Consider the following 72,089-nt stretch of genomic DNA (forward strand, 5'->3'; position numbering starts at 1 on the left):
AAATCATGATTCCGCAATCAATACAACTTCTTAGCTAAGCAGCAAACCAGAACTCGAATATTAAGGCGCAATTGCTCGCGCCTACGAAATTATGATTCCGCAATCTACACAACTTCTTAGCTTAGCAGCAAACCAGAACTCGAATATTACTCGCGCCTACGAAATCATGATTCCGCAATCTACACAACTTCTTAGCTAAGCAGCAAACCAGAACTCGAATATTAAGGCGCAATTGCTCGCGCCTACGAAATCATGATTCCGCAATCTACACAACTTCTTAGCTAAGCAGCAAACCAGAACTCGAATATAAAGGCGCAATTGCTTGCGCCTACGAAATCATGATTCCGCAATCTACACAACTTCTTAGCTAAGCAGCAAACCAGAACTCGAATATTAAGGCGCAATTGCTCGCGCCTACGAAATCATGATTCCGCAATCTACACAACTTCTTAGCTAAGCAGCAAACCAGAACTCGAATATTAAGGCGCAATTGCTTGCGCCTACGAAATCATGATTCCGCAATCTACACAACTTCTAAGCTAAGCAGCAAACCAGAACTCGAATATTTAGGCGCAATTGCTCGCGCCTACGAAATCATGATTCCGCAATCTACACAACTTCTTAGCTAAGCAGCAAACCAGAACTCGAATATTAAGGCGCAATTGCTCGCGCCTACGAAATCATGACTCCGCAATCTACACAACTTCTTAGCTAAGCAGCAAACCAGAACTCGAATATTCAGGCGCAATTCAATTTCAATTCAATTTCAGTGCCGGCAACCCGGGCGTTTATTTATTATTAGTTATGTACAAACATGATTTTTCTCCTTACCCTCCTCACTAGACAAAATCTGTTCTGAGGCTGGTAACTAACTATTTCTAATTACATAAAAAACATATAAGTGGTAAAAAAAAAGATAAATATTATAGTCAAAATAAAAATAAGAGGAAAATCAGAATTTAAAAACAGAGTAGAAAAAAGAAAAAAAAAATTGCTCGCGCCTACGAAATCATGATTCCGCAATCTACACAACTTCTTAGCTAAGCAGCAAACCAGAACTCGAATATTAAGGCGCAATTGCTTGCGCCTACGAAATCATGACTCCGCAATCTACACAACTTCTTAGCTAAGCAGCAAACCAGAACTCGAATATTAAGGCGCAATTGCTCGCGCCTACGAAATCATGATTCCGCAATCTACACAACTTCTTAGCTAAGCAGCAAACCAGAACTCGAATATTAAGGCGCAATTCAATTTTAATTCAATTTCAGTGCCGGCAACCCGGGCGTTTATTTATTATTAGTTATGTACATACATGATTTTTCTCCTTACCCTCCTCACTAGACAAAGTCTGTTCTGAGGCTGGTAACTAACAATTTCTAATAACAAAAAAAACAAATAAGTGGTAAAAAAAAAGAAAAGATATATATTATAGTAAAAATAATAATAAAAAAATAAGAGGAAAATCAGAATTTAAAAACAGAGTAGAAAAAAGAAAAGAAAAGAAAAAAAATTGCTCGCGCCTACGAAATCATGATTCCGCAATCTACACATTTTCTTAGCTAAGCAGCAAACCAGAACTCGAATATTAAGGCGCAATTGCTCGCGCCGACCAAAACACGATTCCGCAATCTACACAACTTCTTAGCTAAGCAGCAAACCAGAACTCGAATATTAAGGCGCAATTCAATTTCAATTCAATTTCAGTGCCGGACACCCGGGCGTTTATTTATTATTAGTTATGTTCATACATGATTTTTCTCCTTACCCTCCTCACTAGACAAAGTCTGTTCTGAGGCTGGTAACTAACAATTTCTAATTACATAAAAAACAAATAAGTGGTAAAAAAAAGATATATATTATAGTAAAAATAATAATAATAAAATAAGAGGAAAATCAGAATTTAAAAACAGAGTAGAAAAAAGAAAAGAAAAGAAAAAAAATTGCTCGCGCCTACGAAATCATGATTCCGCAATCTACACAACTTCTTAGCTAAGCAGCAAACCAGAACTCGAATATTAAGGCGCAATTGCTCGCGCCCACGAAATCATGATTCCGCAATCTACACAACTTCTTAGCTAAGCAGCAAACAGGAACTCGAATATTCAGGCGCAATTCAATTTCAATTCAATTTCAGTGCCGGCAACCCGGGCGTTTATTTATTATTAGTTATGTACAAACATGATTTTTCTCCTTACCCTCCTCACTAGACAAAGTCTGTTCTGAGGCTGGTAACTAACAATTTCTAATTACATAAAAAACAAATAAGTGGTAAAAAAAGATAAATATTATAGTAAAAATAATAATAATAAAATAAGAGGAAAATCAGAATTTAAAAACAGAGTAGAAAAAAGAAAAGAAAAGAAAAAAAATTGCTCGCGCCTACGAAATCATGATTCCGCAATCTACACAACTTCTTAGCTAAGCAGCAAACCAGAACTCGAATATTAAGGCGCAATTGCTCGCGCCTACGAAATCATGATTCCGCAATCTACACAACTTATTAGCTAAGCAGCAAACAAGAACTCGAATATTATGGCGCAATTGCTCGCGCCTACGAAATCATGATTCCGCAATCAATACAACTTCTTAGCTAAGCAGCAAACCAGAACTCGAATATTAAGGCGCAATTGCTCGCGCCTACGAAATTATGATTCCGCAATCTACACAACTTCTTAGCTTAGCAGCAAACCAGAACTCGAATATTACTCGCGCCTACGAAATCATGATTCCGCAATCTACACAACTTCTTAGCTAAGCAGCAAACCAGAACTCGAATATTAAGGCGCAATTGCTCGCGCCTACGAAATCATGATTCCGCAATCTACACAACTTCTTAGCTAAGCAGCAAACCAGAACTCGAATATAAAGGCGCAATTGCTTGCGCCTACGAAATCATGATTCCGCAATCTACACAACTTCTTAGCTAAGCAGCAAACCAGAACTCGAATATTAAGGCGCAATTGCTCGCGCCTACGAAATCATGATTCCGCAATCTACACAACTTCTTAGCTAAGCAGCAAACCAGAACTCGAATATTAAGGCGCAATTGCTTGCGCCTACGAAATCATGATTCCGCAATCTACACAACTTCTAAGCTAAGCAGCAAACCAGAACTCGAATATTTAGGCGCAATTGCTCGCGCCTACGAAATCATGATTCCGCAATCTACACAACTTCTTAGCTAAGCAGCAAACCAGAACTCGAATATTAAGGCGCAATTGCTCGCGCCTACGAAATCATGACTCCGCAATCTACACAACTTCTTAGCTAAGCAGCAAACCAGAACTCGAATATTCAGGCGCAATTCAATTTCAATTCAATTTCAGTGCCGGCAACCCGGGCGTTTATTTATTATTAGTTATGTACAAACATGATTTTTCTCCTTACCCTCCTCACTAGACAAAATCTGTTCTGAGGCTGGTAACTAACTATTTCTAATTACATAAAAAACATATAAGTGGTAAAAAAAAAGATAAATATTATAGTCAAAATAAAAATAAGAGGAAAATCAGAATTTAAAAACAGAGTAGAAAAAAGAAAAAAAAAATTGCTCGCGCCTACGAAATCATGATTCCGCAATCTACACAACTTCTTAGCTAAGCAGCAAACCAGAACTCGAATATTAAGGCGCAATTGCTTGCGCCTACGAAATCATGACTCCGCAATCTACACAACTTCTTAGCTAAGCAGCAAACCAGAACTCGAATATTAAGGCGCAATTGCTCGCGCCTACGAAATCATGATTCCGCAATCTACACAACTTCTTAGCTAAGCAGCAAACCAGAAGTTGAATATTAAGGCGCAATTGCTCGCGCCTACGAAATTATGATTCCGCAATCTACACAACTTCTTAGCTTAGCAGCAAACCAGAACTCGAATATTAAGGCGCAATTGCTCGCGCCTACGAAATCATGATTCCGCAATCTACACAACTTCTTAGCTAAGCAGCAAACCAGAACTCGAATATTAAGGCGCAATTGCTCGCGCCTACGAAATCATGATTCCGCAATCTACACAACTTCTTAGCTAAGCAGCAAACAGGAACTCGAATATTCAGGCGCAATTCAATTTCAATTCAATTTCAGTGCCGGCAACCCGGGCGTTTATTTATTATTAGTTATGTACAAACATGTTTTTTCTCCTTACCCTCCTCACTAGACAAAGTCTGTTCTGAGGCTGGTAACTAACAATTTCTATTTACATAAAAAACAAATAAGTGGTAAAAAAAAGATATATATTATAGTAAAAATAATAATAATAATATAAGAGGAAAATCAGAATTTAAAAACAGAGTAGAAAAAAGAAAAGAAAAGAAAAAAATTGCTCGCCCCTACGAAATCATGATTCCGCAATCTGCTACGTAGAGTAGTTGCTATGGTTACCTGCTACGTGCAACCTACAATACTCACCAGACATTTCAGGTTATAATAATGAATGTGGAATCACAAACTTTATCCAGTACTGGAAGCGCCAATTCTTGAGGGTCAGATACCCACAAGAATGTTTGTGATCCCAGGGTTCTCAGGGGGTTGGGTTCGAAACCAGAAATGTGTCAGGTTACAATGTGTAATTTAGAGTCAAGGAAAGAAGGTTTAGAGTAACATTAATGTATATTATTTCGAATACAATACAAGTCTATACACTCTACCGTGTGAGTTATAACGAAAACAATATAATAAAAGCCAGATATAAGCTTACCCCCAAGGTTCCGACCACGCTTTATCTATCTAGCTAATTAAGTAACATCCTACTCGAGCTGGAGCAGCACCTCATCAGGCTGAGCTCCAGGGGGCTCCAGACGGAGCAAGAGGAAGAGTCAGTTCCGCCTCCTGGCGACTGTCCGTGGCAGGAAACTGGCAATCTGGCGACGGAGGAAGAGGAATCTGGTGCCCGCGGTCGCATCCGTGTATCCTGGCGAGGATTCCCTTTATGCAAGGAAAAATAGGCCTCCCTACGGCCCTGGTGAAAATGCGGTCGGCGTAGTGCCAAACCGCGAGAAAGAATACCATCCTTAGGCTTCCGGTAACCGGGCACAACATTTCAAGCCACTGGCTTCTTCATCCCATAAAGGATGGGTCGGATTCAAGCAGATCACACGTCTGACTCCGTTTGCGATTCATGATGCCGCGTGGTTACAATATTCGAACGAGCCACGGAACCAATTCCACTATGGAACCTCGTATTTTACTCCATTTATACGACTCTATAAAACTAGACTTCGCCACTCCGATTAAAGGGAAACCATTCCCAAACAATTTCACTCCGGAAAACTGTGACTGTCGTCTGCCGAGAGATCAGGCCCACTCTCTGGTTTCTCTGCAGGCAAGGAAGTGTTTTTGTTTTTTTTCTGTTTCCGCCCGGTACAGATTTTAAATTTTAAATTATGATTCGAAATTTTACCAAAACCAATACCCGCGACAATCGCCCAGTTCCTAACTAGGTTAGAGAATCGGCGAGGATAAATGTGATGATGCAGAATAAATTAATGAATAAAATAAAACAAAAGGAGTCTAGCCCTGCATCATAACATTACCCCCCTCGCCACCAAATGTTTGCCCTCAAACATATAAAATTGTCGAAATAACCTAACCCTATTCTTTCTAGGTCGGTCCAAGGGTCTACTACAACAGAAAAAAAAAACAAAGTGATCAATAAAATACCAGTAGATAATAATAACCATCAATAGGAAGTATTCATATAACAAAATTAAACCAAAGTGAGAATAGCGAATGGGCGTGCCGCAAATCCGGTCGCACTTCATCGAACGTAAGGCAGGATGAACAGGATTGCGGTGCAGCCATTCTTACTTAAATAACTATAATATTGTAGGAACTAAACATAAAAACTTAATCTAAACATAACAACCAATGTTACGTGAACGGGATCCGCCAACACCCACAGCTTGAATATGCTGGGTGAAGACTAATTGACTTAGCGTCATGGACAACCGTTGACGTTACATTTATAAAAATAATTAGTACATAATTAATAAAAGTAAGACTTAATTAATACAGACGCCACATTTATAACTAACCAAATAACTGACTGTCTATTACATTCATTTTATACAACCAAATGCGATAATGCATCACTGACCCAAAATAGGGTTATAAGCCCGTCAGGCAACACTTTTTAGGGTGCATAGCAACCCTCACTTATCACTGACTCTACTTCTCCATAGGAGATAAGAAAACACTTTGTCGATGTTTATACCTAATCTACCTAACTAGGTCGTATGGGGGTATCCATAAGAGAACAGAGCAGTTAATGAAAATACACAATCTTAATTCAACAAGAGTGTTAAGCAGTCAACAACCATCGCATAAGAATGGAGCCAAATTAATACAGTATACAGCCATCAATATAGAAGGTGCAATCGGGTTAAGTGATATGCAACTATTATTAGTGCAGTGATCTAGGTATACGTCCAACAGTAACGAAGGCGTAATCGATATTTTTATGAAACAACTTATGGTTTTCTCTGTAAACAGTTGTTCAAAAAAAAAATTGTTAGTAATAAGTCTCGCAGGACTGTAACAACAATTATGTATAATAAACTTAGAGTTTATTATAAAAATTCTAAAACAATAGGAAAGGAACATCCCAGGTTACTTACATGGTAGCAAGATTTAATGCAATTCAATTTTTAAAATTAAAAAAAAATTATTTGTAACAAGTACAACAAGTGTGTACACAGAAATGACTGTTGAGAAGTCAAAGAATCAGCAACAAATAAAATTAACATTTATAGATTAAACCTAGGTCAGAACCTACGGAAGGTTTCAATACATCTTCGTATGTTCTGATCTTGACAAAATACAGAAAAATCAGGTTCAAGAATCATAATATGAAAGAAGTGGCTTAAAATGTGGAAGGATCGGTGGTGGGATATCGTTCCACATTATAAGTCAGAACCGTACTTATAAAGGAAAACAAGTAAATTATGTCTCGTTTCATCAGCAATAAAGCGAACAGCTCCATTTTATCACTAGGAGATTAAATGTTCAGTGCACCGCTTGGTGCAGTCTTTAATATATTTTCATGACCCATCAAGACATTTACTGTAAAACAATAACAAAAATATCCGTTTACATATTAATGATGAAACGAGAACAACCAGTGTTCAAGCACGTAATTTGTAGACAATGCTTCTTTGTTTTCACCATCATGAAACGAAAGAGACAGTGGGAATGTAACTCCTTACATTTCAAGAGTTATATCCTAACACATACTACATGTTAAGGTATATTAGCCAATTTCATTATACAAAATTCATAATATTTTTAAATGAGTGTTCATTTGTTCACTTGGAGTCTGTTGTGTACTTAAGTTTAAGTAAATAAATAAATTAAAAAATATTAATTTATGAGTGGCTCTTTTCATGAGCATAACGTACGACAGTATAAATGCGTGCATGTTTATGATTTAGACTTGTTATATTTGAGAATAATAGCGTGTTTTCCAATAAATCACTACAAATAGTATCGTGTGAAAGAGAACATACAACTCGATTTCAAATAGAGTTTATGAATTTTATGTGTTAAGTGTCGTGTTAGGGTTGATCATCAACCTCCAAGAACAACCCGAACCACTCAAACATATATCTCACTACGAAATACTAACGTACGTACATAGATCAGATGACAACAGGCCTTTCGCCTCCTGCAGGAAAAACCGTCCACAGGCAACGAATCCCCCGCCTTCCAACTGATGATGCAGTACAGTGTTCCGTACTTGAACTAGCAGCCCAAGTATAATGATCAGACAGCAAGCTTCTCTCGCCCTCTGTCTGTCATGTCTGGTGAACGTGATCGACTCCGGATCGATACGTTGCGTTTGGGGTACAAACCCATCCTCACCATTCGGAACTCATGGACCTAATGGATGGCGAGTTGATACCAGGACCCAGTTGATCAGACCGAATATACCTCCATCAACTCCCTCCAATGATAACGTTGCGTCATCGTCCATACCACAAAAAAAATTGTGATTTTTTTTCTTAATTCTCCAAGTCTGACACGTCGCGTGTAAATTGTCCATTATTTCAAAAATTGATAGTAAATATCGAATTATTTCTTGTGTCAACGTTGACATTTACTTTATTGAACTTAATTTCAAAACAATTTTCCAAATTGTTATTATGAATGATGATGATGATGATGCCCTTTATTTAGAAATAACAAGATGTTCTTTTCTTGTTTATAAGATAAAAACCTTGATAAATAAGGTAAAAAAAATATATATATATATTTTGTGGCAACCTTGAAAAAATTTGTGGCAACCTTGATAAAATATATGTGGCAACCTTGATAAAATTTGTGGCAACCTTGATAAAATATTTATTTCTTTTGCCAGCCCTGGTTTTTCCGTACTATTATTATATTTATATTATTATATTTTTCCGTAGAATATTATTTATTCTCGTATTAAATCCACACGAGAATAAAAAAAAGAATCACTTTTCAAAATGAAAACAATTACCTAATTAGAATATACATTTTTTATTTGAAATTATTTGCTATTAACCCATGCTATGAACTAATGGCAATGAACCGACTCCCGTTACTTCGATATGCGTTGTTATTTGTGTATAATAATATTCAGTTGTCAACTGCATTAATGAATAAACATGTTTCAATTTATTATTTAACGGCACCATAAAGGAGGAATGATCCCTAACATTCACACAATTCCTTAAAACAACGCACATAAGAAATTCATACAATCATGCGATAACAATTTCACTTTTGTCACTTTTACAGTTATCGGGTTAACATTTAACAAACAAGGTTAACATTTTAGGTTATGTATCAGAGCTCCAAGAGAACAAAATAACCCTAAACCATCCAAAAAAAAACACAATCCTGACACATTTATAGCCGTGTTTTAAGTGGGTCGCCAATTGCTACGTAGAGTCAAGGAAAGAAGGTTTAGAGTAACATTAATGTATATTATTTCGAATACAATACAAGTCTATACACTCTACCGTGTGAGTTATAACGAAAACAATATAATAAAAGCCAGATATAAGCTTACCCCCAAGGTTCCGACCACGCTTTATCTATCTAGCTAATTAAGTAACATCCTACTCGAGCTGGAGCAGCACCTCATCAGGCTGAGCTCCAGGGGGCTCCAGACGGAGCAAGAGGAAGAGTCAGTTCCGCCTCCTGGCGACTGTCCGTGGCAGGAAACTGGCAATCTGGCGACGGAGGAAGAGGAATCTGGTGCCCGCGGTCGCATCCGTGTATCCTGGCGAGGATTCCCTTTATGCAAGGAAAAATAGGCCTCCCTACGGCCCTGGTGAAAATGCGGTCGGCGTAGTGCCAAACCGTGAGAAAGAATACCATCCTTAGGCTTCCGGTAACCGGGCACAACATTTCAAGCCACTGGCTTCTTCATCCCATAAAGGATGGGTCGGATTCAAGCAGATCACACGTCTGACTCCGTTTGCGATTCATGATGCCGCGTGGTTACAATATTCGAACGAGCCACGGAACCAATTCCACTATGGAACCTCGTATTTTACTCCATTTATACGACTCTATAAAACTAGACTTCGCCACTCCGATTAAAGGGAAACCATTCCCAAACAATTTCACTCCGGAAAACTGTGACTGTCGTCTGCCGAGAGATCAGGCCCACTCTCTGGTTTCTCTGCAGGCAAGGAAGTGTTTTTGTTTTTTTTTCTGTTTCCGCCCGGTACAGATTTTAAATTTTAAATTATGATTCGAAATTTTACCAAAACCAATACCCGCGACAATCGCCCAGTTCCTAACTAGGTTAGAGAATCGGCGAGGATAAATGTGATGATGCAGAATAAATTAATGAATAAAATATTAAAACAAAAGGAGTCTAGCCCTGCATCATAACAAATCTACACAACTTCTTAGCTAAGCAGCAAACCAGAACTCGAATATTAAGGCGCAATTGCTCGCGCCTACGAAATCATGATTCCGCAATCTACACAACTTATTTGCTAAGCAGCAAACCAGAACTCGAATATTATGGCGCAATTGCTCGCGCCTACGAAATCATGATTCCGCAATCTATACAACTTCTTAGCTAAGCAGCAAACCAGAACTCGAATATTAAGGCGCAATTGCTCGCGCCTACGAAATCATGATTCCGCAATCTACACGACTTCTTAGCTAAGCAGCAAACCAGAACTCGAATATTAAGGCGCAATTGCTCGCGCCTACGAAATCATGATTCCGCAATCTACACAACTTCTTAGCTAAGCAGCAAACCAGAACTCGAATATTAAGGCGCAATTGCTCGCGCCTACGAAATCATGATTCCGCAATCTACACAACTTCTTAGCTAAGCAGCAAACCAGAAGTTGAATATTAAGGCGCAATTGCTCGCGCCTACGAAATTATGATTCCGCAATCTACACAACTTCTTAGCTTAGCAGCAAACCAGAACTCGAATATTAAGGCGCAATTGCTCGCGCCTACGAAATCATGATTCCGCAATCTACACAACTTCTTAGCTAAGCAGCAAACCAGAACTCGAATATTAAGGCGCAATTGCTCGCGCCTACGAAATCATGATTTCGCAATCTACACAACTTCTTAGCTAAGCAGCAAACAGGAACTCGAATATTCAGGCGCAATTCAATTTCAATTCAATTTCAGTGCCGGCAACCCGGGCGTTTATTTATTATTAGTTATGTACAAACATGATTTTTCTCCTTACCCTCCTCACTAGACAAAGTCTGTTCTGAGGCTGGTAACTAACAATTTCTAATTACATAAAAAACAAATAAGTGGTAAAAAAAAGATATATATTATAGTAAAAATAATAATAATAAAATAAGAGGAAAATCAGAATTTAAAAACAGAGTAGAAAAAAGAAAAGAAAAGAAAAAAAATGCTCGCGCCTACGAAATCATGATTCCGCAATCTACACAACTTCTTAGCTAAGCAGCAAACCAGAACTCGAATATTAAGGCGCAATTGCTCGCGCCTACGAAATCATGATTCCGCAATCTACACAACTTCTTAGCTAAGCAGCAAACCAGAACTCGAATATTAAGGCGCAATTGCTCGCGCCTACGAAATCATGATTCCGCAATCTACACAACTTATTAGCTAAGCAGCAAACCAGAACTCGAATATTATGGCGCAATTGCTCGCGCCTACGAAATCATGATTCCGCAATCTACACAACTTCTTAGCTTAGCAGCAAACCAGAACTCGAATATTACTCGCGCCTACGAAATCATGATTCCGCAATCTACACAACTTCTTAGCTAAGCAGCAAACCAGAAATCGAATATAAAGGCGCAATTGCTTGCGCCTACGAAATCATGATTCCGCAATCTACACAACTTCTTAGCTAAGCAGCAAACCAGAACTCGAATATTAAGGCGCAATTGCTCGCGCCTACGAAATCATGATTCCGCAATCTACACAACTTCTTAGCTAAGCAGCAAACCAGAACTCGAATATTAAGGCGCAATTGCTTGCGCCTACGAAATCATGATTCCGCAATCTACACAACTTCTTAGCTAAGCAGCAAACCAGAACTCGAATATTTAGGCGCAATTGCTCGCGCCTACGAAATCATGATTCCGCAATCTACACAACTTCTTAGCTAAGCAGCAAACCAGAACTCGAATATTTAGGCGCAATTGCTCGCGCCTACGAAATCATGATTCCGCAATCTACACAACTTCTTAGCTAAGCAGCAAACCAGAACTCGAATATTAAGGCGCAATTGCTCGCGCCTACGAAATCATGATTCCGCAATCTACACAACTTCTTAGCTAAGCAGCAAACCAGAACTCGAATATTAAGGCGCAATTGCTCGCGCCTACGAAATCATGATTCCGCAATCTACACAACTTCTTAGCTAAGCAGCAAACCAGAACTCGAATATTCAGGCGCAATCGGCTTATTTCCAACCCGCCAAATGATTCAATATGTACTAGTAGAGTAAAGACGCCATTTACCGGGTAGTTGCCCAATTCCGGGTACCCCTTTATGTCGAAACTGGTGCCAACTGCGCGAACTAATCGACCGGTAAAACAGAGATCTTACCATCCGCCATTATAAGGCGAAGATCGACAACCGTCACTCGCACGTTCATTAAGTGGCAGGCATTTTTGCAAAAAATCTGATAAATAGTTTATCAAGGCAGTTTTAACACGGCATATTTTGATAACAAGGGTAAGTGTTTTTTAGAGTTATTATTATTTTTCTTTTAACCTATGTAGTTAAGTTCACACGACATGCATTCTTTGGACATTTCATCGCTCTGTTACGTTTCTGTCATCATTTCGTTGTTCAGATTCGTGATATCCACAATACCGGGTACCCGGTAATGGCCAACTTCGGGTACCCGATAAAAGGCTTAATTTATTCAGCTAATATTTGTTTTAGATGGCAACTTCAACACGCAAAAAATGGGATCCTTCAGATATGAAAAGAGCTATAGAAGCTGTTCAAAACAAAACGATGGGATATATGAAAGCAGCCCGGGAGTTCCATGTCCCACAGACTACTTTAGAAGATTACGTGAGAAATAAGAAGCAAATAAGTTGCATCGACAAACTAATTTCCCAGAAGTCTGGAAGAAAGCCTACACTGTCAGCAGAATTTGAAAAACAGCTTGTGCAGTACTGTATTCAAATGGATGAACGGTTCTACGGACTCACTCTGGCTGATGTCAAAAGTTTAGCTTTTCAACTTGCCGATTTAAACAAAATACCACATCCGTTTAACGTCGAAAAAAGGTCTGCTGGTGCGAAATGGCTTAAATTATTTTTACAGAGACACCCCCATCTTTCCAAGAGGAAGCCCCAAGGCACGTCTTTGGCACGTATTAAAGGTTTCAACCCAGACAATGTTTCAAAATTTTTTGATATTTTGGAGGCACAATTAGACAGTGTTGATAATTCCCCAACTAGAATTTACAACGTAGATGAAACCGGTATCAGCATTGTGCAAAGTAAATTGCCAAAAATATTATCGCTGAAAGGAAAGAAGCAAGTCGGAGCTATAACATCTGCAGAAAGAGGAGCCCTCATAACTGTTATAACATGTATGAGTGCATCTGGCAACTACGTACCTCCGATGCTCATATTTCCCCGTAAAAAAATGAAAGCAGAACTCATGGATGGAGCTCCTCCAGGAGCTATATCGGCGTGCCATCCTTCAGGCTAAGTTCAGCAAAATATTTTTACTGATTGGTTTCGCCACTTCGTTAAATACACAAGGCCTTCTAAAGGGGATCAAATTATTCTTATTCTTGATGGTCATTACTCGCATACACGAAATATTGACGTAATCAACATGGCCCGCGACAATGGCGTTATAATAATTTGTTTACCCCCACATTCAACTCATAAGATGCAACCGCTAGACCTAGCTTTTATGGGGCCATTTAAAACATATTATTCAAAAGCTGTAACTACGTGGTTGAGGAATAATGTCGGAAGAATGGTGACTCCATTACAAGTCGCAAGTCTTATGGGGCAAGCATACCAACGTAGTGCAACTGTTGAAGTGGCCATCAATGGTTTCCGCAAAAGTGGCATATTTCCTTGCAATCGTTTCATATTCAGAGACCACGATTTTGCTGCTCACGATGTTCCAGAACCGGAAGAATCACAAAATATTACGCTAGAAGCTGAGTTACTTGATTCTGGCACACATCTCACTCAGGCGTTGGCAACTGTTGGCACTGTAGATACCCCTGCTGCATCTTCAAGCAATGATCCCATTAGATGTATTGACATTAAAAAACTACCCACTGTTAAACCTAACACAAGTAAAAGAACCGGATCTGCTTGTTTAATTTCAGGATCCCCATACAAAAACAATTTAAGTGAGTCTTTAGCTAAACAAGATAAGAAAGGCGTCAGTAAATTAAATTTGGTTAAAGGTAAACAACGCACTATAAAAAAACAGACGAAAACTGAAAATACAACGAAGATGAAACGGAAGCAAAAAAAAGTGGACACATCAGATTCCAGCAGTGGTGAGAGTAACGATGACTCTGTTATTTTCATGGATACCGACGATGATCCAGATACCGATGAAGAAGATGCAGCGTGCGTTTACTGTAACAAAGCATATTCATCCAATTTCAGAGGAGAAAAATGGATAAAATGCATTGCATGTAAAAAATGAGCTCACGTAGAATGTTCCGATAGCGGGAATTTCGATTTCATATGTGATATTTGCCTTAACGGTTGAACTTAACAGTACGAAAATAAAGAGACTTTTTATAACTTATTTAACTGTTTTATTAAAAAAAAAAAATTTTTTTTCAAAGCACCCGTAGAAATACTTTTTATGCGTATTACCGGGTACCCGATAAATGGTAGGCATCCTATCACCGGGTACCCGATAAAAGGCAGGTATGGTACCCGATATAAGGACCTCTTTTTTTCAAAGACAAAATTTCTCCTTTCACATATTTTTCCTTTTGTGTTTTTAAGTACGGCCGCAAAATTATTTTTATTGTACATACATGATAAAAGATTAATACAGTTATACACATACAAACTCATTTTCAGAAAATTCAATCATTTCTTCGTTTTATGGCTGATCAAAAAAAAGTACCCGGTAAATGGCATCCTTACTCTACCTCAATCAACAATTACTGCTTATTATTATTTTTTTTCCTCAGTAAACAACCAACTTTATTTTTGTAGGAAAGGCTTTATTAGTGCTAAATTTCTCACTAGATGGCGTCGAGACATATTATATCTTCATTTATTGGTGAAATATTTTTGACTTGTCAAATATTATTATTTTTTAATGATAAACCAATGTTTATAAGTCAAGGTTTTTATGCATAGCATAAAGGATAACAAATAATTATGAGCAATAATAAGTCGCCTGTAATTTATGTAAAGTTTATTAAATTTCACTGGACAAGTTTGAAGCAAGCTGTGTGCAAGCAAAGTAACTGTATGAATATTGTGTAGCGATACCTACAAGGTTATAGAAAATAAGTTTTATACTCTTTTGCGATGAAACCATTTTATTGTTATTAATAAATGTCAGGTTTTATTAAATGTTTATTGGCATCAAAGAAGGCTCCATTTTATATCTTTGAATGGCTGTGGATTTAGTTTGTTCTATGGGACTGTAAATGGCGCGAGAAAAGAGTTTTGCTTTTGTTATCTCCAGATCCTAAAACGTTAAAAATATCGGATTATTAATTGGTTAACTTACTATTACGCCAAATCTGCAGGGGTAGGTAGAGAGAATGAACTGCCACACAGCTCTGTTTTGGCACAAACTCCTAGCTTCATTCACATCCTTGCATCGTCTCATATAATATACCCTTATGTTATTATGACTCTTGACATGTCGCATGTCGCAACGCAAGTATTTGATTTCCTCAATGTGCCATATTGTCTTCCTCGAGTGTACCCGACTTCTTCTTTCATTCACTTCCTCTACAATCATCGCTCTACATGTCCAAACCATCGAAGCGTCCATTTTTCAATCTTGTTCGCTATGCTTACATCAGCCTTGTCGTTTTTCCAGAACTTCACATTATTATTTGTTTAATATTGAAACACTTTTATGGTTATTCCAACAATTCGGTTCCTACTTAAATTGCCCTCTCCTTGTTTTTATTCCATTTCCTAAAGGTCTTCTTACATTAGAAAAAGAAGTAAGAAGATTTGAAAAAGGCCAAAAGCAAGTGTCTTTTGTTTGATTGATGTTATTTTCGTCGTTATATATTTGTCGCCACCTCATAATAATTATCGGAAAACAGCATAATTTATCATCCCCAATCATTATACATCAAGTAAATGTTGTAAATTATACAGAGTGATCAAAAAACCGTTCATGTGGTGAAATAATACTAGATGTACATCTATAAACTATAGTGCCCACAGAACATTCAAGACCAAACTTCCAATTGAAGCAACAAAATTCACAAGGTAAAGAAAGGCCTTCTTCCCACTCTTATTTACGATTGTTCATTCGTATTTTCTCGTTAAAGATTACAGTTCATTCGTCGAGTACCAATCTATTCGGTACGCAACATTATTTGTAACACGGTCGTACATGCACACAAGGATCTCATTTCTAAAGTATTTAGTCTAATTTTATCATTTCTCTGCCGGCTCAATGCCAACATCAGGGTTGGTGTCAGCGCACCATAAGGAATGTTCTCAGTAAAAAAGACTTAATCAAGATCTACATCACATTAACGACCCATATCCGAAGGATTTTAACTAGTGATTCCTCGGTTCGATGATTTATTTTTTCACCTCGCCACTGAGTAGTACGGTAAAGCCTAGCAGGTCACGTGATTCACACTCCGTCTCTTTTCAGCAGCACATTAAACGTAGAATAAAGAAAACTAGAAGTGCCTTCAATACAAATTTGAGTTTTTCAATGTGTAATTACACATTTACACATCTGCCCTGCACAATTACACTTCTGCCCTGATGATGGACACTGCAATGCTGTCCGAAACGCTGGCTAAAGAAGGAGGTAGCGCAACCCGGCATAATACCCCAAAAACAAATCACTATAATACTTTTGGCCGTAAAAATCTTAAATCATACAATTAAAGTTTCGTTTTTCTCAATCAAAGTAATTGTGATGTATGGTAACAAAGTTGAGTATTTAAGCGATAGATGGCGCTAGTCATAAAGCTTACTCCAGAGTCCGTCAGATGTCGCTAGAGTGTAACAGATGCTTGTGAGGTTATAGTGACAGGGAACAAGCTTCTCGAACCAGAGAATTACCAACCCTCGGGTTATGAACAGTGTAGCTAAATCCAGACCTATTATTTGTAACGTAAATAAATACAATTATAAGTAGAACCTTTTACTTTTTAACAAAGAGTTCCCAACACCTAAATCTGCAAAGTTAAGACAGATTTAACAGTAATGTTTCAAGGTTAGGAAATATGCATAAATTATTGATTATACATAAGAAAGACATTAGCAATAATGAAGCATTGCGAGATAATTTAATAATATATTAATTTATTTACCCTGAGAAGTTTCGCATTTCTTTTTTGGGAAATTTCGGTGTCTTTTAGCAACCATTCTACAAACACCTCTTCATCTGTTGAAGTGGTCCGGTCCGTCATTATACAATGGTGACCAGAAAGGTTGTGTTGTTGTTTTATTTTTTCATCGTCATGGTTACTGTGCTGCCGTTGTAAAAAAATATGTTTTTATTTACTTTGTCTTCATTATGATGCGGGTAGGAACCTGATGATTTGTAGCAATTTCTATTCTAAAATTAAATAATTTGGATTTTCATTATTCTTTTGTTTTTGAATGTTTATTTAGATAAAAATAATACCATTTAATTTTAATAATACCTCCAATGGATTATTTATGATCTCCAACTTCTGACATTTCCCATACTTTCTAATGGCAATATGCTACACTAGCACCTCCTAGCGGTGTGGGTTGTGCGTCTTGGTTTTCTTTTATACATTTTAATGGATTTTGTGTGAAATGTAGTCAGAGGCGGATTTGCCCTTAGGCCTATGTAGGCCCGGGCCTAGGGCGGCCAGATATTAGGGGCGGCCAATCGTGACAAAAAAGTCACAGATGATAATAAGAAATTACTTCCTAAGTACCTAAATATTCTACGTACGAAATAGCGATATGCAAGAGCGTGTTCACACACAGCAGAGAGCGCGCCCCCACGCCCCGCAGCCGCCCTCGCCGCACCTATCATGCTCCGTCGCTCGCCCGCTCGCGTATTTCCAATCCCTACCGTGATTCAGTTGCGCTAGTGACTGAACCGCGTTAGGTATTGTTATATATCACCTTACAAAAGTTATAATAAATAAATAAATCAGAGATTATAAAATAATACAATAATAACATGTTATTTATGCCAATTATGAACTTTCCACTGACGATAGTGAATAATAAAGTGTGACATTATAAAGGTACAGTGGTGCCTCACACAACGAACTTAATTCGTTCCAGGAGCAAGTTCGTTATGCGAAAAGTTCGTTATGTGAAACGCGTTTTCCCATAACAATACATGTTAAAAAAAATAATTCGTTCTGTAGCATAAAATATGGTAAGATGACATAAAAAAAAGAAAGAAGAGAGAAAGAAAAAAGGCATTCTTTTCCAGAAAAGACCCGTTTCATCGGCATTGAACACTTGTTGTGGGCAGTATCCTTCATCCATAATAAATTTTTGAAAATTAATAGAGAACTTTTCTGCTTCTTTTTTATCAGCACTGCCAGCCTCACCATGCATATTAACGCTGTGGATTCCATACCTTTTCTTAAATCTAAAAAACCACCCCCTGCTGGCTTTGAAATCTTCTTTATTATCTTGATTGCTGCTACTTCCAGGGATGTTTTTCTTTAGATCTTCATAAATTATCTTGGCCTTGTAACAGATAATATCTTGGGTTGTTACGTCACCTTTCACCTGCCTGTCCTTAATCCAAATCGCTAATAGCCTCTCCATTTCCTCGTGGATTGAAGATCTATGTTTTTCATTAAATAGTTTTGATACTCCTTTGGCTACTTTTATTGCATCCTTGTTTGTCAAAATGGTGGTCTTGTTGAGGCCAAACTCTTTGACGAGGTCACACTGTTTTACCCCACATTCACTCCTTCTAATTATTTCCTGTTTCATTTCAAGAGAAATCACCTTCCTGCTTTTTTTAGAACCCATCATATAAAAAAAATGTTGAGTTTATCTTAAAAGGACGACTGCCGTGATACGTGTGCGATTTAATTCGTAATGAAGAACGATTGCTGCGATACGTGCGTAAGTTAAGCGTACTACGCAGTGACTAACGAGTCTAACGACTGCCTGCGCGGGAGGATGCAATTAATCGGCAGTGATCGTAGAAGATCGGGCGACTTCGTTGTGTGAAGCGAAGTTCGTTGTGTGAAGCGAAGTTCGTTGTATGAATCGTGAAATGAACGAAAAGGAAGTTCGTTGTGTGCAGCATTCGCTGTGCGAGGCGTTCGTTGTGTGAGGCACCACTGTATTTTCTTTAAAAAATAAAAATATCTATATATTTTCTCTCCAAACAACGGCCCGCCAATGTCATCAATCCGGCCTGCGACAATCGACAATTATACAGTAATTGAACTAGCGAATTTAGCAAGCGTATTTTTTTACATTAATTCCACACAGGAGGCTTTGAGGAAAATATTTTCCCTCACGACCTATGTCATCTTAGGTGATGCTGTGTAGAGGGTCTTTTTAAGGAAGGGAAGGATAGGAAGTTCTGAAAAGGAAAATGTATGAGGGGTGGGTAGGAATCTGGGGATTAGTGTGTCCAGGAGTGACATACGTATGAATACACCCCTCCAACTGCGGTGCAAGGCGATGGGTCAAGATAGTCCGGCTGGAAAGGTCAAAAGGCCTCCCTCGCCCAGTCTCTCTCGATCCGGCCCGCCACGCAGCAGGTGGGCAGACGTATCCGCCGCCAAGACCTGGACAAATCTCACCCCATGAACCATGAATGATAATGGCAGGAAAATTAAAACGGTTTTGACCCTAGGAACTTACTGAAAAGTTTGGATACTCCTGGTCAATATGATGGGTACTGAGAAAGGGGCGGCTACATGGTCTGGGGCCTAGGGCGGCCAAGACTGCAAATCCGCCTCTGAATGTAGTTTATTTTATGATAATAAATTGTAGATAACGTAAAAAAAATTAGGTAATCTACATATGACGATGCTGCTTTTTTGCTAATACATTCCACCACGAAAAAAATCCAGGTACAAGTAAGATGCTCCCCGTATAACTTAACGAGGCAAGAATAAATACATGTTCAAACGTAAAATACTTGGGGCACATTATTAGTCAAGACCTATCGGACGATGGCGATATCGAATGACAAAGGAGAAGCCTAAGCATAGTGTCTAATATGATTGCCCGCAGATTTTGCAAATGCAGCAATACCGTTAAAAAAATACTGTTCAACGCATTCTGTACTGGCCTGTATAGACTGTGAGACATGGTGTCACTACCGAACTTGCTCGATGGAACGTGTGCATCGACAATGTTCACGGAATTAGGACTAAATGGATTTGCCGGCCTGATGAGACACCGGGTCACTGGAGCCAGGATGCGGCTAATGGCCTCCGCCAACAAGTTGGTGACCGCAGCCTACCAGCACCAAGCGCCACTCCTGAGTGAGCGCTGGGCCCAAGCTCACTCAAGACCACGCCCTGCATAGTTGTACTCTGTTGTTAATTTATTCTTCTTCATATATTTTTGGATTTTTCACATACAAAAAATATGTACGTATATCTATATGGGACGTGTGGGATTGCACTAACCTCCCCATATCCTGGAAGAAAAATTATTATTATTATAAAAAAATATTAAATTGGCTGTTAACTCTGTCTTTGAAGAGTTTTCAGAAGTTCGACAGTAAAACCATCATAAACCGAAACTAGGTCACAACATGTGTACCTAGAACACAGAACATGTGCACCTAGAACACAAAAACTAGGTCACAACATGTGTACCTAGAACACAGAAACTAGGTCACAACATGTGCACCTAGAACACAGAAACTAGGTCACAACATGTGTACCTAGAACACAGAAACTAGGTCACAACATGTGCACCTAGAACACAGAAACTAGGTCACAACATGTGTACCTAGAACACAGAAACTAGGTCACAACATGTGTGCCTAGATCACAGAAACTAGGTCACAACATGTGCACCTAGAACACAGAAACTAGGTCACATCATGTGCACCTAGAACACAGAAACTAGGTCACATCATGTGCACCTAGAACACAGAAACTAGGTCACAACATGTGTACCTAGAATACAGAAACATTTGTTAAAAAAAAAAAACGTATGTACTTGAAATTAACCCCTTTTCAAAAGTCATAAAATGTACACCTTTGTTGAAGCAAATTAGCTAGTTACACAGTGGCAGTTCGAGATTTTTGTGTTTGCTATGATTGAAAAAATACAAAAGTATTGATGCTGTACCCGGAAACAATCAAACATTTTTAATTAAATTTAAAAATACACAACACTATGTGTATATTTATGTACCGGTGATTTAATCCAATATTGTATTTGTACGCCTTTCTTGAGAGAATTGAGTTTGTATGCGGACAAAACTATTGATTCATATACATATTGCGTATGTGCAGACGCAAAACAAATAATTCGTCAAGAGAGTTTCCCTTGCATATTATTCTAATCTTGTAAATTACTGTTAACGTAATAAGTATCCTACCAGGATGTAAATAAAGCAACACAGCTAACGATTAAACAATGTCACTGCTTTATTTTCTCAAAGATCATGGATGTGATGACGTTGCCAACTTTCCCGCCAAATTGAAACTGCGGAGTTGGAAGTACTTTCTTCACCTGGAACTTGTGTTTGAAATGCTCCGTCAGTTCTGACTCTGTCCAGTTGCAGGAGGTAATGACCAGCAGGCCGTCTGCGGTAAGTAAATCTGCCGCTTTGTCAATGTAGGTTAGTCTTTTGGTTTTGGTATCTTCGGGATTTAGGCTGACGGCATCGTACGTTCCTTTATCGTGGACTATTTTGAATTTTCCCGCGTATTTGTCGATGTCTTCATTTAAAATGTCGAGCACCTGAAAAATAAATACAAAAATATTTATAAATTGCTTAGTCGTAAAAAGTATAAATATAAACAGTTACATAATCCATACGAAAGAAGAATAAGATTGTACTGATATGTATTTCTTTATGTTTGTAAATTTTCATGTGATATGTTTGTAAAAGCCCAACGGGCATTCAATAAATAAATAAATTATGTAGTTCTGGTAAATATTATTATGTATGTATTTTAAATTGGTTGTGAAACAGTGTAAACTCGAATGGTGAGCTCTGGCTCCATGAAATTAGCACAGTTGGGAATTTTTCAGTCAATGCAACAATTTTTTTCTTCTTAAAAATGAAAAACTGACATTCTCAGATTACAAATTATCCCTACTAAGAAGATGTTGCTTGTGCAATGATGGAGCTTAGCTATCTGAGGAATTGATCCCACTACACTTAGGTGGAAACCGAAAGCATGTGTCCATTCAACTACTAAGCAGTCGGTATTTTATTGTCCCAGAAATAACTGTTTACGTCTGTCAATAAAATTATTGACTATTAATGATCTGTTTTGCAGCAGTAAATAAAATTTTATGCTGTGAAAACTAAGCTCTGGCAGAGTGAAATTTGCACGACTCTTTTCGACTCTCAGTGATTGTCATTTCCACCATGATCAATAAAGCTTTGAAAAATTAATTTAGGTGACAGTAAATGAAAGAATGCAGGACTGATGTAAATAAGATTAAGAAAAGGACGCTTAGACGGTTTAGACTTTAGACAGAAAGGAGTGTAGAAAGACATGGCACGATCAAGTGAATCAAATACTTGAGTTGGGTCACGTCAAGCGAAGACTTGTGAGACGATTTATGGAGTAAAGAGTGTGCAAAAGCATAGTATTATATATAATCAACCACCATAACAAGGGCATGTGCCTAGCTTGGTGGTTTAGACATACCTAATAATTGTAATAACCATGTCATTGAATAAAGAAAAAAATTGTCTATCCTCTCAGCCTACCCCTGTGGAAATGTGGCACGATGGTTAATTAGTTAGGTTTTACGAGTTTTGTGAATGGTGTTTGCTAAGGTTGCCAGGAAAAAATTACACAAGCTTCAATTTCACGTAACAATCTTACACTGTCAGAATTATACAGGCGGAGTAGAATTACACACGTAAAAAAAAAACTGTTTTTAATAGGTTTAAATTTTAGAGTATTTACGTGTGTGTTTTAACCTGTCCCATAAGAAATTATTTTGGTGCTAACTTGCTAACTAACTAACAATTTTTTGTTTATGCATGTATTAATTTATTTTTAACATATATTCACATTGAATCACGCTCGATATTTATGTAAAAAATAAATAAGTAAAAATGTTATTATTAAGGTTCTATAAATAAATAGTCGTCATTTTTCGTGAAATTCTGGCAATGCAATATTTGTATGCGAAATTTACGCTTGTGTAATTTTGTCATGCAACCGGTTGGCAGTTTCGTTTACCTCGTATTTGACTTTGTAAGAGTGTTCCTCGGCTACGGTGGTAGCCAACTTGATGGCGGCTTCAGAGTAGTCTACTCCCAAGAGAGATGAGAAGCCTTCCTTGGACAGTTCTATCAGCGTCATGCCATTACCGCAGCCTGTAAAATAAAAATACAAAAAAGTTTTTGTTATACAAATACAGTTAAACCAAGTACATTACAAACACACAGACACGTTATTGTCTCACAAAATGTGGCAAGTAACAAACACACTTTCGTTTCCAGTATATTCAAATATGCAGGCGCAATTAGAGCAGTCCGTTCTGGGCACCGACTTGCTAAGGAGCCAAGTTGTTGATGATACCTAACACATTCCTATTTGCATCAATTTGTGCGCTGGTAACACCGCGCCTGCGCATCTGGAGCTTGCACACCCATTGCAGACCTGGCTTCCTTACAATCGTTTCCAGCAGCCGCTCCGGTTAATACCCTCCATTCAGTGTAGTAGTTCCATGTCCTTCTGACAGACCTCGGACCTACCTACTGCGCCTGGCGTTGCACGGACATGTAAGAGAGGCGACGGATTATCATGGACTCCTCGGGATTACATCAGCGCCCTGCCCCCGGAAATCGTCCCTGGCCTGTGCTCCTCACGCACCTTGCGACACCTTCACCGGTCTGCGCCTCGGCCCTGCGACATCGTCGCCGGCCTGCATCTCCTGGGCATCTGTCATCGGTCCGGAGTCATCTTTCATTGTCTCACTACCAAATCCCCAAATATTTAATAAATCTATCTGCGATATTCTAAGAGACCTTTTTGGAGTAATGGAGTCATTCACATAACATTACACTGGAGACCCCGACGTGATTTGAACACGCAACCTTCCGATTAATACAGCGCCCTTAAGATTTTTACTGGCGCCAGGGGCTGCTTGGCTCAGGGCCGTCGCTGACAAAGATAGAAATTCAAAGAATGTATGTATGAACGAAATAGATATAAGAGGGGGCAGCGTTTATGTGCTTAAAAGTTGCATTGGATACATACGCTTTACTACTCGCTTAAACTAAGACGAATATGGAACTCTGTACGAGATGACTTACTACGGTTGTCCCTCTTATACTTATGTGATACTACATTCGCTATCTCAATTCTTTAATGGCGCTTAAAATTATTACTATGTATTATTTAATGAGCGGGCAGCATTCTGCTGATGCGCTCATATCTGATTTCACAATAAATTTAACAGTAATTGAATTGTTTTAAATTGGTTTATATTAGTAGAACTATGACATGTTGTGGAAGTTTGTTTTCTATGATTGGATACAAAAGGTGATTTTTATTTGGAAAGTAATTGTATTATTATTTATAATAATAAGTAAGCTAATGAAATTTCATTCCTAGACTTTTACTAATGTTTTCCGAGTAATGTAAACACTTTCTCATCAGACACGAAGGCATTTTGGGACTCATGTGTGCAATTTAGTTAGAGATAGCAAACAATGATGCGTGGTAGTTTATTTAATTAATTTTTTTTATGGTGACGCCCAATGTCACTATCAAATGCAACAAATACTTAGTTGTGGAAAAATCTGGCGTATGTAATGAACAAAGAAACAAGTTTAAGGAGAATATACGACGGGGAAGTGAATGGCAGAAGAAGTCAAGGACGCCCGAGGAAGGCATGGCACGATCAAGTGAAAGAAATACTTGAAAAAAAGTAAACTTTTCAATTCTTTAAAATAATATTAGGTAAACCAGTAGTGTATTATTGTCGTCATCATTATTATACTAAACCAAAGTCGCTATTCGCGTCTGTCTGTTTGTGCGCATAGCTCTTATAAGCTACGCAACGGATTTTGATAGGGTTTTCACTATCATTTAGAGAATTTCTTCAACGTGAATAATTTACGTATATTATATTTATAAACAGTAGATAAAAGTCGAGCAACGCAGGGTATAGGTAACAAAGTCTTTAAGTTGAAACAAGTCTTTAAGTTGAAACAAGTCTTTAAGTTGAAACAAGTCTTTAAGTTGAAACAAAGATTTGTTTTTTTTTTTAAATGAGTATTAAGAACGATAGTTGTAGGTAAAAGTTTACCTAATATCATTTCCGGCTTAAAAATGCACCCAGTTTTCAGGTACACCAGAATTCACAACCTCAAAACTTTACTCCATAACCTCGAGCAACGGGTAAACGTCAGCTAGTATTCTATGCAACGGTCATACCAAATGAATTTTAGAATTAAAACTCACCTAGATCAATGATGGGGTCAGTCTTCTCCAACAAAGCACTATTCAGGAACCAGCGGACTATCCGCATCATGCTGTCTTCCCCAAACCATATCTCCCCAACGTCTCCGTGTCTCTTGTAATTAGCCATTTCAGAATTATACACCTTATCCCAATACACAGACGTGCCCAGTTCACAGCCTCCCAGTTCGCCATTTTCTTCATCCGACGACATAACAATATGTCTATTGATTGATAGTGGTATTTATCAAGGAATATTTATAGTTAGTGGTCCCGTGATGTTTTGAGGTTAGTTTGGTAATATGTTGATAATACCGCTGTTTGACGTTTGTTGTTCAGTGTTGCCGTTGCAATAATTATTAATTAAATAACTCGCGTATGAGCTATTGTGTGATTTTGATAAATTACAGTACTTAAAGGAAAATTTATTTTTATTATTATTTATTTTGGCTTTCACCCATTTTTAGGTTACATAAATATGGCACAAACGATAACTCAAAAAGGTTTTTGAAAAATGGAAAAATTTGCCCAAAAAATCAAGACTGGTGGACTTGCTTAAAACCAAATGAATTATCAGATTTCAAAGTACCTAGCACGGTCGATCGATAGTGGTTTTATCAATAATATCGGTAACTTACTTATAATCTCTCCTGAACATGACTGTAGACCGCCAACGTAAGAACGATGGTGCAAAACTACAAACTGTTTTTAATTTATACGACGTGAATTGTTGTTTGTACGGGAACGATCACAAGTTATCGACATTATCGATAAATTCTTTATCGATCGACCGTGTTAAATACCCAGGGGATGACATAATGTCAACAAATACAATAAAAGTTCTCAGTGAAGTAATAACTTTTCGACACCTTGTCAATCAAACCTCAACAGATAAGTCTCGGTTTTCTAAACCTGCTGCTCATAGGGCTGCTCAAGGCACGCCTTCTGTTTTGTATCTTTAATATTTGTCTGTTGTCACTATACACGGTGTCCGGAAACTCGTAGTACAAGCGGGAAACTGGAGAATCTACACCACATGGGGAACCCAAAAAAACATAAAGTTTTTTGATTTGAGCATTTTCAAAAAAAAAAAAAAAAAAACCAAAAAAAAATATTTTTCGGCTATTTTAGGGTTAAAGTTTTTTCTGGTGTTTAGGGTTGAATAACAGATGTTTTAACCCTGCAGAGCAGAAATATTTTATGATTACACCGGGTTAAATGAAGGGTGATTTCAAAATAATGCTTCAAATCCGAGTTTCTTCATTTGTTTTATTTTCAAATAGTTTTAATTAGTTGGGTACTTTGATCTTCAGTAATAATTTATAAGAATTTGATTAAAAAAAAAAAAAAAAAAAAAAAAAAAATCAACTTCAAACTCGATTTACTCGATAACGAAAGGTCAAAAGAAAAAAAAATTTCCTACAAAATCGACTCCAAATGTGATGTAGATTCACCAGTTTCCCGCTTGTACTACGAGTTTCCGGACACCCTGTATAGAAACGATGGTGATACAATTCCAGTTACTGGATAATGATGCGGCTCCAGTTATCCAATTACTTTTTTCCAGAGAAATAATCGCAACAGTCCAAGTGACAGCAAAGAAGCCGGTTCCACGTAACTGGACACTCAGGAATGTCGACCATCTCTATGAATGGATACGTCAGATATAAGTGGTTTATTTATACGTCAGATTAATGACGATATTCGGCGTTTCCTTCGATTCCTTCCCTTCGTTATTTGTTGCTCCGTCTTTGTAAAGTAATATCGTATGAAATAATGGTGTTAAATGTACACCACTTGAGATTATTTTAATGACCAACACATTTTTAAAGCAAAGTTTTAAAAAATAAAGTGTTTCGACTTTTCTAGTGACGTTTCTTCAACGATGATTACTTGGAATTGACCACCGCGCTTCGCCTTGTATGTAAGTAGGTTCTAGTTATGTTAACACTAGGACGGGTTGTTCCAGAGAATTTGAACTATTCTTCATATTTCAAAGTTAATTTCAAGTTCTGTGAAAGATTTTTTCAAGTTCTGTTATTATTTCAGTTCTGTCAAGCAACTAGCCTATAATGGTATGACAAAAGAACTTGAATAGAACTTTCACAGAAACCGAAAATGAACGTTGAAATTTGACGAATTGTTCAAATTCCGTGAAACAACCCATTGTTAAAATTATATATTGGTGCTTGTTTAATTTAAAAATGAGTGGTAAATACAGAGGAAATACGCACTTTTCATAGAAAAACTACTGTGTATCAGTTAGACAACGATAAGAAGTAAGTATTTTAGTTTCAGAATATGTAAAATATTGCAATTTAGTTATGTCGTAAAAAAATGATAAATTTGGCGTCTTTTCTTCACGCCATGTTTTGATATAATAATTTTTTTTTAGGTTAGTTTTATGTCTTAATTGAACCCAAACTGACAATCTATGATCCAGTTTTAGGGTAAATGGTTCACATTTTGGTTTAAATAAGAGAATAAACAAACTAACCTTAAAACTTCGACATCAACAGGCCGCCAAGTAAAAATCGGTGTTAATTTTAAAGAAAAAACTATTAAAATTATTTTGCGATTTCGGAAACTGAAATACTTCCGTCTCATTATTATCGAACTACTATTACAAAGTATTTTTGAAACAAAATGTGTCAATTAAGCATGTCCTTTCTATACATCTACCGAATAAGTTTGTTCATTATTGATTTACGGCCACTGTCACACATTAAACCCTAGCGATTAGTAACTTCATCTAATCCTGACCCTGAGTGAGCATCGTAAAAAAATCACTTATTCAAACACAGCAAACTTATTTGTGGTACCTTTAGTTTTAAGTACACCCTGAATAAGTGAAACAACTGAAACAAATGTGGTCAACGAATGCCCGCTCCATTCATTCCCCGGCGGGATTGATGAGGTTCACATGGCGACGCCTGAGGCCCTAATATGGCTCGCAGATCTAGATGTCCCCCTCTGACCCCCCACCATACGAAAGAAGAAGAAGAAGAAGAAGAAGAAGAAGTGAAACATGAAACAATAAATATAATTTAAAATATCATTCTCAAGGGCATAAATGCTAGACTTGAGTTCGAACTTTGATAGCCGTTTTCTCAAGCTCTTTGTTTCCAAACAGACTGAAATTCTGGAATAGTATGAAGATTATTGGTCTCCAGCGGAATCATTGAAAAAATTACATAAAATAGCATTTTTAGAAAAAATATCATTCTCAAGGGCATAAATGCAAGACTAGGGTTCGAATTTTGAAAGCCGTTTTCTCAAGCTCTATGTTTCCGAACTAACTAAATTTATGGAAAAGTATTAAGAATAATAGTCTATAGCTGAATCATTGAATTTCTTAAATAGTTGGTTGGTCATTTTGGTTTTGTGAACAATAAAATCGGTGTAAAACTAAGGACAGGTTGTTTCGGAGAATTTGAACAATTCATAAAATTTCAACGTTCATTTACGGGTTCTGTGGTTAAAGTTTGTATGATCCATAAATATACCACTCTCTAGATCGATATCTTCCGGCTTTTTGTATCCAACAGAATTATACAGTACTTAACCACAGATATACAAGCAGTACCTACCGTTCGGAGCAGAGCAGTAGACAAGGTAGAGGAAATTCAAGGCCATTTAAAAAAAGATGCGAACATAGACAACATAATTGCTCTCAGCCTACTCTATTCATTCACTAGCCCAAAAAAACTATTATAAAAATAAAAATGTCCTTGAAGCAGAAAAATGTCGAAATGTTTTCCAAGGGCAAGGTTCATCTGACTAAGAAAATAAACTTTTACAGTGCATTTCCTTAAGATGAAACTTGTTAATCTGAGAAGAAGAAACCCAAAATGACAAGAAATTTGCAAAAACACTGAAGAAAATTTCCAAAACATGATTGTCCGACAGTACGACGAAAAATTCCGACATTTTTCAGCCTCATGAACTCATGGTTACATATGTTTAAAAATCTTTAATTTCACCAAAACAATAAGATAATACAGGATAACACTAATCAATAACATGAATAAGTTTATCGATATAATAAATAACATTTATACGTTGTGGAGGAAGACATATGTCAAGTATGAAGCATTGTTCAAAAGACCGAACGAATAACCTAAAACTGAATTCACTTTAAACTTGAACTTACGTAGGTAGGTTGAATATAATATGTTTGTAACTCGCTGACACTATACTGGCTTATATTGTATTTTTATCACGAACAACTTTAACACGCAATATTTTCGACGGAAATGATAGTATTTCGGCAGCAAATGACAACCCGCGTGTATAAATAAACCACTCTCATTTTGTTTGAATGATTTGAAACATGCAAACGGCAAAATTCCGTCATCTCTTTCTGTTACACGAGTCATTATGGTAGAGAGCGAGAGATCAAACCAATCCTTCTGTTCTCACCAATGAGATCTGAGCAGTTAGCCATATTATTCGTTTTCTATAAGAATTTTGAGGTGGGCGTGGCGGTTTCAAATGAGTTTCAAGGCCAAAGCTTAGTTAAATGCCCCTGGTATGATCTGAACCAAAAACTTCTTTGTTTTGTAATTTTTTTCTTTATTTTTTCTGTTTCTCTTCTATAGTGTTCTGGTGTTGTAGTTCTTATGTTTAAAAGAGTGATGAGCATCAAGATGAAGAATATTTAGGACGGGTTGTTTCGGAGAATTTGAACAATTCATCAAATTTCAACGTTCATTTTCGGGTTCTGTGAAAGTCCTATTCAAATTCTGTTATTATATCATTATAGGCTAGTTGCTTGACAGAACTGAAATATAAACAGAACTTAAAAATATCTTTCACAGAACTTGAAAATTAACTTTGAAATTTGAAGAATTGTTCAAGTTCTCCGAAACAACCCGTCCTAAGTGTTTATTATTTTTAATGATGTGAACTGTTCATATAGAGAGGTTTTGTTACAGGCCTTACATATTTTTGCTGATAATAATTACCGTCACAAAACAGGGCGCTTTCACAGCAGTGCCATGGACCCTCCCAACATAGAAAGTGTTTTCATCAAGACTGAACCATGGACACAGGAAGAAGGCTCAGATGAAATGGCGTATGGGGATATTAAAATCAACCTCTCGGGTATAAAGAAGGAATGTTTGCAGTATGCTGAAAGTGTCCAGCCAACTAGTAAGTTGCATTGCATATATCACAGTGGTGCCTAAGATGAGCGCAGTCAGAACATCGACTTTGTTTCTACTTTCCTTCTGGTCGTACATTCTTTTGATTTTACCTTTAAAATATTGCTTTACATTCAACTAATGAACTAAGAAAACGTATATCTTTTTATGCTCTTAAGCAGTTCTTTATTAGTCAAGCTGTTCTCTGCTCCGATAATTCTTTTTATTTATAATATAAAGCGTACACAATGTGTTTTTGTGCTACATTAAATATGTATATAACCATTAAAAAATCATCACAATAACCCTGATGTATAGGCAGTGAGGCATTCTAGTGGAGGAAGGATGGATTTAGAATGAATGCCGTAGAAATAAGATTTCTGATGCGTTTGTGCCATAAAACTTTGCATGGCCGCGTTAAATTGAAAACTCATTTCACGTCGAATAAATTAAAAACAATTGGAAAAGTTTCTTTGGAGAATTCAAACAAACGATAAAAAAATCTGACATAATTTCAAAATTTTAACATGATTATTTTTTTTCTATTTTAAAAATTGGATTTATTATATCTCCTGATTTTTAGTTTAGTATAATCATTGATATTTGACACATTTACTGACGATTTATGCTACCTAGAATCTATCTGGCTACCTAGAATCGCATTGGCAATTGATTAAGAATACTTAATTGACAGTTTCTTTTTTTTTTAAATTTATTTTTTATTATATATATTTATAAGTATTATTATTTTTTATCTATGCACGTATATATTGTGTTATAATTTTTTACTTTTAATTTTAATTTTTAATAAACTTCTCTATGTTCCCGCCTTTACACACGAGTAATTTAACTCTCGTAAAGGTTATATATTGTATACATATATGTGTTTTTACAGTTTTTTAATCAATGTTGCAGGCTTAGTTACCCATGATTATGTTACATATATACGTATACAAAAACTAATAAAAAAAAATAAATATATATATATCAATGGTATTAAACGCGGTAATTATGCTTTTTAATAAGTTTTTACGGGATATTCCAACGTTTTTCCGTGCATAAACTTACTAGGATTCCCCTGGCACAGTCAAGCCGTGTTGTTGTATCTTTGGAAATTTAGAACTCATTTTCAAAATACACTATACAGGGATAAATATAATAACTTCCATATATATAAAATACAAATGTAAGATATTACAAGGAAACTTATCATAGGTACCTTGAAATATTTAATATCTGTAAATTGTTTTGTCGCTAAAACCTATTGAATTGTTTGTTTCTGTAATATAAAATAAATTTCCCTTGAGTAAATAAAAATCAATCCTTTAATTTATTTCAGGTATAAATGAACATTATAGACCCATCGTATACGTATTTATATACGGAATTTGTATCCGCTTAGATACTTCAAATAGCTTATTTATATCCGCAAAAGCTTTGTTAAACAATATAATGCAATCTAACAATACATACAAATAACCATTTAAATGGCACCGACCCACGACGAATTCTAAACTTAATACGTTCATGTCTTTACACGTATTGTTAATTTGATTTGTTATTCCAGGTAGCATTAGTGTGGAGAATGTACCCATCAAGGTAAAACCAGGACTCCAAAAAGAAGATGGAGGGGGTATTCCTTATTCAGAAAAAGATATAGACCTGCCAGATGTTAAAAAGGAATGCGTAGAGCACTCTGAAAGTATTACCGAGACTGCAGGTAAAATCGGTTTTTATTTGTCTGAATCAATGTAAACTTCTAGTTTCATTATAGATACCGACTTATTGAGCTTTATCCATCATCTTTTTCAGACATGATAACGGCCGTGAAGACGCATCCTGCAGAAAAACCTCATTCCTGTTCCCATTGTAACTACTCCTGCTCAGACAAATCACGTTTAACAATTCACTTACGCACCCATACTGGAGAAAAACCTTATGCATGTTCGTATTGTAACTACTCCTGCTCACGCAATTCAGCGTTGACAGTACACTTGCGCATCCATACTGGAGAAAAACCTTTTTCATGTCCCCATTGTAACTACTCTTGCTCAGTAAAATCACGATTAACAAATCACTTACGCACCCATACTGGAGAAAAACCTTACTTATGTTCCTATTGTAACCACACATTCTCACGCATTTCAGCGTTGACCGTGCACTTGCGCACCCATACTGGAGAAAAACCTTATTCATGTCCCCATTGTAACTACTCCTGCTCAGACAACTCTTCGTTAACAGTGCACTTACGCACCCATACTGGAGAAAAACCTTATTCATGTTCCTATTGCAACCACTCGTACTCACGAAATTCTTTTTTAACAGCGCACTTACGCACCCACACTGGATAAAAACCTTATTCGTGGTCCTACTGCTGCTTTTCATTTTCGTTAAAAGTAATTTTAAAGTCACGCTCTTACCCATACGGGAAAACACCAAATATATTTTCACATTGCAACTACTCGTACTCACGCAAGTCAGATTTAATAGTGCACTTAAGCACCCACACTGAAGTAAAACCCTGTTCAAACCTTATTCTTGTAACTTCTCCTGTTCAAGCAAATTGAAGAAATATCTTATTCATGTCCCCACCGTAACTACTCCGGCTCAGTAAAATCACGGTTGACAAATCATCTCAATTGAATGAAACTACTTACTAATATTACTTTTGTACCATTTATTGAAAACATAGTTATGTTATTATTACGAAATAATCTTAAACCTTTTGCAAGGAACAATTTTATGCTAGAAGTTACCGGCTCTGTGTAATTGTATTTGTTAGAGCCATCATTCATTGAAAGCGCTTGGGGCGGGGTATCGATGGGGCGCGATCTCGTCTATGTTCTGGGGTCCGATCTGATGTTCTCGTTCTTCATATAAAAAATAAATAAAAGCTACATGAATTTAAATGGAAGAATTCAAATTTTATGAACTTTTCGAATATGTTTGTGTACCCCCTCTACTAAGGGTCGCTTAGGATATGTATAAAAATGCACAGTCCACGATTCCACATTTTTTTGGGAAATACTGTAGTGAGAGTTGGTATAAGTACATAGCTACGCACAGAGATTCAAGACAGAACATATTTTTTTAAATATAAGAATAACAATAAAAACAAAGAATCAAAGGGAAAAGAAAAGAAACGAGAGTAAGTAGTAATAGAATAAATAAATACTAGAAACCATAACAATAATGTAACATAAATCTTTAATTTAAAATATGTTGATTATTGCACCAAATAATGCATCATATAATAATACTATTATTTTTTCACAAATGTACACTCTTCCATCCACAAGCAAATGCTTTTAATGGAAGAGTAGTATAAATAGAAAAGAGAAGAGAAATTATGTAAAACCTGAATTGTAATATTATGTTCAAAAGTTTAATTAATAAAAAAATAAAAATACAGTGTGAACAAGTATAAATGAATAAAAATAACATATATATTTATTTATCGCTCATATGCGTTAATTGGTCCATCGGATCGAATATTTTGCAGGCCTAAAGCTTTCTCCAATGTTATTAGATGCTCGATCCCGTAGTCAGACGGGATTCAATGATAAGGATATTGATGGAGTTGTCGATCCTTTCTCTCATTTCTACCACCCTTTCCATCGTTATTGGGGATGTGGTAAGGAGACAAATGTAAGAGGTTGTGAGCGTTTATTGAGTATAGTTGTGAGAGATGACTCCGGACCGATGCTCGCGCAGTCGGTGAACTTGATCGGTTGCGAATTTCGCAGGTCGATGGTCAATACCACAAGAAGCGGAGATGAACGGAGTGGTGTTGTCGAGGCGATGAAGTCGGTGACACAGCGTTGACCGGACTTGCTGACGACAGTTGGTGTGCATCAGGTGTGGAAGCATGTAGGTGGTGTTCATCACTAGTGAAGACGTTGAGTCTTCCTGATACTCCAATGTGAAGTAAAAGCCGAAGATGCTGTGGATCTTGACGGCTTGACGCGAACGTGAATGGGCTCGATGTGGGTCGCAACGTTCAAGTAGCTACCGCTACAGTTCTCTTTTTGAAATTGGTCCAGACCTCGCATGTATTACAAAATAGTAGTAGAAAAACTAAGATGACCAATATTTTCACCACATAACCGAAATCTTCTACTAAGCATGTTACATTTTATACTAAGTGCTGGTCGCTACCTGTTGATGTCAACAACATCGGTTAACTTATTAGTGATGATGTGTCCTAAATATTTGTTTATTGTTTATTATAAATTAATGTTAAACAGTTTCCAATACGCAGTCTCACAACTAAAAGCAACAAATTATACCGAAACATTTGCATGTGGCAAATTATAAAAGAAGTTCTGACTCAATATCCACCGGCGGTAATAGGTACATTAGAAATTGGCGATTTGAGCATACAAATGTTTCCTACTTTATATGCGGAAAACAATGATAAAATTCTTGATCATGCCAATAAATGTTTTTTTTTACAAATATAGGATCAAAGTTAGTAAAACAAATAACCTACGCCAATGACGTTACCTACACAACGTGATAATATGCATTTAAAGCAAATGAAGTTCAAGAATAAGGAATTTTATTTCAAACTGATAATGGCTACTGAAATTGAGAACATAATTACTTCCTAAAAACCTAATGAATTTTTTGCGGATTCAGGGGATCACGTCATAATCTGAAGAGTAAAATAAAATTTCTCAGAGAAGAAATTACCTCACCACTGAAACATCTTGTAAGTCTGTCCATAGCCAATAAGTCTCAAGTGAGCGCTTTATTTACGAGTCTCACGATTCCGAAACCTGCTTTATGGCGAAATGGCGAGTTCACTCAGACGGTGCCATAAATAAACCAATTATCACTGTGTACGGTTCTGAATGTTTTAATTTTATTTTCTATGTCCCATTTTGTAAATAATATTATATTATTCGAATTTTTATTTTGAAATATATTTCTTGTTTTTGATCCCAAAGACAGGCATCGCTTTGGTAGAGATCACTAAACCTAAACATTATGTCATCGGACCACTACAGACATTTTCCAACGAAGATGCCATGTTCTTATATAAAACGACTTTCGCTAGAGAACGCGTGCCGACTCGGTGTAAAACTCGAACGTTGACTCTCACTTGAACAGCAAAAGTAGACGGGCTTTCAACTAAAAACTTGATCAACTCTGTTGAAAAGGTATTTACGCTTGTCGATTGCTTTCAAGTGTCAGTCAACAGAGAGTTGATGACAATCATGTCTGAAAGGTGTAATATTTGAACGAAATCTTGTTCAATAAAAGTCGTTCATCTAAAATCGCACCGTCTGAATACGCCAATCGGGGATTTTTAAGTTTAATTTTATTTTCTTTATTATTTGTCAGTTTTCAATGGATATTAGAGTTGGTATGTAGAAGGGATGGGGTTCAGTGATTGGGATACTGACACGGAACCTGTTATTTATCCAGTTACTTTTGGAACCAGTTCTTCAAAAAGAACAAAAGCCGTTGGTGGTTTGCTAGAGAATTTCCTAAAATAATTCTGAGGCTGTCTTTACACTTGTAAGTTTTTTCCTGTAAGTTGCTCACGTAAGCGACTTACGACAAATTTACCAATGTAAACGACACCATAAGTCACTTACCGTAATTTATACCAAGTTACGGAAGTTTTTTTTACGTAAGTTTTTGACAGGTCTAATCGCTCACGCGGGAATTTACGGCTCTCTCACAGCTTATCAAAACAGATTGATAAGTTGAGACGCTTACGGTAAGTTTTGACGTCACTGTCGGGATGGTAAAACAGAAATCTGCAACACTGACAGGTCTTTCTGCCGTTGCTCCTCGGGACTTGTTTATTTGTCGCCATGAATAGCTTTATGAAATAATACACTGCAATAATCTATGGAGACTAACATAACATTATTTATCATTAACACTCATGTCATGTTTAAAAAATGACTTCACGAACTGATGGATCAGCTATCAAACTTCACAACAAATTAATATCTCCAATGAATGCATACAAAAATGCAATACAAGAATACATAGAAAACATTACCTGACGCCAAAAATCGAAGAGTCACCATTATTTTTTTTAACTAACTAACTAACCATCACGCCGTTTCCACACACTTCTTGTCTCATTCACATTCATACATCGTCTAATACATACTCTTCTATTATTCTAACTCTTAACATGGCCCGATTCAAGTATCTGATTTACTTGGTCGTGCCATGTCTTCCTCGGGCGTCCCCGACTTCTGCTACCATTCACATTTGCATCGTATATTCTCCTTACACTCCTTTCTTTGCTCATTCGCTCTACATGCCCAAACCATCTAGGCGTCCCTTTCTTGATCTTACTCATTACGCTTACATTAGCCTTGTACTCTTTGCGGATCTCCGCATTTCTCACAAGATCGTAACATGGTGTTACACTCATACGCCTAAGGAATCTCATTAATTTTTCAGCTGGTGAAATGGCATTCCGAAAACAAGTATCATTCTTTTTTAATTACGGGCCAATCATTTCCAATATGTATTAGAAGTCAGTTACTATAATTTGGATAAAATTAAAGAATTTTTGTTGATCCTCAATTCTTAATTCTGCCGTTAAACGAACGTAAGCCCCATCAGTACTTTTTCTTCGAAGCCAACTCCTAATCCAACACACTCTGCGGCCCTTACGTTTTTGTTTGACAAAATTGTGCATAATATCGCAGCGGCAATCCGTTGTGTGCGGAAATGGGTATTATATGGGGATCCATGATCTAACCGCAAATAAACAAATCCCTGTTATCAAATATTACTAACTGACAACTGTCAAAGTCGGCGGCAACGCGTTGTCAGGAAGCCATCTTACCAAAAATAAAATTACTGGTGTAGCGGTCTCTGTGAGAAGTTCGTAAGTTAAACTTCCAAACAACTTCCGTGAGCATTATTTACGATAAGTTGGATGCATATGTAATCGCTCCTGTGAGTAACTTATCAAAAATTTACGAAAGTCGTAAATTTTACTTACAAGTGTAAACCGAGCCTGAGAACATTTTGTCATTTTTAACATTTTTATTTTTGATAAATAGTGCAAAAATGAACAAGTTCTAGAGGAATAACATCAACGGATCCAGCGACAAGGAGCCGGTTCCATGTAACCGGGGCAGGAATATCGACCATCCCTATGAATGGATATGTCAGATTAAAGACATTATTCGGCGTCTCCTTCACTTCCGTATCATCAGTAATTGTTGCTCCGTCTTTCTAAAGCAATATCGTGTGAAATACTCAATAATTGTCTTCAATTTATACCACTTGAGATTATTTCATTGACAAACACATTTTTAAAGCGAACTGCTTCTAATTTTCTGGTGTCTTTTCTTCAACGTATATGAATAAAATTGACCTTCGTGCTTCGCCTTGTATGTAAGTAGGTAGGTTCTAGTAATACTAACGATGTAACACTTAAACTCGTAAATTGGTGATTGTTTGTTGTAAGATTGATCAGTTTTGACAGCTTTCGTGATAATATGAAAACATATTGAGCTACCCAACACTAACCAGGTTAACTAGTGACGTATGAGAGTACACGAGTTGGTTCATTGTTAATTTACGGCCACTGTCGCAAGTTAAAACCAAGCGATTAGTAAGTTCATCGGAAGGGACACGCTTAGTATGTACGCACATTAAAAAGAAATTTTGTTGTAATTGGATAAAAATGAGAAGTAAGTAATTCAGTTTTTGCAAATGAAAAATTGTGCATTTTAAAAGTTATGTCGTTAAAATTCTAACCGTTTTTTACTTGGCGGCTATTGTTCATTAACAATATGTCAAAGTTTTAAGGTTATGTTAGGTTAGTTTAGGTTTTAAGTTTTCAAAATTTTAAGGTTAGTTTTTCGGTGAATATTCTAGGTCGCTGGCTTAATACGTTTTTTTTTAAACAAAACCTTTTAATTCGCCTTATTTACTGTAAAAGGAAACTGATTACATTTGGGAAATTTTTAATTTTAGCATTTTAATTTTTAACTACGCAAAATGAATATTTTTTTCGTTGTATGGGATGACAGTCAAGATAATATCTGTTGATGTCATTTTCTTATGTTGGTATTCCTAATACTACACGAGTGGCTACTACTACTACTCTATGCAAATTTGGTAGGTACTGTTTTGGCCGAACTCTGAAAATAACATATAGGCATTTAGGCATGTTTTATAAATAAATAAATATTAAAAAAAGGTTAGATTATTATAGCTTAGGTCAGTATAGGTTAGGTTAGGATAGGTTAAGTTAGGTTTGGATAGGTTAGGTTAGGATAGGTTAGTTTTTTTATTGTTAGTATCTTCTGCGGGTACCTTGCTTATTACACACAATTCTTTTTTATCATTTTGTACTTTCCTACTTTTTATCTTCATTTAATTATTTTGTTAATTTTTTCTAAGTATTTTATATATATTCCCTTGTGAAGAGCCGTGTTTATATTTGGCAAATGTTTCTTAGTGATTTTACCCGTACTTTCCTCCGTATATCTGTTGTCCCTTATTGTTTCTGCTTCTCTTTTAAGTGTAATTTTTGTATAGTATAAGACACCTTACCATTGTCTGCACATTTTTTATAATAATATTCCCTTTTTCGCTGCTGCATATTATGCTTTTTCATTTCCTTCTAAGCCTTCGTGTGCTCTAACCATGGAAATTTTACACGGTTTTTATTTTCTTGGTATGTTCCTAATTTTCCCAAACATTCTCTTACTATTTCATTCGTAGTTCTTTCTCCTCTTAATGTTTCTAGTGATGATTTGCTATCTGAGTTTATAGTAATATCTCTACCTATTACACTCTTTGTTTCTACCCATTATATAGCTTTTGGAATAGTTAACATTTCCGCTTGGTAAAGTGTGCAATAATCTTTCAATTTAAGACTTTGAAACCCTATCTTGCCAAACTACTTATTCCTGCACCCACTTTACCGTCTTGCTTGCTTCCGTCTGTGTACATTTATATTGGATCTTCGTTAATTTTATTTCCCTTTTCTAACTTGATCGTTATATCTTCTTTTACTATTTTCGCTGGATGCGGTAGCTCGTTTATTCTGCGCGTTGTCATTATTTCCCTGTCAGCCGGAAGGAAGTTAGGTGGTTTTCCACTTCTATTTATTCTACAAGCATCTTTACCCAAGATAGTCTTCCGGAACCCAAGATAGTCCTCCGGAAGGAATAATAACCTGCCTACAGCCGCAGTATAGTTTTTAAGCTCCTTTTAACACCACTATAATAATAAAAATAACAGTAAAGTATCTAAAGATAATTAATTTATAATTATGTTAGAGTCAGTAAACTCATGTTTAGGAACTCTGTAAAATAAAGTAAATCAAAAGTCAAAAAAAGTAAACTTCGGCTATTTTCAGATTTATTGGTGTTGTCCCTGCTAAGGCTAAAGCTGAGGTGGTGGAGTTTGTTCTGTACCCTTTATCAATTCTAATTGTCTATTCTTAGGTTAGGTTTGGTTTTATCGGGAATACAAACATATGAAACTGTCGCTGACACATGAACGAAATTATTAAAAATTAGAATGTTAAAATTAAAAATTTCCCAAATGCAGAGAGTTTCCTTTTATAATACTTATTAGATCCCGAATAATTACCAAAGTAAATATATCAAAACGAGGCGTGCAGAAAAGACGTAAAATTTTCAGTTATTGAAATAGCACCTAAAATGCATTATTTTCTATTTCCGGAAATTGGAATACTTACTTACGCAGTGGTTTTTTTATGAAAAGTATTTATTATTTCCTGTATATTTACCGTAAGTTCATCTAATTTTGACCCTGAGTAAACATAACTTTTTTTTTTCATTTCTTCAAACACAGTAAACTTCTTTTGATAAGTACTTCTCAACGAAATATGCTGGTTCTTTATGCAATAAAAGCTGTCAAACTACGTTTTTTACATAAGTTAAAAATAATTTCCCGCGGGGCCTATGTCATCCTTGGGGATGCTGTGTGGGGAGTTTTTATAAAGAGAGGAAGTACAGAGAAGGAAAGAAGTACGACGAGTGGGTAGGAATGTGGGTTCAGTTTGTCCAGGAGTGACGGACGTTTGAATTCATCCCTTCCACTGTGGTGTAAGGCGATTGGTCGAGTGAGTCCTGCTGGTGAGGTAAAAATATCTGCCTCAACTAGTCTACGTGGGCAGACGCATCCGAAGTCCTATATATTCCTCACCCCATGGACCAGTGCACCCCTGACAAGTCACCAAACATAACGAACCACTTGGGGTGACCTACCTTGGTTATCCAATTAAGGTTCCCGGTGCGCCGGTACCCATACCCGTTTTCCAAATTGTTTGTCGATTATTTTTTAATGATATGGAGTGTTTATATAGAGAGGTTTTGTTACAGAACTTACTTATTTTCAGCTAAGAAAAATAACCTTTACATAACAGGACGCTATCACAGTAGTGCCATGGATATTCCAAACCCAGAGTGTGTTTTCATCAAGACTGAACCATGGTCGCAGGAAGAAGGCTCAAGTGAAATGGCGTATACAGATATACAAGTCCACCTCCCGGATGTAAAGAAGGAATGTTTGGAGTATGCTGAGAGTGTCCAGCCAATTAGTAAGTTACATTGCATATCACAGAGGTGTTTAAGATGGACGCAGTCAGAATAGCAACTTATTTTCTACTTCCCCTTTTTTGTCCATTATTTTGATTTTACCTTTTAAATATTCATTACACTCTACTGACGAACTCAACTAAGAAAACAATTAACTTTTTATGCCCTAAAACAATTCCTCATTCCTCAAGCTGTTGTATTGTTATATTTTATCATTAAAGTAAATCATCTCACGTTCTCTACTCCAAAAGTTATTTTATATTATAAGATAATACATGAAACATTTGTTTTTGTGCTCCAATAAATATGTATGACCCGTAAAAAATCATCGGACCAACCCTGATGTATGAGCAGTGAGGCATTTAACTGGCAGAGGAAGGATAAAAGTCGACTGAATGCCGTTGAATTGAGATCTCTGAGGCGTATGTGCGGTAAAACTTTGTATGACCGCGTTATAATGCGAAGAACCAGAAATAGTTCAAGGCTGACACCACCTTGCATTAATCATTATGCTTACATTAAGAACTGGACGTTTAGATGGTTTGAGCATGTAGAGTGAATGTTAGAAGAAGTAGGTGATGCCCGAAAAACATATGGTGTGATAAAGTGAATCAAATGCTTGAGTCGGGTGAGGAGTGTGCGCTCAAAAAAACTTGTGTGGTGGTCTTCTTCTTTGGTTAGTCCTGCTGATAGCTACTTTAAGCCCAATTCTCACTTTTTATGTTTATTAAAAACAAAATTAATGTTGCTGCAAACGTAATTTGCAGAAAATATATTAATCACTAGCTATTCTCTGCCAAGCGATGCTGTGGCTCACTCTGTCTATCCAGATAGAAAATAAATAGCGCGTGTTAATTTTAAGTCCAACAGATGGCGAAGTTTTTACCTCTTACAGGTGACATCTACATAATATAGGTACATAAAAACACAAGCGTTTTCGAGTACACAAAGTTGTGTCAAAATTACAAAACAATTGGTGAAGAACTTTCGGAGATTTAAGATTTCGAACAAACGAACATTTACATTTTTATTTAAATATATTTCACTTTATAAATGGTTCATCTTATGTACCAATTATGGTGGTACATAATATGAACCACCATAATAAAGCTAGGCTTGTGTGCATGGGGAATGTCCCATACACACAAGCCTACTCCCAACTCCCCCTTCTTCGTGATTTCTTGGTGGGATCTTTAAAAGTTACTATTTTACTTTCTCAACTCTCTCTAAACTCATTTTAAAAATACATTGTATTATAGTGAACCGTTGATGACAGAACAACTTATGTATAAATTATTATTAAATTTTCATTCAGCAACAGCAATTCTAGATACTTAATTTTCGTCCTCCATTTCAAACTTTGCCCTAAATAAAAATACCACATATAAGAATACCTTGAAATATTTAATATCTGTAAATTGTTTTATCACTGAAACTCCATAGTAAAAAATAAATAAATCAATTATTAACGTACCTTTCCCTTTAGAAGATAAACATCTCTTCTTTAATATATTTCTGATTAAATCGACAAACTGAACCTGATTATTGATATTTATACGATGGGAATTTGTATCCGGTTAGTTACTGCAAGTAGCTTTATCAGCATTAGCTTTTTTGAACAATTTACTACAATCTAACAATAAATACAAATAATCGTTTAAATAGCACCGACCAGTGGCGATTTTTTAACGTAATACTCATGTCTTGATATGTATTATCAATTTGTTGTTGTTTTGTTATTCCAGGTAGCATTAAAGTGGAGACTGTACCCATCAAAGCAAAACCAGGACCCCGAGAAGAAGATGGAGAGAGGATCCACCTTACGGAAAAAGACATAGACATAAGAGATGATAAAAAGGAATTCTTAGGGCATTCTGAAAGTATTACCGAGACTGCAGGTAAAATCGATTTTTGTTTGTCTGAATCAGTTTTAATAATCTTCGAGTTTCATATATATACTGACTTATTGAACTTTATCCGCCATCTTTTCCAGGAATTATAACGGTCCTGAAGACGCATCCTGGAAAAAAACATTCGTGTCCCCATTGTGACTACTCCTGCTCAGAGAAATCACGTTTAACAATTCACTTACGCACCCATACTGGAGAAAAACCTTATGCATGTTCTTATTGCAACTATACCTGCACACGCAATTCAGCGTTGACAGTGCACTTGCGCACCCATACTGGAGAAAAACCTTTCTCGTGTCCCCATTGTAACTACTCCTGCTCCCAAAAAACTCGTTTAAAAGTGCACTTAAACACCCATACCGGACTAAAACCTTATTCATGTTCCTACTGCAGCTACTCATGTTCTCTAAAGGGAAATTTAAAAAATCACATTCTTACCCATACCGGAGAAAAACCTCATTCATGTCCCCATTGTAACTACTCCTGCTCAGAAAAAGCATATTTGATAGTGCACTTACGCATCCATACCGGACTAAAACCTTTTTCATGTTCTCATTGTAACTACTCCTGCTCACGCAAGTCAAATTTATCAGTGCACTTACGCACCCATACTGGGCAAAAACCGTATTCATGTTCCTACTGCAGCTATTCGTGTTCTCTACTTGGATCTTTAAAAAGTCACATTCTTACCCATACTGGAGAAAAACCTTATTCGTGTTCTCATTGTAACTACACCTTCTCACACAAGTCAGCGTTAACAGTGCACTTACGCACCCATACTGGAGAAAAACCTTATGCATGTTCTCATTGTAACTGCTCCTTCTCACACAAGTCAGCGTTAACAGTGCACTCACGTACCCATACTGGAGAAAAACCTTATCCATGTTCTCATTGTAACTATTCCTTCTCGCACAAGTCAGCGTTAACAGTGCACTTACGCACCCATTCTGGAGAAAAACCTTACACGTGTTCCTTCTGCAACTATTCATTTTCTCGAAAGGGAACTTTAAAAAGGCACATTCTTACGCATACTGAACATAAAAACCTTATTCATGTTCCAACTGTTACTACTCCTACTCATTAAAGTCAGCATTAATATTGTACGTGCACCCATAAACAGTGCACTCTCATAACCCATACTGGCAACAAACTTTATTCATGTTTCGACTGCATTCGTGTTTTCATTTCTCTCATTATTACTCATTCCAAATGAAAACTATTCTTATTTTTCGAAGAAAAGTTCTTTTAACCAAATATCATTTTGTGACGGCATTATTTATTGAATGTTTATCTATCTTCGTAACAGTACAATTTTTTTCTTTCACATTTTTTTAAACTACTCTCCATTTTCAAGTCCGATTTAGAAATTTGCATTTAATTTAACCTTGTGGATAAAAGTGAATACATGACTGTCAAGAGCTGGTGAGATAAGCGGTGGAACGTTATAAAAGTTAGGTATTTGTAAACTTGAAATATAAATTTAAATACGAAATACGAATTCGGGAATCTCGCAAGTGAAAACATGGCTAGACTCAAACATACTTACACTTAACATATCAAAGACAAAATTCACAACATACAGTATAAATAGCACGGGACAGCCAAAAAACAACACAAATACCATAAAAATACACGAATGTTTAAACACCAACATCTGCGATTGCCCTCCTCTAGAAAAAAACAGAAAAAATAACTAGGAATCGTAATTTACCATAACCTTAGATGGATACCTCACATCAAACAAATCACAAATAAACTTCTCAAAACAATACGCATTTTCCTAAACATAAGAAACATATATAAAATAAAACAATTGGAAATAATATATTTTGCACTTTGCCAATCAATAATAGAATATGGAATTATTGCTTGGGGAGGAGCAACAAACTCGGCTATCAATTACATAGAAACCGCTCAGAAAACGATCTTAAAGGTAATATTAAAAAAACATAGACTGACTGATACAGACCAAATATTCAACAGCTGTGACGTACTTGATATACGCCAATTATACGTTAAAACACTACTAAACTACATTTTTGACAAAAAAAATAAATTTCAACATACACAAAATAACACTAACAGACCAGTTAGACAAGCGTACAGAGAAAACATAAAAACTCCGACAGTAAATTCAAGCTTTGGACAAAGACACTACCAATACCATGCTATAAAAGCTTTCAACAGTGTAAAACTTGAAATTAAAATTGTGGAAAATAAAACTAAAAATTACAAAATGGATTAAAGAACCAAAAAGACAATATTACCAAAATGTCATAGCATAAAATAAAAATAAAACCTACACGTTTCACACAAAACCAATATAAAAACACATCACTCACAAACACACAAGATTATTTTCATTGTATTATTTTTTTATTTTAAATGTATTATTATGTATTTCGTATTTTTAATTTTAAATGTATTATTTTATTTTTAAATGTATTATTTTATCTTTGAATGTAATATCTAGATTATATTTTCATATTATAAAATGAAGGCCTCAGCACGGGCAAGCTACCCAGTGAGGCCTACATTACTGGAAAACATAAATTGTAAAAAATAATGTACCAAATAATAATAATAATAACAACAACAAAACACCCACACTTTATAGTCTATTAAAAATACATAAACTGAACATACCTTTTATGCCAGTAGTTTTTAAATTTAATGCCCCAAAATAAATAAAAAATAGCATCGACAATAAATAATGTAATTATTAAAGCTAATGTGTTTTAACCAACAAATTCAGTTAAGAATTCGTTAGAATTAATAGATTACTTAAAGAATTTGGAAATCCCTAACCACGTTAAGTTTGTGTCCTAAGATGTAATAAATTTATTTCCAAGTATCCCCAAAAGAAGAATTTGCTAAATTCTTCAATTATCGATGTTATTTTTAAACGCAATTACTTTTGACTGCTTTGGCAGTTTAGCGAGAGCTTATAATAAAAATTAAAAATTCCTATAATACTATATTTAAATAAACAGATGGCTTAGCGATGGCCAGTATTATGGAAGTTTGTATTATGTTATTTTCGGAATTTCGCTCCCCTTATTCCTATGTTATTTTTTTCTCACTAACTCAAATTCCATTTGTTAATTAATTAATTATTTTTGTTGGTATATTGTATAAAAATGGTTTGCTTAAATTTATTATTTAATATTATTACGATTTATTTACTAGTTACACTTAGAAAATAAATTGTTTAATCCGTCAGTTTATCGTTTACCTATGTACTTTTTTCTTTCTATTGGACGTATTTACTGAAAATTACTCCGACAATGGTGCCTCCTTCATGAAGTATATTATGTAACTCAACATTACTAGATATGACATTTAAATTTTAGAGCTAAATAAAAATATTAAAAGAATAAAAAACTTACACTACAAAAGTATAATACCTAAAAATCACGAAAAATTATTTACTTTGTGCACCTCGATTCTGCTTTTTTATATTAGTTATGGATATTTGACAAAAAGGGACAGCGCTATATGGTTGCATGTATATCTTCTTTTTTTCTTTAGTGAGGCGAAACGAGAAAGAAATTATATAGTTAGTATAGCGTTACCCCTAATGCCGTTTTTAGACGTTTCCATTATAGTTGATCAACTTTTATTGAACGACAGGATTTTTAACTAAAAACATGAGCAACTTTGTTTAACGAAGTTAACTTATTAGTTAACGTACTTATAAGTTAAGTATACGCTTTCAAGTAGTGAGTTGATCAACTAAAATCGAAACGCCTGAACCCTCTATAACCGCTCATACTGAACGAAAACCCCGAAATGGCGGTTCAGACAGTTCGATTTTAGTTGAACAACTTTAATTGAGCAATATTTCAATTGTGCAAAGTTGCCGAATTGCTGTATTCTTTACAGTAACGTGATTTGATTTCAACTTAATTATTACTGGAAACAACAATTTCAGTCGGGGGAGATGGAAATACTTTCCTAAAATAGGTTATTACATTATTTGTTCGGGTTGTTTAAATAATTTAAGCGTATTTCTCACCTTCAAAATTGATTTCAATGGCACTTTGATGCATCTTTACCATCTTACCCGAAACAAATAGTTGTTTTTTGTAGTAGATAATTAAGTTAAAATCACTGTTACTTTTAGAATTTTGCATACTTTGCGTGCAGCGGAATTCGACAACTTTTTCCTCGTCAAAACTTTATTAAAAAAACTAAATTAGAAATAATATTGAGAAGTCACATTTTCCACTCTTTTTTGATTTTTTTTACGTGAAACCGCACGAGAGTCCTAACTGCTCCTAACCGTATGGAGCCAGTGAGACTATGGCATCCACAATCGGGGTTTGTTGTGAGGCTGAAGGTAGTAAAGAGGGGAAGGAGATGGGCAAGAGGAAGGTGGAGAAGTACCTGATAAATCATCTCTTGTCACCAAACACGGCCATTTAGCAGAACATTATTCTAAAATTAGGAAGGAGTTTTTATAGCAAGCATTCATGTCAAGAATTTCCAAATCGGCTGAGATGCTGAATACATATTACATTTCACATTTTGCGGTTGTGCAAACAGTTAGTAATAGTAGTCAAATTCCAGAGGTATTTGACGCTTCCTCTAAATCTGAAAACAAATTTCATTAAGCGATTGTTTATATTGGGGTCCTAAATTACAATATCAAATGGTTCGATTCTTATTACATTTCCATCCAAAACCTATAGGATTAATCACGGATATTCAACAAAATGTTTTTACTACCACGAAGAATAAATCTGAGTAATTCGTCGGCCATGTCACATTTTGTGCTATTTCAATGACATGTTCTCATGTTCGTTCTGCAAAATGTCAGAAATTATAGAGACGCTCGCACGAATAATTAAAGTTGACGCCATCTTGATTATAAATATCGGTTCGAGTTAAACTGAAACGTCTGAAAGAAGTCTTGTAATTTTTGTCGTTCATCTAAAATCGCACCGTCTAACTCGTATTCTGTCCAGGTCTTTTTAGGTTCATGCTTTATTTTCACTTTTACTTTCTTCATTTATCCGTTTTTTATGTCTTACGTCTGTAAAGATAGTTAATATCTAAAATGTGATTATTTTTCGTATTGTGTAATTCACCCTAAAAAGAGTGCTTCGTCTGAAATGAGATGTCACTGCGATGCCAGTTACCAGATGCTAATGCTAACGGTAATTTATCCATGTACATATGGAACCTGTTCTTCAAAAAGATAGGTTAGATAGATAAATAGGATTAGGTTAAAATAGGTAGATAGATAGTGTTCGAATTTGCTCCGAGTTTCAAACCAATTATAATTTATATAAAGTAACTGATTTAGAATACAGATGGCGCTAGCTTACACCTTCTTTAAAGGCAGCCAAATTATGTTATTTAAGTCCCAATTTTGATTAGGGAACTCACTTCTCTTCGATAGTTTCTAGCTAAAGGAACCCAAAGTGACAATTATATTTCGCTCTCCGTTGGTGGAGTGATCTCCACAGAGTGTCGGTAGCAATATAAACTTTGGAAAAAACAACAATAAATTCGGTGTAATTTCAACTTCCACAAAGTGTTTTATTTAAAGAGGAATCATCCCTTTTGTTCTTAAGCCTAATTTAAACAGATAGGATAAGGTAAAGGTTAAAAAGATAGGTTAGATCTCCGTGGGCGGGTTGGGTTGCTAAAGAATATCCGAGAATAAATTATTCTGAGATCGTTTTGTCACTTTTCAAATATTTTTTTGATTTTTGATGTATAGAAATTAACCAGTTCTAGAGGAATATTATCATTGGTTCCAGCGACAGCAATGGAGCCGGTTCCATATGACCGAGACAGTAATATCGACCATCTCTATAAATGGTTGTCACTATGGTTGTCACATTAATGTCAATATATTCGGGATATTCGGAGTCTCCTTTGCTTCCGTCTCGTCAATAAAAGTCCGTCTTTCTAGAGTATTATCTTACGAACAACACAATAATTGTGTTTAATTTATACCACTAGAGATTATTTTAATAACCAACGCATTTTTAATGCAAAGTGTTACTTTTTTGATGACGTGCTTCAGTGGAGTGCTTAAACGCCTTGGAATCTGCCGCGCTTCGTCTTGTACGTGATTAGGTTCTAATTATGTTAATTAAGTAACAACTAAACTAAGTAAATGTTTGTTCTAAGCATATATCGCTTAACACTGGCTGCTGTCACATATTAAAATCAAGCGATTAGTAAGTTCTTCTAATCTTGACCTTGAGTGAACATCACAAAATTTATTATTCACTTCAAAAACTGGAAACTTATTTTGTGGCACCATTAGTTTTTAGATGAAGAAATGATCATGGCTTACCAAATGTGTTGGTTTTTTAAACAATAAAAGCGTTTAAAACTAAGTATACTGGTTACAGATAGAGATATATAGGTTTTGTTACAGACCTTATTTATTTTCAGCTGATATCTACAATTTACCATCCCAAAATACTGTACTGTACTGCATATGATCCCATGATTAGTTTCTCAACTCTTGGGTTTACAGTGCGTGTACGCAGTTACGTATTATTATTGTATTAACAAATGGTTCTATCCACTCAAAAAATAAAAATTGGCAGTTCTTCGCTTTCTGTACGTCACATTTGTGGAGCAAACTTAGACTTTGTTAAATCCTTTAAGTTAGTCCTTAACTGAGCGGTCATTCTTCTGTCGTTGGCAAAAGCGGCAATTTATTGTAAAGCGATACAAAAGTTCATAATAAGTGAATAATTTGTATTGCTCTGTTTTCGTGAAAATTTACCTGAGGGGCGCTTGCGTTTTTTTTGCACATAATTTCATACTTAAAACCATGGTTTCTATATTCTCAAAAACACACTTCACCACATTCTAAACATCTGCCCCGATGATGGACAGTGTAATGCTTTTCGAAACGTTAGCTATAGAAGGAGGACGCGCAACTCGTCATAATAACCCACGATGATACTTTTGGTGAAAATTTCAAATCACGTATAAGTAAATGTTTGTATTTGGAGATTTAATTCCGCCTTATTTATTTTCAGCCGAGAACAATTAGTATCACATAAAAAGACGCTATCACAGCATTGTCATGGATTTTCCCTACCCAGAGAGTGTTTCCATCAAGACTGAACCATGGTCACAGAACGAAGGCTCAGGTGAAGTGGCGTATACGGATATACAAATCCACCTCCCGGATATGAAGAAAGAATGTCTGCAGTATGTTGAAAGTGTAAAACGTACTAGTAAGTTGCATTGCATATTATAGAGATGTTTAAGATGGATGCAGTAAGAACATCGGCATGTTTTCTACTTCGCTTCTTTTCGTCCATTTTTTTGATTTTACCTTAGTAATTTTGCTTTACATGCAACTGATGAACTAAGGAAACAATAATAATTAAACATTTTATGCCCGTAAACAGATCCTTATTCCTCAAGCCGCTCCCTTGTCACATATGTTGTAACACCGGATTTGTCTCACAAACTCTTTATATAAAAAACTCCAGGTCAACAAAACCATTGAACTTTATTTGTGATAGATAACAAGAAGCTCCGATGGATTCTTTAGGAGGCGTTAGAAAATCATTCCGGGCCTCGACTTTAAGGTTGTAGTAGTTTTATAGAAGACTCAAACCCTGCATTATCGACACTCATGTGCCATCTATGGGTAACGTCTTAAACAAATATCAATTGTCTTCCTATGACTAAACTCTTAAACTGATATCCAAGATATTACAACACTCGGACACTAAATAATGAATTAAGTAAGTATTACAGTCTCTCGTATCTAGGATGAACGAAGTATGTATGCAGAATGAGTTAATGATGAATGTACATAAATCAAAGTCATCTTGTTTGAAAAAGGGAGTACAAAATTAATAAGATAAATACTGCGAGCAAATGTAGTGTGTGTATTTGGGACGTATATTTATCAGAGATAGATAGGCAGATTGGGATATTGAAAGAATTTAACAGGAATGAACGCTGTTGGCACTAATAAAAAATAGTCAGAAGAAGCACAATCATCAGTCTACCATGGAGTGCTGTTACCAACCCTGATATAAGTGCAGCGGGGCATTGACCTACCGGAAGAAGGATGAAAGTAGACTGAAGAAGCTATCTATACGTACATCTATTAATATAAATAAGAATGTCTGTGGCGGGCGGCCTGGCTTTGATTTATATACACATCTACAGTTTTCTTTCGAGATTGATGAAATTTTGCACACTTGACTTTTTAAACAAAATGAAGGCGACGGTCTATGAGAGATTTCTAAAATCCCCTTTTCCCACGCCTTCGAGTAGAATTTTGATACTTTTTGATGAAATTTTGCCCACTCGATGTCCAAAATAAGAGAAAAATTCCTGTTTATACCTACTTCAGCTAGTTTAATTTAAATTACAAATTCGGTTGTGTACATCTCCGGTTCAATGAACTCTTGCTTTGAATTTAAGTGTCATTTTCAAAATTGGAGGAGTTGGTTATAAGAATTCAGACAAAAGATAAAAAACCTACTCATGAAATTTAACATGAAGTTATTTAATTTTCTATTTTCAAAAATTCAATTATAATAATTATTGAATAGCCATAATATTATCTTAGGCGTGAATAGGTTATTTTATTTTATTAATCTCTTCCCTAAATACACATACCACATATAAGATATTACGAAGAAACAAATCATACGTTTCTATAATATAAAATAAATATATTTTGATATATTTCAGATATTAATCGTAATAAACCTATCCGATCAATGATTTTATCTGCTTCGTTACTGCAAGTTGATTATCACCAGGAGTTTTGTTAAATTATATACCACAATCTAACAATAAATATATTAATCAAATAGTTATCATATAATATTCGCGACGAATTTTTAAAGTTATATTCCTATTATTTAAATTTGTAGTTGTTTTGTTATTTCAGGTAGCATTAATGTGGAGACTGTACCCATCAAGGCAAAACCAGGACCAGAAGAAGATGAGAAACTCCCTTATACGGAAATAGACATAGACCTGCCAGATGTTAAAAAGGAATGCTTACAGCACTCTGAAAGTATTACCGAGACTGCAGGTAAAATGGATTCTTATTTGTCTGAATCAGTTTTAATAATCTTATCGTTTCGTTATAGAAACCGACTTAATGAGCTTTATCCGTCATCTTTTTCAGACATAATAACGGTTCTGAAGGCGCATTCTGGAGAAAAACCTCATTCATGTTCCCATTGTAACTACTCCTGCTCAGACAAATCACGATTAACAATTCACTTACTCACCCATACTGGAGAAAAACCTTATGCATGTCCACATTGTAAATACTCTTGCTTACATAATTCAACTTTGACCGTGCACTTGCGTACCCATACTGGAGAAAAACCCTATTTATGTCCCCATTGTAACTACTCGTGCTCACAAAAATCACGTTTAACAGTGCACTTACTCACCCATACTGGATTAAAACCTTATTCATGTTCCCATTGTAACGACTCCTTCTCGCGAAAGCCTTCGTTAAAAGTGCACGTACGCACACATACTAGACTTAAACCTTATTCATGTTCCTACTGCAGCTATTCATGTTCTCGGAGGGGAAATTTAAAAAATCACATTCTTATCCATACTGGAGAAAAACCTCATTCATGTTCCCACTGTAACTACTCCTGCTCACACAAGTCAGATTTAACAGTGCACTTACGCACCCATACTGGAGAAAAACCTTATTTATGTTCCCATTGTAACTACTCCTGCTCACGCAAGTCAAATTTAACAGTGCATTTACGTACCCATACTGGACTAAAACCGTATTCATGTTCCTACTGCAACTATTCATGTTCTCGAAAGGGAACTTTAAAAAGTCACAATCTTACCCATATTTGACTTAAAAAACGTAATTCATCTTCCAACCGTCGCTTCTCCTGCTTAACAAATTCAACTTTAAATTGTGCATACATCCAGTGCACCCATATAACCCATAATGCAAATAAATATTATTCATGTTACGATTGCAGTTATAAATTATTATTATTTATTATCAGTTATTATTGCACGAGAGGTAAAATTATAAAGTCAGAATCTGAACAACACTTGAGGGAAACCATATTCATGTTACGACTGCAATAGCTATGTTTACGGAAGGAACAAATAAAACATCACATTCATACCCATACAGCAGTAAAACCTTATTATAATAATTAAAATAAAATAAATTTTGTTTGAATACGACTTTATTATAAATACTTCTGACCATCCGGTTGTAGTTCAACCCGAACCTTTTTCAGGGTTTATAAAAACATACTAGTATACCCACAAAGTGTTTGCTACAAATGAAAAATTAATATCGACGAGTACGGCCGAATAAGCAATAATGTATAAAAAGTATTCAATTAAATACCGAATTATTTGTATCAATATCAACTTCTATAAACAGTGCATTTAAATGAACGTGTTCCCCAACTATTTGTTTTAACAAAAATTTACTCTGTCCCCTTTGATCCATAAAGCCAAAATTGCGTGGTCAAAAGAAGATTTAATATGCATATAAACAACAAAATAACATTAAATTATTAATCATAATATTACACATTGAATTAGTGCATAATCTCCACCCAATTGAATGGCATCTCTTTCATGATAAAATCGGGAATTATGTTTCCATAGAATCATTAAAAAAAACGTTTAATCCTAGAAAAATATTAAAAAACCTCTGCAATTCTAATACTAATGATAACCTGCCACCATCTTCACAACATTTTTCATTCATTTTTGCTATTATGTTTACATTCTTCTTTATTGCATTAATTTTTAAGTGTTTACTCTGATACAAAATGCTTGTATTTTTGTAAAAGAAAAGCCCACTAGGGCGTGTGATAAATAAATAAACATAAATTTTATGACTGGGTAAAAAAATCTATCTTCTGTACAGTTTAGCCCAAAAGAGATTAAGACATTACTCTCCAACATAACCTTCACTACACCTAAAATAATGTTAACAGTGCGATCGAAAATGTAGCAGTTGACATGCAGACGGCCATATACTTCTTTCCAACCACATTCCAATATAAAAGTGCTGAAATTCTAAAATATTTAATCCCTAAATATTATCCGAATTTCAATCCAGAAAACCAAAAAGTAAACAATATTCGCAAAAAAAAAAAATTACATAAAATTAAAACTTTCTACTACAACACATAAATACTTGTCACACCTATTCATAACCACGTAAACACCTCAGCACAGGTTCTCCTAGTGAGGTGTTCATGAAATATACAATATTACTCACATACAGTTTCACCTTCTCAAACCTACCTTACACACAACATATTATAGTTAAAAGTTTGAAATATATCATGTACAAATATAAATAATTATGTGAACACTGTAAATATTATATAGAAATAAATAAAAATAAAAAAGCCAGCTAATGAAAATTTAGTTTTAACAGAAGCCGACAATACAATAATAATAATGAAACGTTTACAGTTTGTTTTTATAAACCCTTATCAAGGTTCGGGTTGAACTGAAACCGGTTGGTTAGAAATATGTATAATAAAGTGGTATTCAAACAAAGTTATTTTAATTATTATAATTAAGTGTTTGCTACAAGTGAAAAAAAACCATATTTATTTTTTGAGTAAAAGTTCTTCTAACCGATTATTACTTTGTGATCGCATTATTTATTTTATGTTTCTTTGATATGCCTTTGTAACAATAATAATTTGGTCCTTCAAATTTTGAAATGTTCTTTGCAATTTTTAAGTTTGGTCAGAAATTTTATGTTTTGATCTGCCTTTGTACCTATCAATTAAGTTGGGATTTTGTAAGACTACGGATTTTTTTACTAGGAGACAATTTTAAAATTATTCTGAATAACCTTCTTAATGTGTCGAGAGCTGGTGAAAGAATCGGTGGAACGTTGTGAAAGTGACATATTTTGAAACTTGAAAATTAAAAAAAAAGATTTTAAGTAACCCACAGATACCTCAATTTTGTAGTTTATTAAAAATACATAAACAGAAAAAACCTAGCTGTCAGTAGTAATTTATAATTATTGAAATCATATACCTCAAAATCGTTGGGCTTTATTTTAAGAGTATTTTTTTACTTTCATAAGAATTATTTTTAGGGTGTGCGAAATAAAGTTTATTCATCTCTAAATAGTATAAAATAAAGTCGCTAACCGCGTCTGTCTGTTTGTGCGCTTAGCTCTTCTAAACTGCGCAACGGATTTTGATAGGATTTTCACTATCATTTAGAAAATTTGTTCCGGAAGGTTTATGTATATAATACATGCATATTATATTTGTAGAAAGTAGATTAACGCCGGGTACACGTCAGCTAGTGTCTGATAAAACTTTTCATTCTTTGTTCTCGTTTATATTTATTAATAAATTGTATGAAATATACAATACAGTATATTAATAGGGAGTAAAAAGATAAAATTGTAAACTTGTTGAACTCCTTTACGCATAATTTTACGATAATGTAGTATAAAGTGACACGAAAAGTATTTATTGTATCGCACCTGAGCGATAAGTGTGGTACAGGTCAAAAATTGTATTTTTAGCCTAAATGTTCCTAGTTCTACTTTTTAATTATATTTTTGCGGCCCCAATAGAGAATATTCCATTGTTATATTATGATGTTTTCTCGAATTCATCCAAAAATAGTGGCTGTGCCTCAGAAGTCAAAGATCAGTTGTCACATTTTTGAAATTGTTCAGGAGACAAGAAATAGTAATTTACCAGAGCTGTTATGTTGACCTAACATAGTTTCACACTGTCGTAGGATAACCCTCTTTATACCTCTGTGTAGATGCTGAAAAAACTAAAAAGGTCTCATACATAACTCATTTTCACGGATAACAAGGCGGCTGAAAGCTTGCAGAACCCTATTTTGGAACCTACAATTTTGAATGAAAATTAGGAGTGCAATTACTACATCTCACATGAAAATGCAGTAAGTGACAGTTCTACAGCACGCTGTATATTACAAATCAGTTAATTGTTCTTTTTTTCCTTGTCACCACGAGTTTTCAAATATCACATTAGTTATTGTTATACGATTTAAATATAACTTTGCGACATTGTAGGGACTAATGCAGAATTATTATGTATATTCCGTATTGAATCTACTGCATGGTTCAGGAAATTTGTCATGTATTGACACCATGGTTACTGAAAGTCTATCAATTGATAATGATTATAATGTTTTTTTTTCTTTTCGCCGATGATCTAAAGCTATTGAAACTTATGAAAACTAAATTATTGTAATCACGTTCAAATATATAAGAAGATTGGTGCAAACTTAATTAACCCTTAAGTCAAGTCGAATAAAATTCTTTTACCTGATCCCCTCACCTTAAAATCCACTTCGAATCCCTTGAAAAAAATCAGCTTAATTGTCTATGATATATATTATCTATAAAGTCGGTCTTTCTATATAACCAATTTCAACCACTTGATGAAAGAATTTGAATTATTTTTACTCTCAGATAGAAAACTTGTTTTCGACTAGACTTTTATTTTTAAAATTGGTAATGGAATTAAAGACAGCCCTGATTTACCGAGCCTAATCGCCTTCAACGTACCAAATATGCTCGATATTTTATTACTGTACTCTCTAGTTATTCTGATTCTTTGTAATCAAGTGTAAAAGCCCAAAGAGGGTGTGAATGAATAAATACCTTCAGTAAACCGCAATTGTTGTTGTTTTTTGAAGACTTTTGACTTCTTGGAGGAGGAGACTTCTCAAATTAATTTATGTTAAGACAGGTATTTGCTGTCGGCTACTCTCACAGTACTAAATTATAGCTATCGGTTTTAGACCGTTTCTTCCACTTTTGGGGAGCCTCCCGCTCGAAAGGCAGTGGCACTGGATGTTCTTCGTCTCTGCTTTATTCTGATGGCTTGCGGTATCCTAATAAGACTAACTGATCTTGAAGAGGTAGGCATTGGAATATCTTCAAGCAGATACATGGCGTGGTGGTCGGCTGGTGGTTCTGGAGGGAATTTCAGGGAAGAAATGTAATAAGAATACTATTATACGTTGGTTAAGCTGAATTTATTTATTTCTCTTAAATGCGTGGTATTTATTTGAAATTATTGGTTTGTTAGCGGTCGTAGACGCCCGGCCGAAAAAGTGGGGAAAGTGCGCTCGTTCCTTCCGATGGTTTAAGTAGCCAAGAAAAATGTAGCTTTGTCATTTTCGTGAATCCCTCAAAGAGTACATCCGTCTTCTTCTACTGTACAAAATGCCCTGACTCCCGGAGAGGAAATAACAATGTTCAAATAAGTCACTCCCTGGCAAAACTCTGCCAAACATCTTTGAGCTACACTTGCCACAGACGGTCATAGATATCTCACAAACAGGCAAGTTTAAAAAAACCAAGGAAAACCCATACCTACTTTACTGCAACGCAAAAACTTTATTTCTCATCTCATCACCACCTATTTCTCATTTCAATCCACGAGGGAGGGGTTGCTAGATAATTTCTTCTAGGAATAATACCCCACATTTAAAAAAATAGAATTCCGAAGTATTATTCCCCACAATACTTTTTTTCCGTGTGGGGAAGGGTTGGTTAGAGAGTATCAGGAAATTTTTTCCAGACATAATATTTAAAAAATTATGAGGGAGGTGGCTAGGGAATTTCTATAAAAATATTTCCCCAAATTTTTCAAGTCCTCCAAAAGAAATTAGAAGAGATAAAAATCCCACATTGTGATTTTCAACAAAAAATCCCAAAATACAGAATCTTTTCACTGACTTCGGTAGATTTTCATAAATGGCGTACATTTTTTAAAAAAATTCTGTAGATTTTCAAAATTTTCGATAGATCTTAGGAAAATTACGGTTGATATTCACAAATTTCGGTAGATTTCCTTCGAATATCGGTAGATTTTTGCCGAACCGAAATTTCGGTAGATATGGTATTGCTCGTTGTGAGAGACTGGTTGCGCCGCCATTGAAAACTGGTGTTTGGTAAGTTTCGCAGTGTGCGGACAGCCACTGAAAAGCACAGGATAGCGACTTCAGTCTTTAGTCTAATGTTATTTATTTTTCAGTTGCCCCGTGAGCAATGGCTTTTTCTTTATTATTTGTACGTTTTCTATGAAAAGTAGATATGTTGATACCCCGAAAGATGCTCAAATGATTTGTGAATGCGGTTCCAGTTATTAGATACTGACATTTAATTTTTTTTATTTATTACATTACATTAGATATATGTTTATAGCAAAAATGAAAAAATAATAATATTGCAATAACTCTACAAGTATTTTAAAAATATGTACAAGTGTTATTATAAATTGTAGGTCGATATATGTATGTAAAGTAAATTAAATAACGTATGTAAAGTAAATGTATGTAAAGTATATATAATGTATGTAAAGTAAATAACCTGCGTGAATGGTTTCAAAAGCAAGATTCAAGGAAATGTGATACAAGTAAACTTAATTTTGTTCAACTAAACATTAGGTCAATATGTAAATATTTCGACCTATTTCATGTTTATTTTAAAGACTGTTTAAATCACGTTGACGTACTCATGCTTTGCGAAACGGCAATTCGTTCGGAACTTGTTAATCTTTATGATATTCCCGGATACAATTCGTATCACTATTGTAGAAAACAAAAATCCGGTGGAGGCATCTTGTTATATATAAAGAATAACCTTTCCTTTTCGCAAATATTTCTGGACACCAAATTTTTTGAGAACGTTTTTGGAATATTGACACTTCCAAATAAGAGCACTTTAAATGTCTTAGCAATATACCGACCTCCGAATCTAAATAAGCTATCATTTTTGTCAGAAATATCCTCTGTGTTTGAAAACAATATTAAATCAAATGAAAGTTTAATATTTTTCGGCGACATAAATTTAAATTTATTAAACAAAAATGATCCTATCATAATAAATTATGAAAATATTCTTACAAATAACTATTTGAAAAAATGTATAGATGGCGTCACTAGGGAAGTAATTGTTAAACAGAAAATAAATAGTTCATGTATCGATCATCGATATCTACGTGCGAATAAGCGGTAAACTGCCCGCTGGATTAACCAGTACAATCTTCGCATGTGTATGTGACTATAACATTGCCGATCACAACACAACAGCTATAAGTATACGCTATAACTCGGTAGATAATTTAAACTCAAATGATTATAATAAAGTTAAAATTCTTTCGCAAAAACTGGTTGATAAACATATTTGTAATTATGATTGGAAATCGCTTCTAAAGGAAACCGAATGTTCTGTTATTTATTTGAAAATTAAAAATTATTTTGATGACTTGTATAAAAAAAGCACAATTGAAATAAGCAAAAAATCAAAAAACCGACCGCATGCCATAAATGAATGGATATCTACTGATGCACTTTATAAAATTAAAAAAAGAGATTTTTTATACAAACGTTGGAGAAATGCTCCAACGAACAAATACTATGAAAAAGAATATAAGTGTTTTCGAAATATTTTAAATAAATTCTTAATAAAATTAAAAACCTCATACTATTACCTCATAACCTCATACGATTCGAACTTTGACAGTTGAAGAACTCACTTGTCTTTTTTCCGTTCGAATACGAAAAAACCTAATTTTATTGCCTTTTTTCGGTTAAAACTATATTTTTTGTTCTCTTTGAGTGCCTTTATTGCTGACCAAGTCCAGTAAGTGTTATTTTATATTAATATACATTCCTTTTGCCCCAATGGCCTTTGCCATGGGTAAAAAACCACCAGATCCCGTCCCTCCTGATCCTGACCCTGTTAATTTTGATAATGACATTGCTAGCGAGGTTGAAATAATGACTGATTCCTCTACTCCCAAAAAACGAAAAGTTAGCGTCCTTCCGAAAAAGGAATCTTCTCAGGTTACAGTTCCTGTAGAGACTGCCGCTCCTCCACTCGCTTCACTGTACCCGACTTCAGCAAAAGCCCCCTTCATCGTGTATGTGCAAAACAACACACAAGGCCACTCACTGCATCCCCTTGATTTCGGTAAATTTGTTGGAAAAAAACCACTTGGCATTTCCCCAGGTGGTATCAGATCGGAAGGAAGATTTCGCATTTGTGTAGAGTTCACAACTGCACTCAATGCCAATAAATTTATAAATTCCATTGACTACCTCTCTGCCAAAAAATACAAGGCTTACATCCCTTCATTCAATGTCTCCCGCATGGGTCTAGTGAGAGGTATCCCCACAGACCTATCCGAGGAAGAACTTATCACGGAACTTATTATCCCAGCATCTTCGGGGAAAGTTTTAAAGACTAGGCGGCTGAATTATAAAGATAGGACTTCCGATTCTATAGTTTGGAAACCCTCCCAAACTGTAGTTCTTACATTTGAAGGCCAATCTCTTCCCTCTCATGTGTACCTTTTCCACAACTCTCTCCCAGTGGAAATTTATTCATACCCGACAATTCAGTGCTTTAACTGTTGTCGGTTTGGCCATTCCAAGCTATCATGTCGTTCTTCTCCTCGCTGCTTTAAATGTGCAGAAAGTCATTTAGCAGAGCAATGCCCCTCCCCTTCCAATCCCCCTACTTGCATCAACTGCTCAGGCTCTCACACAGCCATAAATCCATCCTGCCCCGAACTTTCACGCCAAAAAAACATTAAAAGTTATATGGCTTCCAATAGCGTATCATACTTCCACGCTTCTAAAATAATAGCTCCCTCTAAAAAATCTTTTGCTGAAGTCGCCTCTCAACCCCAGTTAACTCAAAACATTATTACTCCAAACTCGTCATACAGGAAGACTGTAATGACGAAATCTGCATCTCGTCCTCTTAAAACCCCCGGATATGATCATCTTGGCCATAACTCCCAGCTCTTGTTCCCAAATGGTAACATCAGCTCCTCATTTCCACAAAATGCCGTCTTTCCTAACAACAATACTTCGAACTGCAATTCCTTTATCCCTGATTCAAATGGCAATTCTCTAAATAACATAATTTCTAATGACAATTCTAATATTATTCAAACTCTCATCATGTTACTGATCTCTATAATTAATAACAATAATTCCCTACCGTCCAACGCTGCCTCTTTACTCTCCTCCTTAAATTCTCTTGTTTCCAATGGCTGCCCTGACAGCAGGGATTCTTCAGTGGAATAGTAGAAGCGCCTTCTCCAATAAGGCCGACCTCATCCGCCTTCTACAATTACACACAATTTCTATTGCTGCCATCTCTGAGACTTGGTTTAAACCGTCTCAGCTCTTCAAGGTGAGTGGCTACCAATGTCTGCGGGACGACCGCATTGATGGGAAGGGTGGTGCAGCCCTTCTAATCAAAAACTCCCTGTCCTTCACCCCTATTTCCATTAAACCCCCAGATTCATCCTTCCAGTTAGTGGCAGCTACTGTCTCTAATATTACATTTGTATCCCTCTACATTCCCCCTTCTACCCCATTTGACATTTCATTATGGACCAACATGTTTAGAAAAATATCTTCTCCCCTGGTCATTCTGGGTGACTTCAATGCCCACTCCCCTCTCTGGGGTTCTTCATCAACGGATCCCTCAGGAATCAAAATAATTGACCTTATGGACTCCTTGAACATGTGCCTTCTAAATGACGGATCCCCAACAAGGTTAAGTCAACCTGGGCAGAGCCCTAGTGCGGTGGATATAACTCTTTGTTCCCCAAGTATATATCCAATAATTTCCTGGAGAACTTCATCAGACCCCTGCGGCAGTGACCACTATCCAATTATTATAAATCTGGCTCAAGGGTTAAATACTAACCTCTTTAAAAGAAAGCCAAAATTTATCACAAAAAAAGCCGACTGGTGCCATTTTAGAGAATCTGTCCAGGGTCACACCCTTTCCCTGCCTACACCTTCTTCAGATAACTGCACCTCCTCTTACAAATCTTGGTCTGATTCCATTCTAAAATCTGCAGACAAGTCTATTCCCAAATCATCCCCTGTAAGCACGAAGGCTCACCCTCCCCCCTGGTGGGATGAAGAATGCCTTCGAGTGCTGAAGGAGAGGAAAGCGGCCAATAAGATATACTGCCAACAGATGACAATGGAAAATTTCTTGAAAGCCAAGAATGCCCAAGCTGTTGCTAAACGTACATTCCGTTTTAAAAAAAAAACAGCTGGCGTAATTTCTGCACTAATATATCCCCTGCTACTCCGGCGGGGGAGGTTTGGTCCATGATTCGCAGGTTTAGGTCTTCCTTTTCCCTGCCGAAGTCATCTCACAATTCTGGTATTTGGATTTCTGACTTTCTTAACAAAATTGCTCCCCCTTATGTACCTAATCTTGACGAAGTGCCTGTTTTATCTTACTTCCCAAATTCTTCATCTTGGCTAGATGCTCCATTTTCCATAGACGAGTTAAAAAGAGCCACGGAAGACCTAAAAGACTCGGCTCCGGGCAATGACGAAATCTTGAACATATTCATCCGCCACACTGATGACGATTCCCTTTCCTACTTTCTCTCTCTCATCAATATCTTTCTGGACTCTGGTATTATTCCCCCGGACTGGAAAATTCAAAAAATCATTCCCATTTGCAAAAGTACCAAAGATCCAAGTCTAGGCTCAAGTTACAGACCGATTGCTCTCTCTTCAACACTTTGCAAAGTAGCTGAAAGAATGATTAAGAATAGATTAGACTGGTTTGTAGAGAAAAATCATATTCTTCCCCCTTCCCAGTTTGGATTTAGAAAGGGTAAAAGTACCCTTGACAACCTTTCCTCTCTTGTTACAGATGTCAAATTAGCGTTATCTAAAAACGAATATTGTATTGCAGTATTTTTAGACATCTGTGGAGCATACGACAATGTAAATATACCCATTCTTAAAGAAAAGTTACTGGCGATTGGCATTCCTCCTAAATTGGTTCAATTCATTATGAATTTGCTCTCCGAAAGAACTGTTTTTGTAGATGGATCCGAATCCTCTCCCCACATAAGACAAATATTCAAAGGACTCCCGCAAGGGTCTGTCTTAAGCCCGATTCTGTATAATATTTACACATATGATCTGGAAAAATCTATTAATTTTATGTGCAACATACTCCAATATGCTGACGACTTAACGTTTTACAAAATATCCGCCAATCTTTTCATCGCAGCATCAGCAATTAACAACGCTCTTAGAAAACTCTTGGCTTGGTTAAATAGTAATGGTCTTGAACTTTCCCCTGCCAAAAGCAAAGTTGTCATCTTCACTCGTCGACGAAAGCTTCCGGATATTCAGGTAATATTTGGCGATGAAGTGATCCCTATCTCGAAGGAAGTTAAATTCCTTGGAATGTTTTTGGACTCCAAGCTTACTTGGAACTCTCATATAAATCACGTTGTTACAAAATGTGAAAGCAACATCAATCCCCTCAGATTTCTAGCAGGAGTGTGGTGGGGATCCCACCCAGCTTCATTAAAACTTCTATACAATGCCCTCATCCGAAGCCATCTCGATTACGGATCTTGTCTGTTTGATCCAATGTCCACTTCAAATTCTCATAAATTAGATAAAATCCAGTCAAAATCACTTCGCCTTGTCTTAGGAGCCATGAAATCTTCTCCAATCAACGCAATGCAAGTGGAATGTTGCGAACCTCCCTTACATATAAGAAGGCGATGCCTAGCAGAAAAATATGTTTACAAAACATGTTCAATAACATCCCATCCCTTGATTCCTATACTTCAATCCTTAAAGTATGAGGTTAATTCAAATCACTTTTGGAAAAATCATACCCCTCCCCTTTTTTATGATTGCTACAACTCTTTCCTGGATTTATCTACAAACACCTATCTCAATGAATCTCTTCCCTTATACTCATACCCCTATGAAAGCCTTACTTTCTATCCGAAGGTCCATCAATTTATAGGAATAAGTAAAAAAAACATTAAAAACTCAACTCAATTAAATAATGCAGAATTTAACACAATTATTGAAAACAACTGGCCAAACTACATAAAATTTTTCACAGATGGCTCCAAACTCAGTCAGGACTCCCATTGCGGGGCCAGTGTCTATGTTCCTCACAGAAAATTGTGTTTCCCACACAAACTTCCCAAAGAATGCTCCATTTTCTCTGCAGAATGCATAGCTATCATAGAAGCTCTTCTACTCGTCAAATCATTAAATATTAAAAACGCACTCATCCTTTCAGACTCGCTTAGCTCACTACAAAAAATAAGCGCATCCCCACTCAATTCCAGTAGCGACTCTCTAATCTGCTCGATCAGAGACCTACTGCATTCCATGTCACTGGTTCATGCATCAGTGGTCCTAGCCTGGATACCGGGACACCTCGGTATTACTGGGAATGACATGGCTGATCATATAGCTAAGGAAGCCACTGCCCATGGTCCGTTAAGTGATATCCCTATTCCGGTTAGAGACCATTTCCCTATTCTTAAAATTAAGTACCAACTCCAATGGTCTTCTGAATGGAAAAAATCTTCTCTGATAAAAGGTCACCAGTACTCATTAATTCAACCTTCTATTCCTGTTAAGCCCTGGTTTCACAAATACACTACCATGCCTAAAAAATATATTTCTTCCTTAACCCGAATGCGGCTGGGTCACACTTGTTGTCTTAGCCATCTTGCCAGGTTCCACATAGTCAGTTCGCCGTACTGTGATTGTGGGTCAGAGGATACTCTGGACCATAATTTTTTTGAGTGTCCTATCAATGACCAATTTCCAAACTTCATGCATGAATTGGTAAAACTTGATATTAAATTGCCTACCAGTATTCCCTGCCTTCTTAGTTTAAACACTCCTGAAATTTACCATTTGTTGGCAAAATTTATTTATAAAAATGGCCTTAATATCTGACCATAATAATAAATATACACCAAATTTCTTTCACTTTCATTTGTATTCACTTGTTCAGGTTCCTATTTTCATCTATTTTTACTAATCCCAACTCTGCATATTTTGACTGAGTTAAAACACTATTCTTTATGCATTTGTATATTTTTCTTGATCCTTTTATTGTATTTGTTTATATTCATATCATAGAACTGTTTTAAAAAAAATAATGCTTCTAATTTTGGAAAAATCTGTTCTTTTAAATAACAAAAAATGCCCACTACTATTGTGCACAGGTTCCTATTTTTATAATTTTGTAATTACCCATTATTACCAGCTCTGTATTGTTTTTGTTAAGTTATGTTTATGTTACACCCATGTTATGTTTATGGTAGGTTTATGTTTATGATATGTTATGTTCATGTTATGTGCATGTTATGTTATGATATGTTTATGTTATGTTCATAGTATGTTTGTGTTATGTTTTTCTTTATGTTTTATAATCACATTTGTTTACTCCCATATGCTGTGTTTGTTTATAAGATTGCCCATTTCATAATTCTATTTTTAAAAAACGCTACTAATTTTAGAAAAATCTTTGGTTTAATAACGAAAAGCGCCCACTTATATTGTACACAGGTTCCTATTTTTATAATTTTGTGATAATCTACTGTTACCAGCTGTGTACCGTTTATTTTAAGTTTGTTATGTTTATGTTATGTTATGCTTATGTTATGTTATATTTGTGTTATGTTATGTTTATGTTACGTTTATGTTATGTTTGGTTTATTTATGTTACTTTATGTTATGTTATGTTGTTTTATCAATGTTGTTTTGTCAATCATGTCAATTTTATCCTGTAATTTGTTGTATTTATTAATAAGAAAAATGTTGTAATGTATGGCCAAGATCACTCTTAATGGGTGAAAGCCAAAATAAAGAATAATAAAAAAAAAAAAAACCTCATACTATAATGATAAATTCAAAAATATATTTCAAGACTCAAAAAAAACATGGGACGAATGTAATCAAATTTTAGGAAAGAAATGTAAAAATGATTGTGACCAAGTTGCATCCAAATATTTGATGAAAGATCGGACCGAAGAAAGCGTAACAAATGACTTTGTTGATTATTTCTCTGACAATGTTTGCAATATGATACATAAATGTAATCACAGGACAACTGGGTTTGAACCAGAGGAGATGCCTCAAAGCATGTACCTACCTAGGGCTAAAATTGCTGATATAGAAAACATTGTGAAGCAACTTAAAAGCTCTTCTCCTGGAATCGATAATATCAGAATGAGCGATATTAAAAAACATATATTAACATTAGGTCCAATTATAACCCATTTTGTAAACAGAATCTTATTTGAAGCAAAAATTCCAGATGATTTAAAATGTAGTATTATCAGACCCATTTATAAAGGAGGTGATCACACCATTTTGGGTAATTATAGACCAATCAGTATTTTGCCATCACTCGAAAAAATTCTTGAAAAATACATTCAAATTAAATTAATAAAATATTTGGAAGATTTTTCTATTATTGATACTAACCAATATGGATTCCAAAAAAAAGGGCACTGAAGTGCTACTTCAAAAGTTTGCCAGCTTGATAAATAATAATTTAAATAATAAACATCATGTATTAGTCTTATTTATAGATTATTCCAAGGCATTTGACACTATTAACCATAAAAAATTGTTGAAAATACTAGAAATCATAGGAATAAGAGGGAAACTTCTAAAACTATTTGAAAATTATTTGAACAACAGGTGCATGCAAATAAAGCTTTTGAACACATTGTAAAAAAAGAAAAATCTTAGCAGGTGTTCCTCAAGGTTCCATATTAGGTCCTATTTTATATATAATTTATGTATCTTTTATTAAATTTATTTTTAAACATGTAAAACACTTTGTGTACGCGGATGATACTGCATTGGTGTTTTCTTGCAGTGATTTGCAATTATGTATTGAACTTTTACAAAAAGATTACATTGAACTTTTAAAATGGTCTCACGACTCTGGCCTAATCATAAATGCAAAAAAAACTAAATTGATACACATTAGATCACCCAATGCCAAGGTAAATACTATTATACCCGAAATTAAAACACACAATTCAGATTGCCTACATGTTGGTATCCCTGCGTTGTGTACATGTGAAAATATTGAACTGGTTAAAAAATATGTTTATTTAGGTGTTATTTTTGATTGTTTTTTCAAATGGGATTTACAGATAAATAAAGTCTGTGAACGACTGAGATCTATTATTAGTAGATTATATAAATTAAAATTTTATGTTCCAATATGCACACTTCGAATAATTTATTTATCACTAGCTGAATCTATCATAAGGTATGGAATTACAGCTTGGGGATTTTCCTCTAAAACAAATATAAATCATGTTCAAGCAGTTCAAAATTCTCTTGTTAAATTATTAGCTCATAAAAGTTTATATGAACAAAGGCATAATGTTCCACACCTTTATCAAAATCTGAAAATCCTCTCGGTAAGAGCAATTATGTGGTATAAAATAATTTTTCAGCACATAAATAGCCCTATGTACATAAATAGACTGGAACACACTTACAATACTCGATTTACATTAAATGAAGGACTAATCGTACCAAAGCATGTAAACAAATATGGAAAAAGAACGCTAGACTACATGATACCAAATTGTTTAAATATGTTACCTGCAGAAATCAAAAAATGTACAAATATAAAAAGAAATTTTTTGTTGAAAAATTGGCTAGCTGAAAGAAATAGTTTGTACTAGACTCTAATACAAACTATTTCTAACTGCATACGCTTTAATTGTTTTTTGTTTTTATTTTTATTGTATTACACCTCTCATGATATGAATGTATACATTTGATATAATCTGTTTAAGTTAAAAGCACCCAATGACAAACTACTTTAAAGTAGTTTATTGGGACTTTTTGATTTTTGTATATTATTTTGATATTTAATAAAAAAATAAAAAAAATATTAGTTCCTAGATGGGCAGATCGCCATTGCTAAAAAAATATTCTGTAAAATTAAAGTTTTGTTGTTTTTTTTTCCAAATTGAATATAAGTTTTTACTAAATGAGCCATTAATAGGTAACCATGTAAAATTTTAATAGTTTTTCAGACTCCACCCTCCCCAAGCCAATTAACCATTTAATTATTATTGAACCGATGGAGGACATTTTGAATGTTTTAATATTTAATTCTTGGGGGATTTTATTATATAATTTCGGTCCTCGATATGTATACGACTTTTGATACTTTGCGGTATTGCTCCTTGGGACCACGAGACCCTTTTGGGTGTGTCTTCTTTTAATTTTATGTAGATCTGATCGCTAGAGTACCTATTGGGTTTACGAAAAATGACTGAATAACGGATTTCTGGGCCTTCACAAGCGGATCTAAAATTTTTCTACCTGACGTTCCCAAACCAATGCAAAGGAGCCGGTCTTTTCTCCAGTTACTTTTGGAACCGGTTCTTCAAAAAGAAAAAAAAACCTTCAGTGGTTTCCTACAGAATTATCGAGAAAAGTAATTCTTACTTCGTTTTTTAACATTTTTTTAAATATTTGATAAATAGTGTAAAAAATTACGAATTCTACAGGAATAATATTAACGGTTCCAGTGACAGCAAAGGAGCCGGTTCCATGTGACTGGAATAGGAATATCGACCATCTCTATGAATGGAAATGTCGGTTTATTTATGGAAATGTCAGATTATTAACAATGAGTGAGTGGTTTATTTATGTTTGCTTCCTCTGGTCAGTAATTGTTGCTCCATCTTTGTAAAGAACTATCGTATGAACTACACAATAATTGTGTTAAAGTTAAACGACTTGAGATTATTTTAATGACCAACACATTTTAAAGCAAGGTTTTAAAATTTAACTGCTTCTACTTTTCAAGTGACGTTTCTTCATCGCCTTGAAGTTGACCGCCACACTTCGCCTTGTATGTAAGTAGGTTCTAGTTGTATTTACTAAATAAAACTTAAACTCGCAAATTAGTGCTTGTTAATTGTAAGAGTGAGTTTGTTAATTGTTGATTTACGGTAACTGTCACACATTAAAACCAAGTAATTAGTATATTTAAGCTCGGTAGATATAGAGAAAATAGAGACACACTTCACACGCACATTTAAAAAATGCTTTGCAGTAGTTAGATATTAGTGAGAAGTAAGTATTTCAGTTTTCGGAAATGTAAAATAATGCATTTTAATAGTTATTTCGTTAAAATCAAAACCGATTGTGACCTGGCTGCCATTGTTATTTATGTCAATGTTTTAATGTCACTTTTGTTTTTCTTCTCTTATTTAAACCAAAATATGAACCTACAACCCTAAAAAAGGTTCTTAGATTGTCAATTTGGGTTTAATCAAAACATGGATAAAAAAAATAATCTAAAAAAACAATCAAAAATTAGTATGTCAAAACTTGGCGTGACAAAAAGACCTCAAATTTTGAGTTTTTTTATGAAATCGCTAATAAAATCCATTATTTTTATTGAGCTACAATTAGAGGCCCTACTGTATGCTAAAATCTCATCGATAACTTCTCTAATCTCTAAATAGTATAAAATCGAGTCGCTATCCGCGTCTGTCTGATTGTGCGCTTAGTTCTTCTGAACTACGCAACGGATTTTGATAAGGTGTTCACTATCATTTAGAGAATTTCTTCCGGAAGGTTTATATATGTAATACATTTATATTTTATTTATTAAAAGCAGAGAAAAGACGATGTTTTGTAATTAAATCTTTAAAAAAAAATTCGGACGCTTACATCGCTAACCCTGGCTAAAACTTATGAGATATATCAAAATAATTTAATTCAGAATTGTAAAGCTTAAAAAGGCCTCATAACCTCAAAAGTTCACCCCAAACCATTCATCAACCAACAAGTCCCAACGCAGGGTACAAGTCCGCTTGTGTTCCACTATTAGAATGCGATAAGCGGTGCGTATATGTAGACCGGAATCGGTAGTTTCAGTTAGAACGTTAGAAGAGTTGGAGGTAATTTTAATTAATTAATCATGTCTCATCTAAATATAAAACATCAATGATTATTTTCCATTTCTGGAAACTAAAATACTTACTTCGCATTGTTATTATATTATCTAACTGATACACAGTGGTTTTTCTATTAACAGTGTTTATTATTTTCTGTTTATTTACCGTAAGCTCATCTAATCTAGACCCTGAGTGGACAGCATATATTTTTTTGTACTTCTTCCAAACCAGAAAACTTATTTTGTGGCACAAATAGTTCTCAGTGAACTCGAGCTTACGAAATATTTTTGTTTTTAAACATAAAAGCGGTAAAACTAAGTGTTTTTTAACCTTAGTTCCACACAAAAGGCCTTCAGGAAAATACTTTCCCTCGAGGCCTATGTTATCTTTGAGGATGCTGTTTGGAAGGCTTTTTTTAAGAAAACGAAGGAGAGGAAGTTCTAGGAAAGAAAATATTATTAGGGGTGATTAAGCACCATAGTATTATAATTGATTTTTGTTTCGGTTAGTTTATAATTTCCTAGTTTTTTTAGTACCTCAAAGATTGTGTTTCATGCCTCTATGTATTTATAATGTGCACTAATCTGGTAATTACTTACCCGAATGCATTACAAATGATTTTTGTATATGCTTCAAAAATAGAACTACTTGTCATCGTGCTTTTTCGGTGTTCTATCGTCTCTTAATACTGTTTTTATCTGTAAGATTGAATAATTTTCTAAGATATTACAAATTGATTAACGTACCACTTGATAAGAGAATAATCTGTTGCGCATATTGCATGAGCCAGACGAAGCTTCACTATTGCAGGAAGGGATCTACAACAGGTTAGTGCACGTTTTTATTATACGTTTAGGCGATTCTTGACCATAATCTTTGAGGTGAGAATAATTTCTCAGTTGTTATACTTTCTTGGGTATAATACCTGCCAACAAGGGGCGTATAGAAATCTAGTGGTCAGTGTGTCCAGGAGTGAAGGACGTTTACATTCATCCCTCCCACTTTGGTGCTAGGTCGAGAGAGTCATGCTGGAGAGGTAGAAAAATCTACCTCAATTAGTCTCTTCAAATCCGGCCCGCCATATCCGTGGGCAGACGCCTCCAAGATCTATACAATCCTTACACCATGAACCTGGGCACTCCTGCTAACTAACCAAAAATAGCGAACCACTTGAGGTGACCTATGGCAGAGATATTGGTCATCCTACGGTTCGCCTCCCAATTTGCAAATTGACTGTCGATTATTTTTGATGATATGAAGTGTTCATATACAGATGTTTTGTTACAGACCTTTCTTATTTCAGCTAAGAACAATAACTATCATATAACAGGACGCTACCATAGCAGCGCCATGGATCTTCCCAACCCAAAGAGTGTTTCCATCAAGACTGAACCATGGTCACATGAAGAGGGCTCAGGTGAAATAACGTGTACGGATATAAAAATCCACCTCCCGGTTGTTTGCAGTATGCTGACAGTGTTCAGCACTGTTCAGCCTACTAGCCAGTTGCATTGCATCATATCACAAAGGAGTTTAAGATGGACGCAGTGAGAATGGCGGCTTGTTTTCAAGTTCGCCTTTTTTCGTCCATTCTTTTGATTTTACCTTAAAAATATTGCTTTACACGCAACTGATGAACTAAGAAAACGGTTAACTTTGTATGCCCACAAACAGTTCCATTTTCCTTAAGCCTTTTCATTCTTTTATCATTAAATTAAATCATCTCAATTACTGTACTTCAAAAGTTTTTTTGAATTATCAGATAACTTAGCAACATTTGTATTTGTATTTGTGCTCCAATAAATATGTATTATCCGTAAAGAATCATTGGACCAACCCTGATGTGTAGGCAGTGAGGCATTAAACTGGACGAGGAAGGATACCAGTCAAGTGAATGTCGTTGAAATGAGAACTCTGAAACGTTTGTGCGGTAAAACTTTGTATGACCGCGTTTTATGTGGGGATCCGGAAAGAATGCAAAGATGACATCACCTTACGTTAACCATTACGCTTATATATATATATTTTATTTTTATTTTTTTTAATTCCTTTATTTTTCTCATTTTTTACATTAATTACATACAATATTATATAAATCAATCCGAATAATGGCAACCCACTAAGGCGCAGCCTGTGCGTGGGTAATATATTTAAGTAGTTATATTATTGTACCTAGAAATTAACAAACTGTTAGCATATAAAACAAAAACAAAATTACATTTTGTCTAAGCGGTTTGTATAAGAAGTGTTCAACATAGTGTATAGTGAAGTTATAAGTGTTTAGTGTAATATATGGTGAATATTTTATGAGAAACATAAATTGATACAAATTAAATAAAAAAAATTTCAACTGCTGTATCGAAAAGCCATAAGTTTAACTCTTTTAAATATTGAGGAAGTTTAGTAATCACTTGAATATTTTTC

At 35.4% G+C, this 72,089-nt stretch overlaps 3 protein-coding genes across 4 annotated transcripts; 2 read left to right on the top strand and 1 right to left on the bottom strand.

Moving 5' to 3' along the window:
* Nucleotides 1–21,225: 21,225 nt before the first annotated feature.
* On the bottom strand, nt 21,226–25,594 carry LOC149414935 (EEF1A lysine methyltransferase 2). The gene is made up of 3 exons (XM_089643144.1): nt 25,264–25,594; nt 23,032–23,168; nt 21,226–21,565 (listed from the first exon to the last, which is right to left on the bottom strand). The coding sequence occupies exons 1-3, from the start codon at nt 25,472–25,474 to the stop codon at nt 21,242–21,244; spliced, it is 672 nt and encodes a 223-aa protein (XP_089499270.1). The 5' UTR covers nt 25,475–25,594; the 3' UTR covers nt 21,226–21,241.
* Nucleotides 25,595–26,961: 1,367 nt separating this feature from the next.
* On the top strand, nt 26,962–45,927 carry LOC149414936 (uncharacterized). Its single transcript, XM_089643416.1, has 7 exons — nt 26,962–27,184; nt 30,198–30,414; nt 31,972–32,124; nt 32,217–32,753; nt 40,774–40,974; nt 42,718–42,870; nt 42,966–45,927. The coding sequence occupies exons 2-7, from the start codon at nt 30,261–30,263 to the stop codon at nt 43,964–43,966; spliced, it is 2,199 nt and encodes a 732-aa protein (XP_089499542.1). The 5' UTR covers nt 26,962–27,184; nt 30,198–30,260; the 3' UTR covers nt 43,967–45,927.
* A 2,831-nt stretch (nt 45,928–48,758) lies between these two features.
* LOC149414937 (uncharacterized) lies at nt 48,759–53,018 on the top strand. 2 transcript variants are annotated; one of them, XM_089643592.1, is made up of 4 exons: nt 48,759–48,963; nt 49,899–50,099; nt 51,785–51,931; nt 52,028–53,018. In XM_089643592.1, exons 2-4 carry the CDS (start codon nt 49,946–49,948, stop codon nt 52,729–52,731), a joined length of 1,005 nt encoding a protein of 334 aa, XP_089499718.1. In that variant the 5' UTR covers nt 48,759–48,963; nt 49,899–49,945; the 3' UTR covers nt 52,732–53,018. The 2 variants fall into 2 exon arrangements, with proteins under 2 accessions (XP_089499718.1, XP_089499719.1); XM_089643593.1 differs by having other exon boundaries at nt 48,945–49,079.
* The last annotated feature ends 19,071 nt before the right edge of the window (nt 53,019–72,089 follow it).

This window comes from Hesperophylax consimilis, chromosome 19, assembly GCF_061612785.1.
Source record: "Hesperophylax consimilis isolate HC1 chromosome 19, BYU_Hcon_1.0, whole genome shotgun sequence".
Taxonomy (NCBI): Eukaryota; Metazoa; Arthropoda; class Insecta; order Trichoptera; family Limnephilidae; genus Hesperophylax; species Hesperophylax consimilis.

Excerpts from the sequence above, each read along its gene's own strand:
- LOC149414935 (XM_089643144.1), bottom strand. The coding sequence starts at position 25,474 with ATGTCGTCGGATGAAGAAAATGGCGAACTGGGAGGCTGTGAACTGGGC. Across the intron at positions 23,169-25,263 it reads TGACCCCATCATTGATCTAG|GCTGCGGTAATGGCATGACG; the intron begins GTGAGTTTTAAT and ends TTTATTTTACAG. Across the intron at positions 21,566-23,031 it reads CTTACAAAGTCAAATACGAG|GTGCTCGACATTTTAAATGA; the intron begins GTAAACGAAACT and ends TTTATTTTTCAG.
- LOC149414936 (XM_089643416.1), top strand. The coding sequence starts at position 30,261 with ATGGACCCTCCCAACATAGAAAGTGTTTTCATCAAGACTGAACCATGG. Across the intron at positions 32,125-32,216 it reads AAGTATTACCGAGACTGCAG|ACATGATAACGGCCGTGAAG; the intron begins GTAAAATCGGTT and ends CATCTTTTTCAG. Across the intron at positions 42,871-42,965 it reads AAGTATTACCGAGACTGCAG|GAATTATAACGGTCCTGAAG; the intron begins GTAAAATCGATT and ends CATCTTTTCCAG.
- LOC149414937 (XM_089643592.1), top strand. The coding sequence starts at position 49,946 with ATGGATTTTCCCTACCCAGAGAGTGTTTCCATCAAGACTGAACCATGG. Across the intron at positions 50,100-51,784 it reads TGAAAGTGTAAAACGTACTA|GTAGCATTAATGTGGAGACT; the intron begins GTAAGTTGCATT and ends TTGTTATTTCAG. Across the intron at positions 51,932-52,027 it reads AAGTATTACCGAGACTGCAG|ACATAATAACGGTTCTGAAG; the intron begins GTAAAATGGATT and ends CATCTTTTTCAG.